Genomic DNA, 60,948 nt, shown 5'->3' with positions numbered 1-60,948 from the left:
CCTTTTATGACTAGAACAATGCCCAAGTGGTGCCAGTGGTCTCCCCAGCAAGCTGTGAGAGGGTGGGGGTGGCAGCCATGAGCATTGGGCTGACCCCAGGCTGTTCCTTGTTCTCCTTCTCCCATGCAGGCCCCCTATTTGCCTAAAGTGGCCATTGAGGTACCTCAAGAATAGAGGGCAGTTGCAGAGGACAGTTGCACGCACCTAGTGTAACTGTCCCCACTACCATGGATGTTGTATACCTCCCAAGGCTTGGGGGGGGGGGGGGGGGGAGCATGGCGAGTTCCTGCAGGTGGTAGTGATGGCACCGGCGGTGGCGTGTGAGTAGGGAGCTCCTTCAGGCAGCCACAGCGGTGTCAGCAGCAGTGGGGGAGGAGGGATGCCAAGCGGTGAAAAACAGAGGATATAAAGGCGTCTGGTTTCATATCAATAGAGGACAGAGGACCAGAAAACCTGACAGTCCTCTATAAAACCAGATGAATGGCCACCCTATATTTGCCACCTACCATCCTTCTCTGTTTTAGGGACTGCCTATAACTCCCATAACTTTTTCCTGCCAGGGCCTCTCTTTGCCTCTAGACCCCCTCATGTCCTTTCTCCCCATTCTGGGGTCCCACTTTGTCTCCTGCCTTGCCAGGGCCTTCATGTGGTTCCTCTTTCCCTCCTTCCCTCTCATAGTACAGCCTCTGTCACCCCTCCCCTCAACTTTATATCTCCATTTTCTCCTAGGCCCTTGTTTTTCCTTTCCCATCTTTGCTCTCCCCATCTTGCAATTCTGCTTCCGCATTAAGACATCCAACTTTCCCCTCAGCTGGCTCCCTGTCTCCCTCATTACCACCTCTCCCCAAAATCTCCCGTTCCCTTGAGGGTCCCTGCTTTCTCCCCTAGACTCTTCCTCCCACAAGTCCAGTATTTTCCCCAAATCCATCATTCCCACACACACCTCTTTTCCAGAACCCTGTTCCTCCCAGTCCCACCATTTGCCCCCATTTCTTTCTACATCTTTTTATCCTCCTTTGGGTATCTGCTTACCTCTGGTTACATCTAAGCCCTCCTCCCCTAATCTTGCTCCCAATACCTCCATTCTCCTAGTTTCTCCCATCCTTTTGCTCTCCTCCTCTCCCAATCCTTTCTTTCTTTGTCATAATCCAGACTACAGACAGTTCCACCAAGAACCAAGGGAAGTGGTCATCTCTGACATATATGGTAACTGAACTTGGTGGTATCTAAACCACCTGGTACTCTGGAAGCCTTGATTTTTTTCTGAATTAGACTTCTCTGGTTGTCCGCTCAGTATCAAAATTGGTAGGTTTCTGGCCATTGATACCTTGAATACTCCTGAAATGTTAGGAACTGATTTGATGTGGCATTCAGCAATTATTGCATTAGACAGAAATATGCAACAGGATAATGCAGGCCTCACTTTGCACAGCCAGTCGTATCCAAGAAGAGCCATCAAGTTAACCTTATCCTTTTTAGAATGAGGTTGACTACCAAAGCAAGTGCATTTTAGTAATTTGATCTATACATATTTCCCTTGTGTTTGGAATCTTTCATCTTATTACCATGATAATCTGTGACTCTACTGTGGGTGCATCTACACAAGACACCTGAATGCACAGTGGATCGTTCCACTGCTCATTAGCGTGTCACAGCAAAAACCGTGCTGTGACGGCCAGAACCAGAGGGATTAATAAGCAATAAATATGTGCTTCTTGGAGGCATTTGGAATTTTTGCCTAATGTAAAGCTTGTAAATTTGTAACCCGGAAATGTAACTTGTCTGTCATAAGTTTAACCAAAATGATAAAACTAACTGTTTGTGGAACTGACTGGGCCCCAAAAGCGAAGCTGTAGCTGCAAGATTAGCTGACCTAACAGTTTTTGTTCAGGGTTCAGCCTTGACAATAAGAACTGGAGCCAACCGCCTGGCACACCCAACACATTCCAGGAAAGTATGTCTCAAGAAAGCATATTCAGGAAAATCTAAAAGGGTTGAGTAATGTCAATTTCAAACCTAAAGGTGCTGCATTATAATTTGCTTATTGGATAAATCCAAGTCTGGGTAGTAACCTTTTATGATCATTTTTAACACCTTTCAATCCCATAGGGTAACAGCTATAGGGCAAGATTGTGAGTGGCTCTAAAGCCAACAGATTAGCATAAGACTAGGTATAAAAAGCGCGTGCGTCAGGTGACCAGCAGGAAGGAGGGAACAGAACGGAACATTGTTCTAAGCCTAGACTCTGGACTCCCAGTGTGAGTGAGAATTGGATCCTGAACAAGGGAGCTTCCCTGGTAATCCCTCCGACAGCGTTGATCGGGGATGCCTGACTTTGCTGGAATCACTTGGTGTGCACCTGGCATTGAGGGACTATCAATAAATTGCCAACTCATGTCTGTCTATCTGTTGTTCTGAACAGCCCAGTGGCTGATACCCTTGCAGTGCCCAGTTGGCTTGCAACAGATTGATCCATCTATCTGTTGTTATTATTTACTATTAGCTCTTTAATACTGCATTATCTGCTTGTCACATTTATCTTTCTGCTAACTGTTGCGTGTGTAAGCTATAATAAATTTGCCTTTGCTTTACTCCCAACTCTCCCTCCTCAATCCCAAACCAAACAGCCCAGTGGCTGATACAGTTGCAGCACCCAGTCAGCCTACAACTAAATTGATACACTCACAGTGCCCAGCTGGCCTGTGACATCGTGCTAATATGTTAATGCGCAGTAGAATAGTACTGCGCATTAAGCATCAGAAAAAAATTGCCTTTGCTACTGCACATCAGCACAGCTACTGCAGCTTTATCTAATACCTCATATTAAAGGTACTAAACTTAATATGCAGTAGCAAAGGTACATTAATGAACATGTAGACACACCCTGCAAGGTTTAAAGACCACTTCCTTAGTTCTTTTAATTTAAAAAGATATATTTAAACATTCATTTTGGTATTTGCTTGCTTTTGTGACTGACTTTTAGAAACTATCTTGTATGATTGGATGGATTTTAATGTTTGTTACCTCAAATCATTGAAAGTGCAGGCCCTAGTTCCATAAGTCTCCATATTATCAGGGTTTCGGTTCCAGAAATATTCAGTGGTAACCAACTGGAAAGACTATGGGAAGGTACAGCAATCCAGACAAATGATTCTGTTAATCAGAGGACTTTATTTCAAAGCATATTGAAGAAGGGGGGGGGGGGGGGGAGATGACACCAAAAATGCCACTGATTTCCCTTTGTGATTAGAAGTGTGACATTTCTGAAACAGCTTTTTCCATGTTGTCAGAGGAAATAAGGAATCAATATCAGATTTTCACAGCTTTAATTTGTACTAGTGGGAAAATACAAAAGAATAGTTAAAACCTAAACATTTTTTTTTTTCAAGTACATATTTTTTCCCCACGATGATAGCTCAGTAAAGAGGCATTTCTTGCCAGAAATGTGATTTTTAGGAGTCATTACTACCTGAAAATCAGGAACAAAGATAAAATGCAAGTTGTCCCCTAGATTTTCTGAAGCATTGGCAAAGAATAGACAATCCTGATTGACACAATGTCTAAAATTACTCATCCCCTATCTATTTTTCCAATTTAATATGCCCTCTCCACAAACATGCAAAACTTTTCTCTCCCTACTCAAGCTTAGCTGGGGTCTCTGGCTTTCCGTTACCTCTTCCTGCCTCCTCCCCAGTTTCAAGTGGAAGCTTGTTTGCAGGGTGTATTGTAGACTGCAACGTTGGATGCATCTGAAAAAGAAAAGAAAGATAACATTCATATTCCTGTGAGGAATCACTCCATTGCCAGTGCACGCACACCCATGATAATATGCATGCCAGGTTCCTAAGTAGCTATATGGTCTTCCCTGTTGTCAAGGCACCAATGTCTGTGGCTCTTCAGTGCCCAGTGTTTGCCATGAGTGTACTGGCAATATACAGAAGGGAGGACAATCAGCGAGCAGGGAAATTGTTTCTGACATGCAGTTTGGATAGCAGAATGCACATTCATAGGGAGCAGACTGAATGTCCCTCTCCACGCAGGCTCTGGACATGTCTAATTATCTGGTAAGAGAGAGCTCATGGTATTTAAACTGGATCTGGAAAAGAACATAGAACTTTATGGTGTATTTGCATCATGTAAGCCACAGATACTTTGTGATACAGGCTACAACCAAAGCTATTTAGACTCTAACTACTATGGCAGTAATAGGGTGGATGGGTAAGGCATGCCAGATAAGGCAAGACAAAAGTGTTGACCCTGGTGGCTCACTCACTTTTGCTTTAAGGCTGGACCTGTGATAACAGAGCAAAAGCCAATGAGTGAACAAGGTAAAGGGGGAGCAACTAGTAGGGAAGGTAATTATAGCGGTATCAGTTTCCCTCCTGGCTTGTGTTAATCAGGCAATGAACAAGTTGGGGAACTCTCAGTGTCTCTCCTTCAGTTCATGCAATTGCAATACTCGTGTGCTTTTTACCTATGTCTGCTAAGAACTAAAAACTGAGCAAAAGCAGATCTGTAAAGAGGAACCTGCGTTAGATAGGGCAATTATGCATATTTTACATTTAATCAGCCACCTCCCACCCTCTAGCTAAGACTGGGATTAGTAGTTTGATTCAAAGGGTATTTATTCAGCCCAACCAGGCCTCCTACCTGTTTCATAATAATCATAGATTTGCACAGAAGCTGGCTGGATATTAGATATAGGAAGGCTTTGTTCAATGCTGAAAGAGAAACGGATTTCCTTCTGGGAAACCTGGGAGCAGGACAGAAAAAACATGTCACACTTTGTTTCTTATAATATGCACTTCACGGAATGAGGCAGCACAAACACATTTCCAAACCGGTAAAGGATACACATTACAACTCTTCAACTTTCCAATTCTCCTAGGCTGATAAGATTGTTAATAAGCTAGTTAAATAGCTAAAGAAATCAGTTGCTAGCTACATCTTGTGGTGAAACAACCAAGTCCTGTTGCTTTTTCCTCATCTCCAGATTCCATTCTTTTTGCCCTGTTGAAGGCCTTGACTAGGTCTTGATTATTGTAACCTCTGCATTTCTCCTTCTTCCCCCTGCAGCAGCTCCAAGAAGTCACTGCCAGTCATCTTGCTCTTCCCAGGCTGGTTCTAACCAGGTCAGCACACACCTTTCATTTCACCATTGGCTTCTTCTCACCCCACTAGATTTAAGATCCTTGGCCTCCCCCCTAATTCTTTCCTCAGTTCCCTGAGGAACTGTTTTGGTGTGCTTAGGCTGTGTCTGCTTCTCTCTCAGATCTGAGGAAGTGCACTCTGTGCCCAAAAGCTGTTCTAACAGCTCTTCTAGCTAATGAAATTGGTACAGTAGAAGATATTACCTAACAAATCTTGCTTTTCACTGTAAAGCACTTTGAGGCATAAGGCTAAAAAGCACTATATAAAATGCAATGTATTACCATTTCTCCTGTCCCCTTCCTCCTCTTGCTATATTAACATCAATTACATTTTAACCAATGTTAACCCATTCCCTGTGTTCTTTATTACCATATTTTCTTGCATACACCATGTCACCATATAAGATATACACCTTGCTGTTGAAAGGCAGGATGAAAGGAAAAAAAGATCCGTTCTTGAAAACACTTGTAAGTTCCAGTAAGTAACCAAGTAGCTGCAGCCCAGCCTGCTGACTCTATAGCTCCCTGTGAAGCAAGTGTAGTATGACCTTTACCTCCTCCTCTCTCCCTCCCAGAAGGCTTATGCTGCAGGAACTGCTATAACTTTATTTCCTTGCTTATACTGTGCATCCCAGTTTCCAGCAGCTGATTTTAGAAAGAAAATAAAGTTTGTTGCAGGTGATGCTGGGAAGAGGAGGGGAGGGTGCTCCTCTAATAGATCTGGGATAGGATCATATCCATCCTCAGCACATCAAATTCCTGTATATAAAACAGTGAATGACACTGAGCCTGTAAAGCAACTGGAGATCTCTTGATGAAAAGTGCTACTTAAACACATTTACTCAAATCCAAGACAGGGGTTTTCTCCCACTCAACACTTGGGGGGGGCTCTCATCTTAGATCTGAGCGCAAGTAGGGAGATGTAATGGCTGCAGCTGTGGCTGTGGCTGTAGCTGCAATGCTAAGCCTGGGGTCAGAGTCTCAGCTGCTGCCCACCTCTACCACCTGCTCCCTGCAGCCCCGGCTCCTCAAGCTTTTGTTCCCCATTGCTTCTGCTCTCCTCCCCCATTTGCTACTACCACTTGCCCTCATGTTGCAGCTCTAGCCTCAGGCAGAGAGCACAGAGCACAAGCTGCTTCTGCCCCTCCACAACTTACTCAGTGGTGGTGGAAGCTCTGGTCTGAGCTCCAGGGGTGGGGCTGGAGCTGCGGCCACCACAACAGCGGCTGTGTGGCCAGGTGGGGGGTCAGAGGCAGCCTGTGCTCTCTGCTCCTTGCCCCAGGCTGGAGCTGGGTCCCAGCTGGAGCTGTGACAGCAAGGTAAGTGGAGGCGGCAGCAGAACAGGATGGGAGGGAAGTGGCATGGTTGCAAAGAGCAGTGGGAAGGCAGCACAGGGGCAGATGAGAGGGCAGGGGAAGGCGAGGGGGTCAAGTGTCAGAGGGGGCATGGTGCCTGGCAGCGTAGGCATCATGGAGAGGGGCAAGTGTCAGGAGGTGTGGGGTGGTAGCAAGTGCAGGGGAAGCAGGTGGCAGGGAGCACAGACACTGCAGGAGGGGCAAGCATGAGGTGCACAGTCACCAGGTTGGCGAGGAAGCAGGCAGCTGGGGTACAAGTAGTGCAGGGGATAGACAGCAAGGGGCAGGGGTCATGCCACTCGACTCCTCTGCTACCTGGTCCTCCCACCACCTTTCCCTGTTTGCCCTGCTGCAGTGGAGGGAAGAGATGAATTTAAGATGACCCCCTGATAATTAGATTCTACACATGGAATATCATAACAATTTGATAAATTTTCTATGTCTAGACTCTAATTATTGGGGGTTTGTCTTAAATTCAATGTCATCTTGGATTCTGGTAAATACAGTAGATCTCATTCTAATTATCAGTAGTAGTAGCAGCAGCCAACATATTTAGATTATAATCTCTGGGGCAGGGAGTGAGGTTTATCTATATTTGCAAAATGCTGTGTAAGCGTGTAGCTCTCTGGTAAAGATTAATAATGAATTCACAACTCTCTCTTTCCAGGACTGTAACAGGGGGCCTGTTTGGGGCCAATCTCGCTGTGGCCTGCCCACCTGTTTCTGGGCTAACTGCCTGCATCTCACCCGCCACGCCTTGTTGGCGTAATTAATAAGTGGATGTTAATAAAGTGGGAGGCTGCCCATTTCCTGCCTTGATTCCAGGGGGCGCTATCTGCGGCTCCATGCCTCCCCTACACCGCAGCCCACGCCTTGCAGATGGCATCACGATGGTCTCACTACCACCGGCTCCCACACTGGGCCCCAGAACCCTACTATTGAACCCCACCTGGATTCTTCCCCTCAGGTGGACTCTTCTGCCATCGCACCGGGCGCCATAGCTCCCTGAACTGATCCCCCTTCGGGTGTGATCCCCCCCACCGGGACCTTTGGCTACTAGCCCTGGCCCACCTCCAGGGCAGTCAGGACCACCGGCCCTCGGCTCTTGGGTGTTCCTCGCGGTGGGCCCCCGGCCCTTCCGGCCCTGGCCCCAGCGTGGACCAGTCAGGGGGAGTTCAGACAGGCCTGAGTTATGGCCCTTATCTCACTCTCTGAGGCCCTCTAACAAAGGGGTCCACCCTCTGGGTCCTCCAACAAAGGGGTAACCCACCCAGTGGTGGGGGCTAGGGGTTAAGGCACCCCGACCCGCCTTTCACTGGGGTGGTAACTGGCCTGGCATTTCCTGGGGGCTCCCGCACCACTGGGAGCCCCACCAGGCCACCCGCTCCTGGCAGGGTACAGTTTTAGGTCGTACCCAGGACCAGGAGCCTCCTGACCATCCCCTACAGCTCCTCTCTTACCTCCAGATTAAGATCTGCAGCCCTCCAGCCGGGCGGTGTTGTTGCCTGGCTTCTCACAGCAGAACTGCCCTGTTTATATGGGCAGCCCCAGATCCAAAATGGCGGCCCTCATCAGGCACCTGGCGGCTGCCAGCTCCAGGCCGTTAAGGTGGCCGGCACACACAGTGCCCTGCCACAAGGACGCTTCATGGTAACTGTATTCCTATTCACCTGCACTACACTGTACTTATTTCAGTTTCCCCAGATCACAACAGAATAGGGATAACCTAGTGGTCTGCCTAGATTCCTGGGCTTCGACCATGTCACTGAAGCAGCCTGCCTTACCAATTATAGGGTGGCAACAACACCTTTAAGCCTCTCAGTAAGGAATGATGAAGATTGGTGTGTTGCTGATCAGCTCACAGCGAGTTCATTCTTTTATTTGGGAGTCTGCTTTATTTCCAAATTTAACAAACACTGGAGATGAACGGCACGGCACATCTTTCTCCAAGCTTACCTTCTCCAAGTAGCAGAGGACATGGTCGTTCTTGGTCTCCACATGCATCACCACACGACTGTTCTGAAGCTTTAAACAAGGAAAATGATACTGATTTTAAACAGAAGAGAAATTCCCAAACCTATACTAAATGATTCCTTGTAGTAGGCACATTCTTATAGGGCCACAGTGACATCTCGTGGCTAAGACAAGTAATACAAAAGGTTGAGAAATGTGATGGTCTAGATCCAATGAAACACAGAACAGTGCAAAATTCACAATATTCTGCATTTCATTCTGAACTTAAAATAAGGTCCACACTGGCAGAAAATACTAACTAAATTACCAGTTTTTCCTCAGTCCAGCCTGACCTAGTCTCCTGTGGAATGTATTCTTTTTTTTCAAAAATAGGTAACTGTTTGGGGGCAAATAGCTGTACAATCAAAACATGTACAAATACAAGTTTTCAGTGTAAAAGTATGCCCCTTTTCTAACTGAAATGATAAGAAAAATGGGTAGGATGCAGAATAGTTTAAAAAGTTTCTGTGCAACAGTCTGATTTAAAAAGGTAGAGATTTCACAGGGCTCCAGACCAGTGATCCTCAAGCAGGGAGGTATGGCACTCTGGGGTGCTATAATATCCCTTTAAGGGTGCCACTGTGTGCCATGCAATGTTGGCATTGTTAAGTGGTGCAAATATCATATGTTTCACTGAAACTGTTTTGCATACATAAGGGCATTGTCTAATGAAACAATATCCAGGCAGAGATGCAGGAAAATAGACATGAGACATGGTGCCTAAGATTGGAGCCATAATTGTCCATGCCTTACTTCATCCAATGAACAGCTACCAACAGATAATGCAGTGGATGGTCATATGTCTAGCTGCTTAAAACTGAATTCACCACCTGGTTCAGCTCCTCAGCTTGCTAACAGGACCCCTTTTCTTCTCCAGCCCAAGCTATAGTATCCCATAACCCAGTGTTTCTCAACCTGTGGGTTGTGACCCAAAAGTGGGTCACAAGAATATATGAAAGGGTCAGAAACAAACTTTAAAAATGGATTTTCCTTTAAAGGAGAAAAATGTGGGAAACTGTGGCTTTTCCCTTGCAGGCTAGCAGAGTTCCTGCCTGTGAAGGGCTGCTTTGGGGTCCCCATGCCCACATACACCCCTCCTGCCCCACACAGTGGGGAGCTGGGGCCTGGGGGCAGTCGGTCGGGAGTGAGGGGCACTGGGTCAGGATGGTTATTGATGTTTACAAATGGGTCCTGGTACAAAAAAGGTTGAGAGCCACTGCCATAACCAATTTTGCTCCTATTCACCCCATGCTCCCATCATTTACCTCCTGCAGGGATGATTTAATAGGTACAAAGCCCGAGAGCATCTTCACATCAATAATGGCCATGTTGGACTCACTCCGCTTCCCAGCATAACTGAAATGAGAGATACCCCATTAGTTTGGCTCATGAGGTAGAAACACAATGACCCTTTCAACATGTGAAATCTCCCCATTCAGCTATATTGGAGGATGGTCAGATCAGCAACAGTCCCACTTGTCTTACTGCAACTACAAACCAGTAACACACTAAATGGTTTTTCTTAACTCCCTTTCCTGACACTTTACCCCAGCAGCTGGGACGATGAGGGAGGTTACCTGGTCGAGATGACAAGGTCAAACTTTGGTGGGAAGTTGTTTGTGCAGGAAGCATTTGTCGGCTGTGCAGAGAGAGAAAACCCAGAGTCCTCCCCAGACAGGTGGATGTTGTACCTTAGTGTTGTCTAGAAGAGATAAAATGTGTCAGGCAGCAAAAGAAGGGAGTTCTGCTGAGCTATCAGCTGAAGGTGCTGAGGATCAGGGTGCTGGGCACTAGTTTACCTGCATGTAGACACAGCCGTTGCCATTCACTTCCACCCTGTACTCCCCTGGGACACTGGGCAGGGAAGTCTGCTGCAGCAGGAAGCGGTTTTTATTGTTCACCTGGAAGACCTTGTTTGAAAGATTCTTGGACTTGATCTCAACTGTGTTTTGACCATCCTTGGAGAAGGTGAGATGCGCATACTTGGCAAGAGCTTGGATAGCAACAATGGTGTCCTGAAAAGTACAACATGATCAGAAACAGACTCAGCTGGGATATGATGCATGAGATTAACACAGCTCATATACACTCCAAGGACACTATTTCCCCCAGTTAAGACAGAAAGAAAAGGGGGGCTTTATGGCTTGAATTATCTCAGGACACCTACTACTGTCTGCCACTATTGTGTGAATGTGGGCCAAATATTATTTAATCAAATTTAAAGAATGCAAAAAAGACTTCTATGCATAAGAGTCTGACATGTCTTGACAATTAAAGACAAGTACAAGAGCACCCATATATACCCAGCAGCATTAAAAGCAAATATTCAAAGAGGTAATAGTAACTCGGTTCAGCCAACTGATGACTCAGTGTATTAAAGTGCTACCCAACCCTGTCATCTCTAAAAACATACCCTTTAACCTCTCCAGTACCCTGTCAAGTATATTATTTTAGGTCACCAGATTTAGGCTATTTTTGACACGAGGAGGAAGTGAGTTCCAGGGTCTTACTCTTCTCATCAGAAATACCCAGCAGAAATACCCGTAATATATAGGAGAGGGATCCAGCTGGAAGACTCTTTTCAGGGTCTGTTCCTTCTAACATGAGGGAAAAGTCACCTGGGAGGAGGAGAATCCCCCATATGGATTCTGTTGTTTGACAACCCACTGCACAATCTGAGACATGTATGACAAGTCCTTTGGAGTCACATTGGATTGGTTGAGCAGTGCCAGCAGCACATAGCTGGTCAGTTCAACCTCGGCAGAAGAGGCACGCAAGTAGAAGGGGAAGTTGCCTGTTGGTGGCTTCTTTTCCAGCTCCCAATAAACTGAGCCATCTGGGAACAGAATAGGGATGGTGAGGAGCCTAAAGAATGAACTAGTGATTACCTTACTATTTTGTCATGTGGGGTAGTACAGTCCACTGGCTACCACTCATCTTTTGCCTGGGACTAGCCAGTTTGGGAACTTCTGGGCTCATTTCTGAATGAGAAGGGACCAGGATTTTCCTTCAGCAAGACAGGGTGCGTCTACACGAGACATTTACTGAGGAATTGCCTGTTTAGCTCCACAGTAAAAGTCTTGGCATCTACACGTACAGCCCTATTAGGCCTCAGGAAACTAATAAACTACACAGCAGGATAGTACTTATAAATACAAATACTATTCTGCTGCAGAGTTTTTTACTCTGCAGTAATGCATGTGTAGATGTTGATGTGGCTGGGTGAGGCACAAGGGTGTTACAATGCGGGGACCCTTGTGCCCCAGCCAGACTCTCTGCAGCATGTTAAGCTGAGGCAAAGCAGCCTCAGGCTGACAGGCTGGCCCCCTGTATTCCATGCCAGCAGGGCTGCTCTAACCTTGTTCCATGTGCTACGGTCCCGGGTGCACATGTAAACACAGTGCCCAGGAGCAATAAACTCTGGTGCGACAAGCATTAATATGTGCTCCCAAAGCTATAGATGGGGGAAATGCAAACAGAAGTCAATCAGAAGAAAGGAAATTGAGGCTGTGAGAACACTAGGCTTTGGTTTTCCCTTTGGCTTAGGGCACAAAGTTGAAAGAAGTTCAAAGAATCAATGATTGGTTTTAGAGAAAGCCTAGCCAAGGTTAATATGGAATGGGAAGATTGTAGTGGCCAGATATCAAAGAGTATTTTTTTGATGCCACAGACTATTCACCCAAACTACTTTAAATGCCTGCCATGGAAGACTTCTAAATGACCCTTACCACGTTTTGTAGCTGATTTGTCCAACTTCTCCAAGAAGAATCTGTGTTTTGCTTTATTGCTTGCTAAGCCATAAGTGTAGGCTAGGAGGGCCTGGCCATACAAATTGGTGACTCCATTGCTATCAACAGCCTCCAGACACTTCAGGCCATCCTGAACCACCGTGTGCTGGAAATGAAAACACAGTTTAGGGTCTGTGGTGTACAATATAGCATGTTTGCTTTCCCTATAACGGTGGGGGGGAAGAGACAACCTTGTTGGAGTGTGCCACAAATTAAACCCATACCCTCCTCAAGTGCCATTCCATTCCCTCTTCCCTGTCTGATCTGCTGCTTTGCTTTTTGCTCTCAGCCCTGTGCTCCCTGCCTGATTTGTTGCTTTGTTTTCTGCTTTCTGCCCCATCTGTTCCTGTGCTGCCCATCTTATCCCTGTTCTGCCACGTGCCACACAAAGAGGCTGCCTGTGGCACTTGAGGCACTCATGCCACAGATTGGCCACACCTACCCTAAAAGATTTTGGCTATTCTTTGAACTGGCACTACTGGAATGTCACGCTGACAGCATGGCTGGTTCATTTCCAAAGGCACTGAATGAAAAGTGCTGTATAAAAGAGGCATTGCTATTATTGTCATTGCTATCTGACGTAAGCAAAGAGAAATAATCACTCTCTTCAGCCTAGAAGCAGAGTGATTATTCAGCTCTGGGTGAATGCGCCTCTATTCTGGCTTATACATCACCAAGAAAAGTTACCATGTTGTCTCCTCACCATGTCAGTTACATCTGGGCCACCCAACTTGGAATTCTGATGTGCAAATTATGGTGTTGCACCTGTATAATTGAGGCAGAATTTGATCCTATGGAATGTTTTTTTAATATCTGTCTTGGATACTTTTTTGGTACTGAGACCCATCCTACCTGAGCACCTGGCCCTCTATAACAGTGCTGTCCAACTTGCAGCTCACAGGCCTTACATGGCTTGTGAAAGATTAAGTGGTGACCTCCAAACACTTGCCTAGTCGCTACTCCTGCCACCACCCCAGCTGCTGTTCTCCCTGGGATCTCAGCTCCCCTCTCCCCATCTTCCTCCTCTAGCTTTAATTTCCTTCCACTGCTCTGGGGGCAGGGTAAGGTGCTATAGCCCTTTGTGACCCGTGGATCACAGGCAGCCTACAGCTCAGAGCAGCTCAGGGTCCCTGCATGGTAGTGGGGGTTCCCATGTAGTTTGACAAGGCGGGGTGCAGAGGGGGAGTGGAGGGAGCCTGCACAGCACAGCTAACTGGGAAGAGGAGGCACTGAAGGCACAGAAGGGGGCCAGCACGGTATGTGGCATCAGGAACCTGCTGCTCACATAGGTGCAGTGCATGGCCCCTAACCACTCGGAAACTAGCAATAGCAGAGGGGAATTGCATTCAGGTCCCCCCATTCCAGGTACCACCCTACATCCTTCCTTTCTGTTGCTAACAAGCATGTGGGAAAATGAAAACACAATTCAACTCCAAGGTCCCAGAGTGAATTTTCCAGGCTAAAGGCTAGGAAATCTGCTGCATGCTGAACAAATTCAATCTGGATTGAATTTGATCAAAAACATTATTTTCTAAAGCAATGGAGTTCTTATTCGTAGTAAGGAGTTCTAGTGATAAATCAGGCTATACCTACAGTTAAACTGAAGGCAAGACACATGACTAATCCCCATAATATGTCAGGTGCCTATTGCACTACTGAGCCTATCTACATGCAACAACTCTGGTACAGAACTTTTGGTTTGTCCTTATAGAAACACAACGATTCAGAGCCAGCATTTAAGACATAGCTGAAGCAAAGGGACGCTGCACAGCTGATCACTTTTCTGCTGCTTGTGACCTTAGACTGGCCAGTCTAAGAAGGCAGGAAAGTGTTTACTTCATACCGAGGTGGAGTGTCCAGCTGCAAGAAAAGCTGCAATGACATAGGCTGTGAGTGAAAGTCCACTGTCTCCACCCTGAGCAGGAAAGAAAGGAAAAATAGGTCAATAGGCTTGTTTCAGATAAGCTTTCAGGTATCATGTACCTGCATCTTGGCACCTGGAAGGCCAGTACTCAAAAGGTAAGTATTTCCATTCAAGGGAACTTACATGCTGTGTGTGCATACATAAACTGAATATGTTAAATTTGACTTTACTTACTGTAATATGAGCACAAATGACTGGTGGGTTTACTAGGAGTTTATACTTGTAAAACACAGGCGAATATGGCCTGTGGTTCCCAGTTAAATGCATATATATCACATATATGCATATTTATATTATATTATAAAACTTCCATATTATATATATATATATAGCTCTGGGGAATAAAACTAAGGACTTTCATCTAAAAAATCCATGCTGCTTCTATGACACTACCTGCTGAAAGTTGTAAGGGTCATACCTTGCCTGTGGGAGGGCCATTAGAAAACAATGCTAGAGACGCAGGGCAGGTTTGAACATCTGGGCAGCAGGACAGTGTCAGGCTGTTTCACAGTTCTATCCTAATGATGGGTGGGACTGGAATTTATGAATAAGCTGAGATCAGTCACCTTCAAAGCATTGTTGAAATGGTTCCCATCCTTTGGGAAGCAACCATTTGGATTCTGTTTACTTGCCAGCCAGATCAGGGTCCTCTGCTGCACATTGCTGTCAATGTAGATGTAGCGCGTGGCTTCAGCGAAGGACTTGTACACAAAGGCTGTCAGCCTACAGGGGAACCACATAGACTGAAGTGAGGAGGAGTTGCAGAAGAGACTGTCTTGTGGTCACCTTGCAGCTTTCTTTCCCCCTTCCACTTTGTGGCCGGGGGTGGGGCGGGGAGAGGAGGCCCGTCACAACTCTGATCTGATCTCATATAAATCTCTGCACCATGGTTTACCTTGAGATGCTCCATGGGTGAGCAGTACTAGCTGAAGAACCCTGCTCCCCAAACACATCAGTTGGATCAGGGCAACTCTAATTATAGCCACAATGTATCAAGTGCCTTCATACAGTTTGCCTGTCCCCTTGAGCCATCTATCCACATAACCTGGGGCTGAAATGGAATGAGTGCACTAGGAATGAAAAGCTACATCTCCCATTCCCCAATCCTGATGGACTATCCATCCCTCCTCCTCTAACCTCTGTCCAGTGCTCAGATTGTAACCAGTACCCCAGTGGTAAAAAGCTTCAGCCCCACTGATCTGGCCAGTCTTCCTGCTTACACCTCTCCCCTTGACTACAGAATCAGATTCTGGAGGTACTCCCCTATCAAAAACAACTTCTTTCAGCACAAGGGACCCCAAGGAGATTCCCAGCTCTCACCATACGTTCCCTTGCTTATCTCTGTCCCCAAAGGCACTGTATGATCCATCTTCATGTTGGTAGGACAACTGCTTCTGATATCCTGAAAACACATCAAAGAAGACATATTTTCCAACAATAATGGGCCTGTTTCTCTGTTTCCAATTGAAGCTGTACCCTGTTGCATTTGAGAACAAAAGCAATGTTGGTGACTGGTTTCATTCTAATTGTTTGTGTGCTCCTCTAGCTCATTAGTAACTATTGCATAGTACCGGTATTATGATGGTATTTCAGTGCAAGAAAGCAAGCTGAGGTGGAGGAATCAAAAATCTTCTTACCGCTAGCTAAGTATGTAACGCCCTTGACTCTGATCTCATTAGTCAGCTGCCCTGTCTTGTTCAGATAGTCCAGGATGTAGATATTGGGTGTGAAACGAGCCATATTCTGCTCTGCGCAGCCATAGGGCATGTGGAGGAGATTCTCCATGTTCCGTAAGGTAGAGCCCAAGAGATCCCCTGAGGAACAGGAGACAGAGTCAGTGCAGTTCAGATATGCAATTTAAAATACAGCACTCTTTGGTACTAGTGAAATGGCAGCACCAAGGGAAGGACAGGGAAGAATCAGGTCCTTTATTTTTTATATAAATATTAAACTTACCAATGACTGAAAAATATGCTCTGGCTGATCCCTCCACTACGTTTGCTGGCAGCTTCAGGGATATTACTCCAGAGTTTGCTTGGCCTGTTGATAAAATATAATGCTAATAGAGAAAAAACAATCCCTTTCCCTTTCACAATATCTTTTCCCAACAGACAATATACTCTAAGCATCATATCATCCAAGTGAACTGGGCTGCTATTCCTTCCTTCAGTCTACATGAATAAACTTGTTAAGAAGAGAGGTGAAGTCACTTGCCCAGGGAGCCAGTGACAGAACTGAGAAATCTATTTCCTTGCCTGTGTGAAGAATACTTTTGACCTGTCCATGTGGAGAATAGTATCTATGACACACAGCTGAGCTGTTTCCATTCTGTGTGCCTACATCCAATAGCCATTACCTAAACACTGCAGAACTGCACTGGCAGCTGAGAGCAATGACACTGAAATGGAGTGAGCTACTTCTATTGCCCAAGAAAGAGAGGTACATGAAAAACAAACTCACAGCCTTACGGCTGAAATAGGTAATGCTGCTGAAACCTTTGATTTCAAAGAATGAAGGTATTAGTATGGAGGCAGGGAGGGAGGGAGGCTGACTTGGAAATGTTTGAATCTAAAAGCCACTCTCCAGTCAGTCTCTGATGCATTTATAACCTTGGCTGCATAGCAGGGGGGAATTTGCAAAGATGCCCTTACCTTTTGTACACATGAGGTCACTCTGGGTCACCTCCTTTTTGATGCCTTCAGGCTGGTTAGTGTGGAAAAATGGAGAGACAGGAAGAGGAGACAGAACACAACAATGAAACCAGGGACAAAAATGATATCATATAACATGTTTGTGCCAAGTGGGGCACCATAGGGTTATGCATCTGTTACACATCCAGCCTGCCACTTCTGAGTTCACAAAGTGACTTCCCTGCCATTTCACGAGGTCACTCCCTGTCTTACAGACTGCACCTTTTGCTCTGTGTAGATTAGTGATGCTCATAAACCTATCTGGCCCCTTAGGCTGGATGAGTGATGTGGGACTGTTCCATGGGTCGGATCCTTATTGTGGGATTGGTTCACAGGGTGTGATGCCCTGCATCAGCCAGGCCCACACACTTAATGTGGCCATGGAGCAACTCTGTGCATCAGCCCAACTCCGGCCAAATGACATGGCTCAGTGTGCCAGATTCAGCCCCTGGGTCCTTACACCACTGGTATAGACCATTCCTGCTCTGCGTGAAGGGGACAGAAGGTGCTCCCATCTGGAGAGACCTACACCCAGTTCGACTTAGTGGGGAGGAAGGAGGTAGTTTCCAGAAGAAATGGAAATGACTTCTCTCTATCTTGTCCTGTGGCATAGCTGCCTATACAACAAAGGCCAAATCATGCTTTCATCCCGGCAGCATCATGGTAGAAACAGACCAAAGGCACAAAAAAATACTTGTCAGGGCTCTCCCCAACACTAGGGTTCATCTCTTTCCCTCTGTACCCAGAAGGTAAAAGTAAATTCTGACCCCACAAAGGAAGGGTTCCTAAGATGCCTGCCAGATGTCACAGATGACTGTCAATTCAACCTCTGCTACATATGGAAAAACCCATCTGAGGCCACTGCACAGACATTTGAATGTCTGTGGCCACAGCACCGTAGAGTAGAAGACAGAACTAATGACAGCTAGATCATCATCCACAGTTAAAAGCAGCTGCCTCTTCAGTTTAAGTGGGATGGCTTGTGCTGTGGGTGCTAAAGGCCCATTGTCCCATCTGTCTTGATGGAATACAGTGGCTTCATTATAGCTTATAGCAGTAAGGCTTAACTGAAAGCAGAATCTGATCAAAGTTAGTCTCATCATATAAGGGACAGCAGAATTCAACTATGGGGTGCGAGGTTACGGTGTGTAGAAACTTGTTTGGAGAAAGTGGACTGATCTCTGTGTTTAGCAGGCACTTTCACTTACTCCTCCACAGATAACACATCTCATTGTTCTCTCAGGAAAATTGGTTGGTAGGATTCTTGGGGTCACTCAGAAATAGATCATCCATGCCCCACCAACTAACTTTTCTTATACCCTAGACCAGGACAAGGGGTGAAATCTCTATAGCTTGTTTCAGACTGAGAGTTAGTGTTAGGATGCTTTAGAGAGAATGAGCCAAATAAAACCAAGAGAGAAGAAAGTACCAGGGGGAGTTGGAATGTCCTACCATACCTCAACTAACAGCTTTTGGATGATCGTGTCCTTCCATACTATCTCCCTTGCTGAAGTACCATTCCCAACAGTTTTGTCACTTGATTGCGTCTCAGCAGTAATTGTGAAGTTCACTTCACCTGAAAGAGCCAGACCACAAGCCCATGAAATAAAATATATCCCAAATATCTACAACAGCCACCGGTTTCGCTTCATGATTCTAGGGTGACCTGAGAGTCCTCTGGGAAATTTGCTTCCTTTCAAAGCAGGTTAACCTGAATGAATCCTATAAGATCTGTCTTTCTTTTATTTTTTAAAATATGTCTCGTCTCAGACAGAATATCCTTGTTTGAAAATAACTATTAGTATGTCTTGCTTTTGTTGAAATTGTTCACTTAATCATCTGCAGGTATCTGCACAGTGGTACCCTCAAATAGTACTTCCTGTGCAGGAGAAAATTATCCTCAAAAGAATTAAGTTACTGTGCAGAAGGAGCAGTTTTTCCATAATTAACCTGCAGCAAAAACCATCTTCTGTTATTCCATGTAGTTTTCACCCTCCAATAATTCTCCAAATAGTTTCAAATTTTCATGGATTACTCTCAAGAATTTATAGAATGGAAGATTTTATTATTTTTAAGGGAGCATTTAACATAAATTGATTAAACTGCTGAATTTCTTTTCTTCAAAAAATCATAATTTTAGGAAATTTGGATGAAAAAAGTTAATTTTGAGCAGGCCCTTTGAAAATTAAGGAAAAAAATAAATGTACTTTTCTTGTTACTTCCAATTTTCTGTCCTGACAAATCACCAAATGATCTCTGCTGCTTCTTAAAAAAGACAGGGCAGAGTTGTACTTTATAGACTAATGAAGAGATAGATAAGCTTTCATGAGCAGCAGCTTACTTTGCCAGATGCTATGGCTTTTCAGAGCATCTGATCAAGAGAGATGCTGCTTATGAAAGCTTATGCATCTCTGCATAAAGAGCAACTCTGCTCTGCCTTCTACCTGACTTCAGACCAACATGGCTAACTACCTCTCTCTGCCTTTTTAAAATATTGAAAATTTAGGTCTGAATCCCCAGCTGTTTTAAACAAATACAAATGCACTGAAATCAATGAAGCTATCTCAGTTTATACCAGTTGAGAACTGGGCTCAGGGCAAACAGCATACTTCAGTATTTTTCATTGTGATTTTTAATACATAGCATTATCACCATCCAGATACTGGTGATTGAAGTGTGAAATGGGAAGGGTTTTAGGAGGATGAACAGAATATTGTAGAGTGAGAAAAGCTCCAAGGCTGGGCAGATTTGGCATCTGGGCATAGAAAGATCTCACGGGAAAAAAAGTCTGAAAATGTTTTACATCAAATGGGTGAGCTGAATGATTCATTTCAAGACAGACAGAAATTAACTCCCAGAAGCAGCAAACAGACAGAACACTAGGGTCTACTTAATAGCCACAAACAACAGAGTTCCCCAAGGCTGACTCTGTAAAGTCTGTCAATGCTTAATTGTGTGACAGAATTGCAGAGTAATAACCATTAAAAAGAAAATAGTGATATGCCATGAAAAAGGGCCAGCCAGAGAAGCTTACCTAGTTTGTGTGGGCTCACAGCCCAGATGTAGGTTTTCCTCTCATTTGCACACAACTTCACAACATTGTTCTCTGGGGTGAGGACCTCTGCCTTGTAATCATCTGACTTGGCTAATACAGCACTGATCTGAGAGAAAGAGACAAAAATTAAATCATGAGGAGGCTGTTCCTAAGAGGTTGCTGATAAGCTGATAAGAAGCTGTTGTTTTATTCTCTCTGATTCTGGTGGATGTATGCTGATGATACCATAAGGCCAGCAGCAGATCCAGGAGTAGGGTGAAGCCATGTTGCCCTTTGACTCTGCCGCACATATACAGCAAGCTCTGAGCTCACTGCTTTTTCAGCACATCTTGCCTGAGCACTGCATGCATATTGACCTCTATGAGTTCACCAGCTGATTGGTGCAAGCTCCAGCTGGAATCACTCTGGAATCAGAGTGAAGAAAACAAGGAAGGAAGGACATTACGTACCAGGCTGCATCTGTCCATGTAGTTGAAGACATTGGCTATTAAATTAAACTTTTCTCCTCGGACAATGGAGTAGGGCAGAGTGGGATCAACAAAGAAGGGCTGGAAAGCTGTCAGAGAAACAGTTGGGGATATGCCAAACCCAACATCATCCTGCATGCAGAAGGCACTGGCTTTCCATTCTGTGATGGTGTCAGGGATGACGAGAGAGATGTCAGCCTTTCCAGCAGAGCTGAGGGATAAGAGAGCGAGAGATGAGAGGGAGGAGAATAGACTTTGACTGTTCAGAGAACATTATCTAGCATGTCTACAGAAGAGACTCCCAAGCTGACACTATAGTCTCCTTTCCAACTATGTACATATATTCAAATAATCTGGGAGAATTCTCCCAGGTTTGTTCTTTGAGTAGAGAAATTTACCCAGAGGCGCGTATACAAGCATTTGAGTGCTGAGGCCCCAAATTGCGGAGAGCTTGCAGTACTGACACTGTGGCTGGAGGTGGGGTGGGGGAGGGGGTGGGCTAGAGTAGTGGTTCTCAACCTTTTTTGAACTAGGACCCATTTCTAAGCATCAATGGCTGGTCCCAACCCAGTGCCCCTCACTCTTGACCCACTGCCCCCCATCCCCAGGTCCCACCACCCCAGTGCATGAGGGAGGAGGTGGATGGGTGGGTTGTAGGGGTCCCAAGTCACCCCTTGCAGGCTGGAACTCTGCTACCCTGCAAAGGAAGACCCATGGTTTCCCACATTTTCTCATTTAAAGGAGAATCCATTTTAAAAGTTTGTTCACAACCCTTCCATAGATTCTTGTGACCCACTTTTGGGTTGTCACCCACAGGTTGAGAAATGCTGGGCTGGGGCAGGGGAGGTTTGCACACATTCCCGCATACTCTGAAGACTTTCCTGGTCTGCCAGGTGACAGATTGCAGAAATGCACACAGCAATCCTGATTAGTTATCCCAGACTGCCCATGGGCAGCATGTGTTTCCCTATAGCACAATGTGGGGATTGCAAAAGGAGAGTGGCCTGGAACAGAGACTGTCCAGGAAAAACTGAATATCTGTACAAGGCCTTAGTTTCCCTGGGCTAGCCCTCCCTATTAAGAAAATGTTACTGAGCTGGAAGTAAAGACTAAGTTGCATTTACTTGCATAGTTTTATCCTGGTTCCCAGAGTGTGAAAGAATGTTGCAAGGATGTTGGTGCCTGGGATTTTTTTTTTAAATTAGAAGACATTCTGAGTTTGTTTAAAAGGAGCTCTTAAGAATGCTGTTTGTGGAAGAAATAAAAACAAAAAAACAAACCTGCTATTCAGATACCATCCATTCATGTTAACATTCCAAAATCATGCAGCTTCAGAGCTAAGATTGGAATCTCTTTGAGGGCTCCCTGTTTTTATGGTTAGATGCTATTTACATTCTGGCTATTGAAAATTAAAAGGAGGCTTCTGGCTTTTTTTCTTTCTTCTTCTTTTTTTTGTTTTTGTTTTTGTTTTTCTAATCAGAAACTTTTGCTACATTTTTTGTTCTTGTATTTTGCATCCTGTATTTAAGCAGGAAGGGGCTCACACTGTTCTTTAAAACAGGGGCCATGCAACACTTTAATGGACATAAAATACCACCTATTAGGGTCTGGAGCTGGTTAAAGCATGGGATCTTATCTACATTTGAGCAGTGAGGAGGAATACAAGGGTAAAAAGACAGAGGTGCATGAAAGTGCTACGTGTTCTACAGCTTTTCTTGTAACCTTCACTTTAGTCCTGGGCGGACAATAATGAAGACCTCAGATTGTAGAGAAGAAAAGGAAAGAATGGCAAGAGTACTCACTTAGTGGGAACTAGCTTCCAAATCCAGGTCTCAGGGAAAAATTTCCGAATGGTGTTTACTATTCTCTTTGAAGCACCGAAAGCACCACCAAAAATCCCTGCTTCTTCTAGGGAGGAAGAAGAGAGATGAACATAGGAAAAGTGTAATGTTGGGCAGGGTAGTCAGAAGTGATCTGTTATGCTGTGACTAGATACTGTGTCAACCGAGACAGAGTATCCTTGCAGTAATTTTGGCAGAAAAAAATCCTATTTGAATATTTCTGCATCAAGAAATTTCTTTTTTTTTTTAATTTCCCCCCTACAGAAATATTGTAAAAAGCAAGAAGCTGTGGGGGGAAATGACTTTCTCACAATTTTTGATTGTACCTCCTTTGTACCATTTTTCATTTAGAAAATCATACGGACTACGAATTTCCCCCCTACTTTCTTATACTTTCTGTTTTCCACCATTATTTTACCATTGGAAAGTTCACAGGACAATTAGCCAGAGCCACTGGTTAGCTGTAATAATTAGTGCTCTATCCCAGGCCCTCTTCTTACAGCAAAAAGTAGAATAAGGCTGATGAGATGAGTCTCAGGAATGGTTTCCTTACAAAGACCCCAAGCAGCCTATTCAAGGCGCTGTTCCCTATTTAAAGATGGTGCTATAATAGAGAGTTATCGCTAAATATCCATTATATAAGAAAACTACTGTACAGTACCTCAACCAGTTAAAGCAGTAGCTGGCAACTTTTTACAAGCCATGGGCTGGGTGCCAGGTGCCTTTAGTAGCATGTCAGCATCAGGGGCTTTCCCTGTTCCCACACCAGGGCCAGGCAGCTGGGAGCTGCATCTGTGCCATTGCTGCTTCTCTGAGCTTCATGCTTCCTGGCTGCTGCATGGGTGCAGCTTCCAGCTAGTGGGAAGCTGTGCCAAAGCCATGTAGCTGCAAACTGTGTCTATGCTGCTGCTGCTTTTCCCTGATTTCCTCCAACCCTCTTACCTCCCTGTTGCAGCTAGGACACAGCTCCCCACTGGCTGGGAGCTGATCCTGTGGCACAGCTGGAGGTGGAGGGGGTGGGGAAAAGTGGCAGTGATGTAGGCACAGATGAAAGCCGCCCCACCCCAGCACAGCTCCTCACTGCCCAGCCCTGGGGCAGGTATGGGTGCAAGCACAGGCAAAACCCTCCAGTTCTTTGGCCTGGATCCAGTGGCTCCATGAGACATATTTTGCCCATGCCATTTGCTGCCAACGCATAAGCTGGAGCAAAGGGCTGGGAGCACCAGCACTGAACAATTCATTTGCCTGGTGTGTGCTTCAGCTTTTCCATGTGTTATGTGAGGATGGTGATAATTTTTCATTTCCATGGCATAGGGAGAAGGATAATTATAATACCTGTTCTCTTTGCAAAAGGCTTTGAGATCTATAGATATTAAATGCTAAGTATTATAGTATCTTAGGGCTATTAATGGACCCATTATATTTTTTAACTGATTTGCTTTATTTAGATTTTTGAGCCACTGTTGAGCTGGTAAAAGTCTCTAGAATGATCAACTCTGAAGAATAAAATTGTTTTCTTCCTCTGAAAGAGGCAAAGCCGCAGCCTTCCTTCCCTTTCCCATTTTCCTCCTACACTCAACCAGCAGGGAGGTCATTCTCTATTTCTGCAGGGATTATCTGCCACAGACCATGTAAGGCAAGCCATGGTGTGGGGATCTGTCACAGTGAAATCAGACATGCTGACTGGCAAATTTATTTTACCCAGGAACAATTCTGAGGAGCAGGCTGATTGGAAGTGATCAACTGCAAGTGGAAGAGAAAACCTCTAATGTCTTGTCCCAGGCCATCTAGCCCACTTCTTTATTTTTTATGCAGTACCTGCATACTTATGAAATACATCTTCTTCAGGGCATGCTTTTTCTGTTTTGCACACAACTGGCTTCCTTGTCATAGAGTTGGTAAAAATCTTGAGACCCAGATCCTTAAAATAAAATAATATATTGATTAATTGTGTTGTTTGCTGAATTTACTAATTAATCATCAAAGCACATCACCTATCCTACATCTTATTTATTAATAAATGGCAAGGCAAGGCAAGCACCCTTCTTTTCTTTCCCTGCCTCACTCTCCATTTTCTGTGCTTTTAGCATAGTTAAATGCAAGACTCGGTTTCACTGTGGCTCATTTATCACTAGACCATTTATCAATGACATCTGCTGGTCATTCAACAGCAGCAGTGGTAGTACTCAGGTCTGCCCATCACTGCTGGGTAAAGGAGTCATGGCAACATGAGGCCAATAGAAGTGGTTTATTGACTCCTTATAAGCCAGGTGTAAATGAAACCTTAATACAGTGGTTCTCAACCCTCAGAGCCTCAAGGACTCTCTTCATAGCTTGTCTGAATTTATGGTATCCCAGTTGAAAATCACTGAGCAAGATCTAAATTCAGAAAAGATATGGGTGAGGAGGCCTCAAGGCTAAAAAAGAATAATTGATCTGGCTGGTGCCACTCAAGGGCAACAGGGGCAGAACCTCACTCCACTGTGCCCTGCTCTTTCCACTGTCTGCACCTTTCCCAACCCTTGTCCATACCTCAGAGAGCAAGAGCAGCCCCTGCCACTAAGATTGCACCTGAAGGGTTTTACATGACAGCAACCGCCCTCATGGCCCTTACCACCGGCCCCAGGAGCGTGAGACAAGTGGAAGGTATGAGTTGGGTTGCAAATCGAAGGTCTGTCTGTTGGTCTGCGCACTTGCCCACTTGCAGCAGACAGTGCTGCTGAGAATATGGAGGGGGCTGCCACCGGGGCCTCTTGGAAGTAGAAAAGACATGGAAAGGCAGTGGCAATTCCCAGAGAAACTTTCACAGGCACTGCAGTCACAGAGTGCCAAATAGGGAAGGAGAATATTTATCTCCTCATGCAGGGACTGGGTGGCATGGCACCATTAATAAAATCTTGGCACCCTGGCTGGGAATCGTTGCCTATACACTGGGAGCAAGTTCCTGTAACTTCCTCCATGCTCTTCCCTCTACTGGGCTAATATACTAGGAGTGAAATCCTGCCCCCATTGAAGTCAATGACAAAACTCCCTTTGAGATCATGAGGTGAGGATTCCATCCCACATTATTCTCTCATCACTCATTTCCTTCCTCAAGATCTGAAGGCATCAGGATATAAACAGGGAATTAACAAGGTATCATCAAGTCCCAGCACACCAGAAGTAGCTTAGGTTCACACAAGAGCATTGAGAAATAAAACCAACAGTTCATCCTGTAGCTTTCTTTCTGACCCACTCTGCCTGCATGTTGTAACCCTCTCCCCATTCTCTGTCTGTTTTTTTGTCTGCAAGCTTCTGGGAGCAGGGATGGTGTCTGATTTGGCAAATGACTACTATATCATAGATGCAATTGAATAACTACAGCTAATAGTAATTAACAGGCTGGCATAAAAAAGCATCACTGCCAGAGGAGAATGGGAGCTATCAGAGACCCTCAATGCCTCCAGCAAACTCACCTTCTCCCATAGCAGTATGAACCATTTATTGAACAACATTAAAAGATCAGAGGCCTAAGTCTCCCTTCAGTTTTTACCTCCTATGCCGCTCTTTGTACAAAGGCAATAAGATGGTAGCAGGGTAAGGGAGGTATTCAGAACACGTACCCTGAAAATCATGTAGACATCACCATCATGACTAACATTCACGGGCACATAATACAAGCCATTGAAAAAGGCGTTTTTATAGGGGATGCAAGGCTCACTGTTGTCATCTTCCAAGTTGAGTCCTTGGTAGTAATAGCCATACAAGTTTCCTGTACGTAACTCAGAGTAGATCTGGTGGACAGGGATGAAAATAGACAAGCATAAGGAAAGGTCTCAGATTGGCATACAGTCTTGGGAAATCACACCCAACAGTAGGTGGGTCAGAAGAGAGGTGAATTTCAAAGTCTGAGTACTAGCCCTACTACTGCTTTTCTAGCAGCTGCACCAATAGAACTGAATCTTCACACACATCTTTGGTTCCATAAATCTATGGGAGATTTTCAGGGCCTGGTTTCTGCCGGTTTTTGTTATTCCCACATGAGCTGTGACCTGGTAACTAGGAAGTGCTAAGATGGTAACTGCTAGTGCAGTAAGTAGTAACACAAGCAGACCTTGCAGATGGACTCAGTTACATCCCACCATACTGCATGCTGGGTCTACAGGAGAAAAGATCTTTGGAAGCAGGGTCATGAAGGAGAACTCAGAACTGCCTGTAGGCACATCCCTGCCATGTTAAACTAATGACATGGTAGACTAGATATTTCTGAGTAAAGGGAGTGTAAGGCTTGGAGGCAAGACTTACAGTCTCTGGAGAGAGCTCTCTCTCAGGATTCAGAAGCAAGACACTCTGGTCTACAGCCCGCAAGGCACAGTATGAGTTGGCAGCAGCTTCAACGTGGAGGTTGACATCAGAGCCTGGAAGCCCCTGTTTCTCAGAGAACTCTAGCTGGACCTGGAATTGAGTAGAGAAATGGTAGCTACTGAGGAAAAGCATCTTGGTGCATAAATGACAACATTGTGGGAAGATGAATAGGTTCTCATCTTTCACCATCTCTGTGAATCAAAGTCCTCACCATCAAATAGTCTTCTGGAAGCCCTGTTCTGGGACTGACATGACCATTTCTACCCTCATCCATCTCCCTCTCCTCCCTTCACTGCTGTTTCCATCTATTTTCTCCCTGTAAACTTCTTCTATTTCCTTTCTATTCTTGTCGATACTGCCATTCACTTTGTTAGTCCTCCAGATAGGCACCTTCTTTCCTGTCTCTCCTATCAGGCTAGCCTAAGTCCAGGGCTGATGTAAATGGAGTGACACCTGCCTGGTTCCCCTAGCTTGTGGCAATATGGCCAGGTCTTGAAGAGAAAATGAAGTTCTCACCTTGTTCTTCAAGCACCGTTCTATATTCAGGTAAGTGCTATCAGCCACCACCTCCCTATGAGGGTGCACAGTGTAGACCAGCAACCTGGCATTGGGGGCCAACTTCTCACTGATAGGCAGCTGGATAGTGAACATGCCCCGAGAATCTGTGGAAAGAATTTGGAAGCAATAGTAGAAGAAACAAGGAGAGCAAATTGGAGGAATTGGGGTTTTGGTGGAAGGCTTAGATTTTTTACTGTAAGCTAAAAGTTGCTTTAAAAGGAAATGGCTGGATATTGGAAGACCTGTCTCTCACCGCCCTCAATACCATGCCAACACTAAGATGCTGAGCACATGGCACCTGGCTGAGAGTGGTGGAACGTGTGCTGCAATTGATGAGGAATTCTGCACGCTTCAGTTCTGCACAGGAGAATCTGTGTGCAAGCGACACAACAAAGCATCTGATGCTGTCTGCAGAGATCAGTTGTAGAGCCCTCAGCACCAAATAGCACAGGCCTCTATCTCTTAAACTAATTGAGAGTTGCTTTAGCTGTGAGAATAGCTAGACTATTGCAATTCACCAGCACCTGGAGGAGGATAGAGGATAAAAGATACACCACAAGGAGTGAAACATGCATATGTTTCCTGCCAGTACCCTTTAACTGAGGACAGGCTAGAAAGAGAACTGCTTCCACAATAAGAATATTATCACCAGTATAAGCACAGACATCAGTTTGCTGTGAATTTGTCATTTCTGAATATCTGGAGTCATTATCAAAGAACTGGGGAAAGGATAACAAGTCCCAAAGTGATGCTTAGCCTAAAAACACGTCAGAAGTGTAATTTCAGAAAGGGTGAAATTATACATTACACTTAGACCATCTAAATCTGTGGCATGTTAAAAGCGTTAAAGTTAGAGCATGCTGTGAGCAGTTGCATGTTAAGGGATAACACCATTTCTGGTCTGCACAGCTCAGAGTTATCACTAGAGAATGTGGCTAGGAACCAGGACACTGGGCTCTATCCCTGCTGTAGGTGGGGGAGGAGGGCTGGGAACGGTGTACCCTGGGGTGCCGGAGGACTGAAAATCTCTCATTTGATCTCCCAGGAGCAGACTGAAGTTACTATAACACAAGCTAGGTCATGAGTGACTGATGCCGCCTTATTTGGCAGGGCACATGCCCCCCCCCCCCCCCCCGCGACCAGTCCCACTAACTGGGTGGGGGGGGGGGTCCCCCTGTGGCCAATCTAGCTGCCCTGGGGAGAGGGGCACCCCCTACATGTACACCCCCTACGTGTCGCCACTGAGCTAGGTTGCACAGCCCAGAGTTAACCCTCACCTGAAGTAGTGTAATTTTGAAACACTCAGCAGGCACTTAGCACAAGCTAAGGAACTTTAACATGTAAACAGCCACATATTAAGAGACCTTACCATGATCTAACTGTAACTTCACCCAAAGTGATGTTTGTCATTCTCTAGATGTAAAAAGGTTTGGTCACCTAATCAATGAGCAGAAACAATAGTGTATGACTGACTGTAACCCAGTTAATGTACACCTATGGTCTTTCTCACAACCTGGGCATGTCTACATGAGACATTTACTATGGAGCTGCCCAATTAGCTCCATAGTAAATTTTAGTGTCTACAAATACTACCCTGCTTCAAAGTTTTTTTTGTGAGCAGCAACACACATGTAGGCACTGATGCAACTGGCTGGGGCATGAGGGTGCTTCAGTGTGTGGGCTGCCTGCCAGCTAGACCTGCACTGGAGCACCCTCATGCCCCAGCTAGCTCCTCCACAGCACACTGAGCCAGGTCAGAGCAGCTGCAGGCTGGCAGGCTGACACCCTGCCCCCCTCCCCCTGGTTCTTTGCCAGTCGGGGCTGCTCCGACCTGCCTCAGCATGCTCCAGTCCTGGGCACATGTTAAAATGGTGCATCTGGGAGGAGTAAACTCCAGTGCAAACTAGGCTGAAATTTATTGCTTCAAATTAATTGAACATATAGATGCTCCCCATCTGTGTGAATATCCCTATTGGGATACACATTCTGATAGTTGAGAACTGTGTCCCTTATCTACATATCCACATTGGTATGTATGGCTGAAGGAATGGGAACAATTTATGCCTGTTTTCCTGTATTCACTTGTTTTAACTGTATTTTAATTGTTTGACTACAAGGAGCCAGGTGAGTCAAGTTTGTGGTGCACTGACCTTCCCTTTCAAAATGGTGACTTTCATAAGGGTACTAATATTGTAAGAGAAAACTTGGAAAGGTTGCTGAGGGTTCAGCAATCACTATGACTTGGAGAGACCCTCAGGTCAGAGGTGACAATGAAGCCCTAGTTGAATCTGTGAAGGAACATGATGGCATGGTGTTGTAGTCTGCCATCAAGCCCCACAGGAAAGAGTATTTGTGAAATGCAACTCCCTAACCTGGGTTCAGCTTAGGACTTATCATCCACTTGTTTCTAAAGAGCTGAAATCCTTAGAGTATCGATAAGTGCAGTTTTTAGTAGTGGGTCAGCTTGAGGTCTGTATCCACTAAAACCAGCGTATAAAAATCATCTGGTCCCGTGGGCCAGATGACTGGCATGAGAACAGCTCACAGGCCAGATGAATCATAGAAATTAAGGGCTGGAAGGGACTTTGAAAGATCATCAAGTCCAACCCCCCTGCTCTGGGCAGGAATACTTCTGAGATCAAATTATCTCATCAAGGTGTCTGTCCAGTCTCCTCTTGAAGACTTCCATGGTTGGGGACTGCAACACCTCCTTGGGAAGTCTAGTCCAGATTCCGGGAAAGAAGTTCTTCCTTACATCCAACCTGAAACCACCCTCTAACAGTTTATGGACATTGATCCTTGCCCTCCCCTGGGGCACCCTAGTGAACAGTTTTTCTCCCAGCTCCTGATATTTACCCCTTACATACTTATAGATGGCCGCCAAGTCCCCCCTCAGTCTTCTCTTTCCCAGGCTGAACAGTCCAGATCCCTTAGTTTTCCTCACAAGGTTTGTCTTCCAGGCTCTTAATCATTCTTGTGGCCCTTCTCTGGACCCCTTCAAGATTGTCCATATCTTTTCGAAGTGTGGCACCCAGAACTGGACACAGTACTGCAGCTGGGGTCTCACCAGTGCCAAGTACAGCGGAAGTATCACTTCCTTGGCCCCACTCATGACGCATTGGCTAATGCATCTTGGTATGCTATTAGCTTTGTTGGCTACAGTGTCACACTGGCAACTCATGTTCATCCTGCAATCAACCATAACCCCAAGGTCCCTTTCAGCCATCGTGCTGGCCAGGACATCTCCTCCTAAACTATATTCATGTTGCTGATTACTTTTCCCCTGATGAAGCACTATATATTTATCCTTATTGAACTGCATCCAGTTCCACTCTGCGCACCTTGCCAGCTTGTCCAGGTCTGCTTGGATCCGCATCTTATCCCCTTGTGTGACTGCTTTTCCCCATAACTTAGTATCATCCACAAACTTGGCCAGTGCACTCTCCATATCTTCATCTAAATCATTGATAAAGATGTTGAACAGCACGGGGTCAAGAACTGAACCCTGTGGGACATCACTTGCCACCTTCCACCAAGATGATACAGACCCATCCACTAACACTCTCTGGGTTCAACCCCTTAGCCATTTCCCAACCTACCTGACCATGGACTCTGCCAGCCCACATTCCCCCAGTTTTTTTTATAAGAGAGTCATGGCAAACCGTATCAAAGGCCTTTTTAAAATCCAAGTATATGACATCAGCTGTGTCTCCCACATCTAAGCGGTTTGTTACTTGATCATAGAAGGAGATGAGGTTGGTCAGACACAACATGTCCACAATACAGCCATGTTGGCTATCCTTCAGCATCATGCCTTCTGCCAGTCTCTCACAAATGAACTTGATAATTTTTTCCCCAAATTTTCCCCAGTATTGAGGTCAAACTGACCAGCCTATAGTTTCCCAGATCCTCCCTGCTCCCCTTCTTAAAGATTGGCACCACATTGGGCCTTTTCCAGTCTTCTGGGACCTCTCCCGAGCACCACAAGTCTTCAAATACCTTCGCCAGCAGTTCCGCAGTGATGCCAGCCAATTTCTTCAGCACTCTTGGGTGTAGTCCATCTGGTCTTGCCGACTTGAAGACATTCATCCGCTCTAAGTGCTCCCTCACCAGTTTGGCACTGACCATTGGTTGGCAATTGTCCCCCCTGCATCCGTCCAGTGTCCGACCAGGCGGGCGACCACCATTTGTATGCAGGAACACCGACGCAAAGTATTCATTAAAGAGTTCATCTTTCTCCTGACTATCTGTTATCAACTGTCCCATCCCACTGTGCAAGGGCCCCACATTTCCCTTGATCTTCCTCCTGCTCCCTATATACCTAAAGAAGGACTTCTTATTGTCCTTGATTTTGGTCACCAACCTGAACTCGGTCACTGCCCTTGCCTTCCTTATCCTCTCCCTACAAATATGGGATATACTTGTGTATTCCTCCTTGGTGACTACCCCTTGTTTCCACTGTCCACAAGCCTCCTTGTTCTTTTTCTAAAAAGCTGAAAGGGTACAGGGCTGGCCCCATGGGCCAGATTGGACCCATGGACCCTGCCAAGCATTTTGCATACCAAATCCAGCACCTGTGCTGCTTGCTCCAGCTTGTCTGGGATTGCAATACTGTATACAGCACCTGCTGCAGCTGGTATGGGGTGGACACCACATGCCACGCAGGTCCTGGACTTGTTGGGTTGGGTGCTTCAAGTGGCCGCCCAGGACGAACACAGGATCTACTGTGTGGGGGACCCATGGAACATTCCTTCACACACACATGCCAGATAGGGCCCAAGACTAACCCTGTATAGGAGGCTGGAGGATATGGCTCTGTCATCTGGATCTGGCCTGCAGTCTGTATCTTTTGACACGACTGTACTAAATTCTAGAAAAGCCAAAATTCTTGAGCCTGTTTAAGGATTAGAAGAGCTGGGTTGCATTAGCAACTAAAGGGGATGAGTGCCCCTTAGTGGTGGTGTGGAGTGACAGCACCAGCAGAACAGTGTCCCCCAGCAGTTGTGTGCAGGGCCAGAGCAGCACCTTCTGGTGGAGCGACTGCAATGATGCAGCAAGCAGCCCTAGCAGTGGTGGGGAGCAACAACAGCAGCAGTGGAGCAGCATCCCCAGTGCTTGTGTGAAGCAACAGCAGCAGCAATAGTGGAGCGCCCCAGTGGTTATAAGGCAAGGGGAAATGTTGGGCTAGCACAGTACTGTATTTACTTGAATAGAAGATGACCCTGATTGTATGACAATTTATGTATGGAATTGTAATTCTACATATGTAAAATGTATAAAGTTGCTACAATTTGTGGCTGCCTACAAATTCACTGGCCGTCTACAAATTCATTAGGGGAACGCAGCAAGGAACCGGAGATGCTCTATTTACCAGGGTGCCTCTCGGGGTAACAAGGAACAACAGTCACAAACTGACAGAGAGCAGATTTAAGCTAGATATCAGGGAAAACTTCATGGTGAGGGTGGCCAAAATTTGGAATGGGCTTCCAAGGGAGGTGGTGCTCTCTCCTACATTGAGGGTCTTTAAGAGAAGGCTGGATAGGCATCTGGCTGGGGTCATCTGAACCTAGCACTCTTTCCTGCCTAGGCAGGAGGTCAGACTCGATGATCTGTTGAGGTCCCTTCCGACCCTAGCATCTATGAATCCATGAATTTTCCAGGTATAGAATCTATTTATTGGAGGTTTGCCTTGAATTTGTCCCCCTCCCACTGCTACAGTAGGGAAAAGAAATCTGGGGGGGTCATATAGCTCCTGTGCTCTCTGCTTCCCCCAACTTTTTCCCCTGGCAGCCCTTCCTACTCTCCTTACTGTCAGACCCTGCTCTCCCTGAGCACATGGAAGTGAGAAATACATCTTAAAACCAAAGGCTCACAATTTACCACATAGTTCTCTGGGCTGGGCCCACTAGAGTCAACAGCATTTCAAGCCAGGGATGACCACAACACAACACTGCTCAAAATGTGTGTACTTCAGATATCCCCCCCAGAGGATCTCTGCTAATTAGCCCTCACTCATGATTGGAACTGGGGTTTTTGTCACAAGTCCTGGGATGCTCCAAAAATTGATATGCAGATGAGGTGCAGAGCAAACTGGTCTGGCTCCACCTCATGAAGGGTGGGGCCACACTAATCATCTGCAACAGAGGGCACTTCACTTATTTATTACAGTGCTTACCTCCTTGCAGAGAGACTGGCCAGGGCAGTGGCCAGGCAGGGACAAGTTTGTAGTAAACTTTACCATGTGCCTGCTCAAAGCACATTCTAACTTTAATACTGCACAGAACTAACGACAGACATACTCAGTGCCTTGTGAGACAAGGCCCTTAGAAATAGTGGGATCAGTCTGACTATGAAAGCCAGGGTATGAACTGCAGGAGGCAACACAGGTACTTTTCTGAACAAGTGACACTGATTGCAGCTTATGTGGAAGATGGGTTTAGGAAGCATATCTGATTTAGCTGTTGTACTCAATTTTAATCCTGTTTCATTTACAATACTTTAGAAATAATGGTAGCAAGCTCTAAACTTTACAATTCACACCTCTGTTTCCCCATGGTAACAAGATCCCAGCACTTACCATGTTCCAAGTTGACTTCCTTTGTGCCACTGAGGACAATTGTGCCTTTTGACAACACCTGTGCATAAAAGGACACCATGAGACAGAATCAGCGAAAACCCAGTCAAGATGGATGGTTCTCTTATGTACAATCTGTAGCATAGGTTTTTAATGGCTAGGGTGAATATTATGCTCATGAAAATGAGGGACAAGTAACTTCAGAAGAAATAGTTAGGGTTGTGGACAAGACTTAAGCTACTTCTTCCTGTTCCTCATACACAGCTCTGCTAGTATCCCTTAGTCCTGCCTTACAGCTCCCCTGCTATTCCAGTCCTGGGTTCCCCACACTGCTCTACCAGTGCCCATCACTCCTGCCTTATTCCAGTTCTGGCATCTCCTTTTGAGCTGTGTAACTGTGGATTTAGACAGAGTCCAGCTGGTGGTACTTCTGTGCTCTCCTCTCCTAGAAGAGCCCTATTTGATTTCAAGGAATTTGTATTTACTTAGCTAAAAGTGTTACTGGGCTGCTCTCTGATGGGGTCTTTTGGTAAGATTATGGCTTGGCTCTGATCTTTACCCAAAAACCTATTTAGATTACACACTTCTGATTACTCAGTGGTGGTCAGAAGCAAAGAGGTTTTCTGGCAAACATAGTAGGGCCCTAATACGTACCACGTAGTAGAAGTTCACACTAGTGGCATCCCCATACCCATCTTTGTTCAGGATATAGTGCACCATGATTGCCTTCTGCTGGCCACAGCTCAGCTGCTCTCTCTCTGGCTCAATCTTAACAAAGGTGTTAGTGCGGGAGTAGAAACGCTGGATGTGGAATACAGCCTGAGGTTCCTCAAAGTTCGTCCAGCCAAAGTCTGAACAGTCAACATATTTTGCCTGAAAAGAAACATGGGGAAGAGGGTAAGGGGGAGGAAAGACAACAATTAGATGACGTAATGAAGAGAATGTGAAAGTATCAGACATGTTAATTACACCTGTTTCTAAAACGTTCTGTGTCAAGAAGTATAGCTGCATTTTAGGGTATGAGCACGTCTGGGCTGTTCTTGCACAGCGCACTCAGCTGGGTTGCTTTCTGCTCCAGTGCTTAACAACATTGCTTAACAGCAACCTCCAATGGAGATTAGAGAGGTGAGTTCAGAGCCTTGCAGGTCTAGCTAAAGTGGCACTGGCTGTTAGGAGATGCTGCAGAGCTAGAGCTACATGGATTCCAGCCAGACTGGATCAGCTGACTCTGCTTTCCCCCTTTTGCTAAGCCAGCCTAAGGGAAGGGGAGAACACAAGACTGAGGATGTGTCTCTGATGAAGGCAGAGACTGCAATACAGATGGAAGGGAGCAAAGCAGATGGATGTCATGGGACGTTTGGGCATCCAGTGTGGGTGAGAGAGGATAAAGGGGCCACCAGGGAGGTTCTGCTCTGGGAAGATTGTGGGAATCAGGTATGTCAGCAGGGAAGACAGCTGTTCTGAAAAGAGGCAGGAAGGAAGTGCCTCAGCCCTGCCCCTCTTTCCCCCATCATCTTGATGGCACAGCCTGTCCCTCTCCAAGCACTTGTGCATGCCAATAGTTCTTTCCTGGTCAGACCTGCCTTGGGGTTTCAGGAGTCACCCCTGCTGCCTGCATGGGTACACTTAGCAGTTTTTACAGTTTCTCTGGTGCTATCTGAACCAGGGCTAAGCTCTGGGAAAACCCCAAAAGCAGCGGAAGCTGCAAACATGCTGAAAAGGCTAACACCTAACTGAAGAGTGAACGGGAAGAAGAGAAAGCAGAGAGAGCTGCAGGCAGGGAGGGGACATTGCTTACTAACATTCAGATTGCTGCACCAGGTCAGAGTGAGAGTCACTGGAGTGACCACAAGCTGCCTCCCCTACCCTGAAAGCCACGTAGCATGATGCTGCCCATGAGAACACCAATGTGCTTCACACCCCTCCCACAGAGCCATTTCTCTCTCAGGTGCAGAACATAGGGCCTATGTCCCAACAGGGTAATCCCAGTGGCCCACCCTAATTCTTTGTTAAGCATTTTTATTAAATGGAAAAAATATATATATTTGGAAAGCAAAACTTGAGTCCTGCAAACTCCCTGCATGGCGAGTCATTAATCTGCTCCTCTGCCTGCATCTGCTGTCCTGTTTCCTGCTTGCAAACATTTTGCAAGTGGCCCTTGATACCATTTTAGTTGTGTAGCCCAGTTCCAAGGAATTGTCCCCATTGCTGTTGTGCCTTTCTGTTACTTACCCTCAGCTTCAATCTGGGATCAAAGAGGTTGGAGGTGTTGAGGTAAAACAGAGCAGAGCCCTTCTTGTCTGTGGTGTAGTTAGCCAGATACATTCCATTGAGCTCTAGGCGGATGATTCCATTTGCAATGGGGTTGTCTTCCTCATCTTTCAGGTTGATCTGAACAGAATAGAAGTGGCAGGAAACTTAGATGGCAAGTGGAGCCTGCCTGCTTTCCCTTCATGAGTTTAGTTGGCTTCAAAGGCTGAGGAACTCTAAAGACATCTTGTGGGGTACGTGAGAGTGAATAGCAGCAGGCAGGACTGCCATAGAATGAAGTGTGTTTAATTCACATGTGTACCCTTCAGACTACGTTGTAGGGTGAGGAGGAGGAATTCCTTTGGAGGTTCACCCACAGGACAAAGAAACACAGGGAAAACACTCCTGACAGGTAAGGGGGACGGAAGACTACATAAAGGATCAAGCATTAAATATTATTCTTAGTTTTCATCATGGAAATCCCTTCCTGACTCTTCAATGGCAGTTGATTCCAGGATATAAAGGGAGGATTATAGGCTGCCAATTGGGAGACCGTGATTCACATCCTGACCTCAGACTCTCGTTCTCTGAGCCAGTGGGGTGGAATGGCCTTGAAAGGCACCACTTTTTACTGAATGCTGGCTCATAAAACTTGAAACAATCAGAGGCCCTCTTTTGATCCTTTTTCTTAATGATGACCCTTCCACCTCATCCCATATCATCCATTGCTTCTTTGACCCATAGACATCATGTAATTATGACTGAAGACTAGCCCACTGACCTCTCAACCAGTTTTTCTCATGTTTTCTGAAAGCAGTTAAGACTGTGGGGAGACTTTTGGTGTAAAGGCTATTGCCATGAACTGTTATCAAGGGAATCTGCTACTTGGAGTAGAGATGGCCATAAGCAGAACAAGACTGAGACCCTTTTCCATGACCAGAGAAGGTTGTGTCTCTGCCAGCCTACCTGTCCAAAGTAAGGGATTCCCCTTTTGTAGTAGTAATCCATGTTCTCAAACCATATTCTTTTGCTCCCTTCGTAGATGAAAATTGAGTCAGAGCTGCTAATCTGCACACCTGTGAGAGGCCCAGTGGCAAAGAAAAAACAAAAGGATCAGAAATGGGGAAATGTGAGGCTTTTAAAAAGCCCTACTGAGTGACCTCGCTATGGGTCCAGAAATCTGGAGGAAGTAACTGTATGTTTGAAATGAATCTTAATGCTGAGCTCTGCCTTATGGCAGGCAGTCACAGACTCCTCTCACAGAGTACTTGTCCACAGGGCAACCCCTCTGACTTGGCCCTCCCCAACCATCCCCCTTTGGTGTTACCTGTTCCATTCTCTGTGACCACTGCATCCACGTTAAGGCTAACAAACATTCTTGGATGATACCGAAATAACTGGAATGCTGAAGTGGGAATGGCTTTGGTGAGGCAGCCATCCTTCCCCAACTGAAAAAGAAGGGACAAGCCAGTGATTATGAAGGGGAGAAAAAATCCCAGTTCTTTCAAGGTCAGACACCTACTTCTTGTCTTCGTATGAGAGGCTCTGCATCTCTTAGCAAATCTTAGCTTCATGCTTCCAGCTGTCCTGCCTACCTACCTACTCTCTGTTGTTGTCATATTGTTCTCCTCTTGCGCTATACTTTACCATACCTTCCACCACTGCCATTTCAGTGTCACCCTTCCCAACTCAGTCCTGCCACTTTCTGAGAACTCTAGCACTGGCCAACCAGAACATATAATGACAAACTCAGCTTCAAAGCATGAGTACCCTGCCTTGACTTTAGGAGTAGTAGTCAGCTCATAGCAGATAAAAATCTTGTCTACAGAACTTTCAGAATCTGACTGAGAACACTTTTCCTTCCATTTATTCTCCCCACTATTTAAATTTCATAAGTGCATACATTCTCCCTTTCTCCACTAAAGCTTCCAGGTCAAGATAAAATCTAAATTTCTAACATTAATTTTTTTTGAAGAATAATACGATTAAGAATTAAACTAAGACTAAAAATAAATACTCAGCCCTTGCAGGACTTCTTTTTACATCAGTAAGTTGCAAAGAAAGGCATAAGAACTGGTTTTTATGTTCTTTGTAAACTGCCCTTGATATGTGAGCAAGAACACTAAGCATATGCTTGCTGAGAAAAGGTGACTATTCCTTGCCCTACTCATTCAGATTGGGATTATATATTTGCAGCCAACAGGGTAACATGCTTGGCACTGAATCTGGTGACATGCTTACATCCCTCCTTTCTCCATTTCAACTTCTCAGCTCCTTGGCAGTAGATTTATTCCCACTGCTTTTGCAGAGGAGTGGTGCTGCACTTCTCATGAAACACTTAAACTAGGCTCATGCCTTTTTTAGCCTGGCAGTAATTAGCCATCCCATGAGAACAGTAGGGAGAAAACTGATGTCCTGCCAGATTTGCCCCACTCAGTGAAAAAGGCTCTAATACTTGAGGCTGGGAGTGATGAATAGTTTTTAGGTTTGCATATGCAGTCACTGCTCTCCCAGTATGTAACCTACTTCCCTGGGCAGGGCCCATACATGATAGATTAAATTCATTCTTTATCCTGCCACTCCATCTAAACAGAGTTGATCCTTAAGTTGTAATGTGGAGGCCTGGATCCCAGTTTCCCCATGGCTTCTGTGTCTTTGGGTCTGGAACATATGAGAATTCTGAAGCATTGAGGCTATTAAGATGAAGCTCCCCAACAAATTATTTAGTTCCTAGCAATAAAGAAAACTCCTCCCCTCCAAAAACCTCTAGCTCTGCCCATGACATGTTGGGCAGAAACAAGATCTGTTCTAGGTGGACCTCCCAGCACTCCCCAAGAACTGAAAAGGCAACCAATAAAGCCATGTGATGCATTAAATGCAAAACTTGCTGGAAAGGAAGAGAGGAAGAGGTAAAGGCCAACATCATACTTTTTCATTGACTCTTTCACATATTTTCTTGGGTTGTTGGTCACATTCTGTATGATAGTAATGCATTTTACAGACACTGAGCTGGACGTTCCCTTGCACAGGCTGTCCATAAGTGTACCTAGTAGAGGAGAAAACAACGAGGAAACAGATTGTGTGGTCACTATTTTTGGATTCAATACAAGAAACAAATATATACCCAAAAAACTAAGAGTCTGTTTATACAACGGACTGTAGCTGAGAACATGGGTAAATGAGCTTATGCTGAGCACTGGCTGCTTCCAGGACATAAACTACCTCATTTAAAACTAGCTCAGATGTCCCTACACAGCAGTTCAGCCTGCAGTACAGACATGCTCTAAGACCCAAATTGGAGTCTTACTGGACCCAAGGTTTAAAGACCTTTTCCTAGGCCTTCTTTTTTTCCACAAGGGAGTCCATCATTGCCATGCACAGAACAAGTTATGTCCCATTAAGCAACACTGTTCAGGACTGCAGGGCACTTCCCCTTTGACAGAGGCATATATGGGTACCTCAGTGTAAGGCACTCATCTACTAATCTAGGAACTTCTCCTGCCTTTTTTTTTCTGTTCCTTTTATCCATGTCTTTATCCTGATTAAAAAATCCAATAGTGAGTAGACATATATTAATGTATTATCTTCAACCAATGAAATACACATTAATATACATTGGGGTGCAGTGGGATGCAGTATGCAAATGGGTATTACCAGCATCATGTAGCCTGAAGTGAAAGTGAGTCATAGTGGTAAAGTGCCTTGCCCAAGACCACACACTGAGCTATTGGCAGAGCCAGGATTAAGATTCAAGAGCTTCTGTTCCCCAGCTCCATGCTCCTTGAACCTGGCTTTGCAGCCTTCATGAATATATGCTGCCCCATCATGTGGATACTTACGAAGCGCAAACATTCACTTTGAATTCTTGATCTAAAAGTGAGACCCTTCTTGGGTTTTGGATCAACACTTCGAACTTTGGTAGCACTGGAAATTAAAAGGGAATAATGTCACACAGATACCATAGATGTGAAGTGAAAAGTGGCAGTGAGTCCCTAACTGTACCAACAGTTATGACAGGTGTAAGTGCTAAGAAGAAAGAGGAATGGTTTAGAGGGCATGGGATAGTAAAAACAGGATAAAGCCCCAAAATTATACTGCATGAAACCACCCAACCCAGATAGAAATAGAAGGTAATTGACTGAGAGAGACTTAATAGGATAGCCCCTGTTACCACCTTCTTTCATTCTTGCCATGAGTTAGAAACATACTGTATTTACTAGCATACCAGATGCATCTTTCCCCCCAAAATCAGCCCTCCAAAATCAGGCTGCAAGTCTTAATCTGGGAAACTTGATCTTATGCCTGGAATAGAAGCACCCAACAATCATAGATACACAGAATAGTAGGCTGGAAGGGACCTTTGGAGGTCATCAAGACCACCCCCTGCCTGAGGAAGGATTATCCCTATTCAAACCATCCCATACAAATCCATATCTAACCTATTACAAAAACTACGCAGTCAACCCTGTCACACAACCACAAGGCATAACACCCTACACTCCTACAGGTAAGTCACAGGGACAGCAGTAGACAATGTCTCACTGCTGCAAGGGTTGTTAAAATATACACAAAAAATCCAAGGAAGAGGGTCATGATCCTCATGACAGAGGAATGTGAAATCTACCTCAGTCTGTGTTAATCTGACCATGGGGTAAAATTCCTTCCCAGTTGTGGTACTTGGCCCAACATTGAGGGGAAAAGCAAGACCTTCTGCCAGGAACCTCTGGATTTTAGTCCCAGCAGGAGCACTGGCATACCTCAACTTTGGCTGCAGTCAAAATCCCCAACCTTGGCTGCAGCCAAAACCAATGCTTCTGAGGAAGGCAGAAAAAAACAAAATAAAGACCCTGACACATGTAGCAACAGGATGGGAGAAAAATCTTTCTTGGCTCCATGTGACAACAGAAAAGCCAAGAAGCCCAGCAAAAACCCATAGCCCAGCATAAGCATAGCTATTCCTAGATCATCCCTAACAAATTCTTATCTAACTTCTAGTCAGCCTTTCCCATTGTTTCACTGCTCTGACAGTGAAAAAGTATTTCCTGATATCCATGTTGAACAGTACTGGGCCCAGGATAGACTCCTGTGGGACTCCACTCAAAATATCCTGCCGTTCTGATATGGATCATTTTATAATTAACTTTTGCTTGTAGCTATTAAGCCAATTGTCTAACCACCTTATAGCAGTTTTGTCTAGCCCACATTTCTCTAATATGTTTATGAGACGGTCATATGGAAATTTACTAAATACCTTGCTAAAGTCCAGATACACTTCATTCATAGCACTCCCTTCATCAACCCAATTAGTTACCTTGTCAAAGAACAAGATCAAATTTGTTTGGCATGATTTATTCACAGTTAATCCATGCTGGCTGCTTGTGATCAGCCTTTCCTCCACTAGTTGCTTACAAATAGAGTTCCTCATGATATTCTGTAGTAACTTCTTTGGTATTGAGGAGAAGCTACCCAGCCTATACTTCCCCATGTCTGTTTTAAAGAGGGACATCATGGGCACATCTACATGGGATGCTATGTTACTGCAGCAACACGCTACGGCAGTGTAGCATCCACAGGTGTCTACACGTGATTAGCAGCTATTTCACTGTAGCGGTGTGCTCCCCCATTACAGCGCGCCGCTACGGCTAAGTAGCTGCTAAAAATAACCATGAGCCACATGTATGGTGCAGTACAGGTGGTTACTGCACCATGCTTTAGAATTTCCATAAGGAAGTACTAAAGCATGGTACAGTAACAACATTACTATAGAGCAACGTGTAGATATGCCCTATGTTGACCTTTTTCTAATCCTCTGGTACCTCCCCCATCTCCCACAACTTCATAAATACAATTGTCAAAGGCTCTGAAATCTCTGCCAGTTCCTCCAATATCCTGGGATGCAGTTCATTAGGCCCAGCTGACTTGAATTAATTCAGACACATCAAAAGCTGTTTCTTTTATTATCTCTTCTCCAGTTTAACACCTTCCTTATCCAAATAATCCTTTGATTCCTACTCCACCAGGCAGCAGCAGTGCCATGTCTATTCAGGTAGCTGAGGGAATCAGTTGACTTAATGGCTCACTGCTCTTAAGCATTAATGATCATCTCTCCTTTTTAACAGTCTTGATGTTCCACTAATCAAGCTAACCTTCCTTCTGGCCATTTTACTGTCTGCTAGCTACTTCAGGTCTCTCTCCATCTATTTCACAGCTTTGTACACTGCATTTGGCTCTTTTAAAAATTGTAGATCCACCCATGGAGGCCAGCCTTCAACAGCGGAAAGGGCTACAGCTTTTGGTTGAACAGGAAATGGAGGGTAAGGGTAAAAACAGATATTGGATTTCTACCAGATCAAAGGCTTTTATTTTGGGATTCTACAAGCCAGTTGTGCCACTTTCAGTACTTGTGAAGTATTTGAGATAATATTTTTTCCAGGGCCAATCCCACCTAATTCGAGATGATTTCCACTCATTCCAGAGACAAGCTATGTGTGAAAAGGTCTATACTGATTTTGACTCAGATCAGTCAGAATTGCCTCAAATGCAACATCTGTTTTTACCCTAAGTGAACTGAAGATTAGGCTCTTTCTTGCTCTATGCAGTCACATCTCAGGAATTTTTTGTTTTTCATTCTGTCTTTCCAAAAAGCAAGGTGCTTGTCTTATTTGGGGGCATGTGCCATATGATAAAATACGGTAGTTTTCTAACAGAACGGGTGAGAAAGGACCCCTTGCCTCAGAAAACGTGGAGTTCCCCAGGTCCTGCCTAGGGAACGTCCTGTGTGGGAAAGTCCCAGGTATGAGATGAGATGGAAACAAACCAATAGCAGAGCATGTAAAGGCAAGACCATCAGGTAGTGAGCACTTTTGTTTCCCTATCCCTATTTGTCCATCCAGTATTAATCTGGTTCTGCCTAGTAACTGCCTGACATCCAATTATTTATACTGCTATTAATATCTTTGGATTTATGCTTCATATTTTATCTCTGTGCGTTGCATACAGCCTCACATAGGTGCTGGGGCGGGTACTTTGATTTTATTCCCCAATGTACAGATAGAGAATCCACGGCAGAGAGAACGTGACTTCCCTAGCATATAGCAGGCATTAGTGACAAAGTCCAGGAGAAAGCCCAGGGTGCTGATTGCCTCTTTATTGCACTAGGCCACGTTTCTCAGAATCTACCTGGCCGTCTCTTGGCCATCTCCTCCTTGCCTTCTGTTTCTGCCCTGTCACCTTTCTGCATTCCTTGCTTTATCTGCCTCAGTCCCTCAGTTTGGGTTCATGGGCATGTGACAATTATAGTCCACAACATTTCTTGCGTACTTTTGGCAACCCCCCTCACAGACTCTGGCCGTGGCATTTGGATTCGGCCGATTTAGGGGACAGTAATTCGATTCGATGATTTGGTCCTCTCCCAGCCTGGCAATGGTTGCCTCGCCTGCCCCAGCTCCCGGCACCTGATGATCACTGGGACTTTTTCTTAAAGTACTGAGCTGGGGGCAGGAAGGGGCAGCCATGGAGGGGCTGGCGGAGCAGGCAGGGGATGGGGCCTGGCAAGGGTCCCCCATGGTCCCCTCCCCCGCTCCTCCAGCCCCCCTCCCCCACCTCCTACTTACCAGCTCCTAGTCCAGCTCCAGCTCCCTGCTGCAGCCACTGGGGACTGTCCGAATCATCAAAGCTCTCTGAATCTTTTTCAAAGATTCGGAGAGCTATGAATCAATTTGGACCTTTTAACTGGTCCCCTGATTCAATTTGGATTCAGAGATTCGGTCACCAAATCGGGCCGAATCTCCTCTGAATCGAATTACCACCCGAAGCTTCGCACAGCCCTATTGCAGACACAGGAAAACTCATCACTAATGCTGAAGAGACCTACTTCTTACCATATTCATCCACATTGAATGAGTGATACACATCTTGGCCCGACTCCCTTGTGACAACAATGCTGTAGGACCCCAGGATTGGCTCCTGAGTTAAGGGGAATGAGAGCTGGACAATGCTTTTTGTAGATGTAGTTTCCAGCCACTGAAAGATATGATTTCCCCTGGGATCCTGGAAGGGTGGGAGAGGCAAACATAAATACACTGATCACCTTCCTTTTCTTCCACTCACTCTTCTCCTTTCATTTCTTTCAATTTATTCTGTTGGGGTGTTGACTCTGTATGTAGCATGTGAAAAAGGACTTAGTCTTATGAGCTATTGAGTGTTTTGAACCACTGATTATTGAACCATGTGTGTGTTAAATTGGTCTCAGTTTATGCTGGACTGCGTACATGAGCTGTGAGTTTCCTAGAGACAGCTTTAGACTGACACTCCTTGAGACTTATGATCTATTCCTGGCTCTGCTGCTGCCCTGCTGGGTGACTGTGGGCAAATCCTGTCTATTTTCTTCCTCGGTTTCGCTATCTTTCAAATGGGGATAATGAGTGATTCTGACCTTTATACAGTGCTTAGAGACCTGTGAATGAAAAGCACTATAGAAAAGCTAGGTGTTGTTACCAACTGCATTTCTTTGCCCTATGATATAACCTTATATGGAGATACTGTTCTTATAACATACTTGGTAATCTTGGGAGAGATGTCATCACAGCAGCCAGTCTACTGCTCTCTCACTCACGAATATAGCAGCAATGTCACATCTACAGTTTTTTTATTTCCTTAGTTCTGCAACTCCTTCCCCCTGCTTTCCATAATGTTTCCAAACAGGTATTACAGTTAATCAACCTTTCTTTAGTTCAGTGGCATTGGTCAATTTTATTTAACGGCTAATATTGTTTTGGCCAATTTCCTTTTCAAGAGAGATGTCTCTGTGTGTGTCAACACAGGAAAATGTCACCCACCTACATACCTCTATGCAGGGAAGTTGTGTTTGGTAACACAATTAAGAAATAACAGAAAAGGTGATGCACATGCTGTCGTTGAAGGGTTTTTCCCCCCAATAAATGATACCACATACTTTGGTATTGTACTTTTGTGTTCAGCAAAAGCCTCTGAGAAGGATATAGCCTTGCACAACAACATGGGCATAATTTATTGCACAAGTAATGTATTAGAGTACAAGGAATGCAGTAATTGTTACTATTATATTATACAGGTTTCCCTCGCTTTATGCTGTACATGCATTCCTGGAAAACGGCGCATAACTTGAATTCGCATAAAGGGAACCCACTTTACAATGTAACAAATAGAGATATGTTCCAAGACCTCAACTGTACTGACCCCCAGGCCCATTTTTACCACATTTACAAGACAATTTTGGTACTCAACAACAGCAGACAGTACACACAAACACAGGCTGATGGTGAATGTTTAGTGGCAACTACAGAAACAGACACTCGCAGACAACGAGTGAGGAGTACAGATCCACACAGAAGACTATATTTTGGTGTGCATCACTTCCACAATGCACCGCACAAATTAGCTGACTGTGGGCTTCCACCATACCGATCGCATAAGAATGAATTTACCTCTCATATAACAATTTGTTAGTATAAAAAGGGTCATTGCATAAGAGCAAATTCACACCTGCATAAAGCGAGGGAAACCTGTACTCTACTCCTAGAGCATCTTCCATCTGAGGACCATAATGTGTCTTATAGACATGAACAAAATTTAGCTTCAAAATAACTTTGTGAGCTATTTATCATCACTCCTGTTTTAGATATGGGGAAACTAAGTCATGAATGTGAAACCCAGGATCCTATACAGAGTCCATGGCAGTGGTGGGAAGAGAACCCTCATGTCCTGACACAGTCACCTGCTCTAGCCATGATTAATCTTTAAAGAAGTGAAGTGCGCTAATATACCTTCATACTGATGAAAGACCATGTTTCCTTCTCAGGTTCTGGTCAGAACTTCTTGTATCAAAAACAACTAAAGATGAGCTGAGCTTTTTCAGGAATGGTCACCCATGCACTTGTGGGGGGATTTGGTATGCATTCTGCTCCTGAGAGACTTCTCCGAAAGCTTGCTGCAGTCTTCAGTGCCTGCCACTCATTCTAACCTGTGCAGCTTGTTCCAGCTGCACAGATTTCCCAATGAGGCCACGTGAGGACTACACTTTCTGGGTGGCAATTTCTCAAGCAACCATGACACTTTCTGGGTGGTTTTTCTCAAGCAACCACTGACTCTGGAAACTAAAATTATTTCCCCCTTGCAAATAAAACATGTTTAACAGCACAGTGCATTTCTTACCTTGAGGATGATCTGGGGATACTAAAATAAAGAAAAAGAACAGAGAACGAGATCATACATTAAGGAAACAGTAACTAATTTTAAAAAATGTTGGACTATAAGGGAAGCCTGTGGCTGTCCCTTCTTTGGGTGCAAAAAGCCTAAGATCAAGTTTTTGGTTTTAGCCTTATCTTAATTTGTGACTGTTCCAAAGTTCAGTGGATGAAGCAAATAACCCTAAAGTCATACGCCTAAAAAGTTGTCTAAAATATTTAGGGTTTCCTATTTTATTGGCATCTTCTACAGTCTCTATATCTGGTGTATAGAGGCAAGTGAGGTAACTCCCATAGCTGTATTTTATACGGAGATGCTAGGGAAGTTTCCAGATCTCTTCCTCTACACAGAGGTTGCACACTAACTGCATGATATGAATCTAGGGAGTGTAGGTGTACTACAGGGACATCATGTGATCTACCACAAGGCCTTGTTCCTATTAAAAGGTAAAACAAGTAGCTTGTTGAAGTGGATAGGTTTGTTGAAAATTTTTGATTCGCAGTCATACTCACCATCTCCTGAGCAGGTCTGAAATTGCTATCGAGAGCGACAACACGGAACATTACTGAAAAGAAAGAGGGGAAGAATGAAAAATGAGCAACTTTCCCAGTGGTGTGTCATTTGCTTATATGTACGCTCAGACACTACATACTTTCAGGCACATTGTAAGTCATAGGGCTGGAAGGGACCTAATGAGGCAGGACTGAGTATTCTTAGGCCATCCCCAACTGCTGCTTGTCTAGCCTGCTCTTAAAAACCTCAAGTGAAGCAGATTACCTAGGTAGCATGTTCCAGTGCTTCACCACACCAATAGAAAGTTTTTTCCTAATATTCAACCTAAATCTACTTTGCAGGTTAAAGCTGATTTCTTCTTGCTCTTCCACATAGCCCAAAAGACAACTGAACACCACCCTCCTTATAATAATTTTTGATGTACTTAAAGATCATGTATCCACTTAGTCTTCTTTTCTCCAGACTAAACAAATCTACTTCTTTCCATCTGTCTTGATAGGCCCTAGTTCGCTCATTTGTGTTCCTTTCCTCTGGACTCTTTTCAATTAGTTTACATCTTTCTTGGAGTGCAGAAACAATACTGCAGCTGGGGTCTCACCAACACCTGGAAAGAGCTGCATAATGGCCTCTGAGGTCATTACTGACAGCATTGTCTATGGCAATTCTAAAGTGTTAAGAAGTAGCCATTTTAGTTGAAGAGCTAAGAAGCATCTGAAAAGTATTCTAACCAGTGAAACCTGTTTAATTGAAATATTTATTACACAGGGCAGCTGGGGTCATAATCACCTACCAATTAGACCCAAGGTCATATTTATTCCTCAATATTTCAGGGTATTATGCCAGCAATAGTTTTGAATCACAACTTATTTTGGGAATTTTTACAGGTGACTGAGTCCACTGGGACAATGGAAAAATGAATCAAAAGAAAATGAACTTCAGTTTTGAAGTTTGGAAGAAAAGAGCAGAACAGTCTCTTCCCCACCTAAATCAATAGTGGACTAGTGGAAGTATCTCAGCCCAGTGAAACATGATTAATTTTGCTTACCCTTTGTTTTATTGTCATATGAATCAGGAACAAAACCCCCTTTATTAAAGTCACCAATTGCCACACTACAGTCATGAACATCTACATGGTATTTCAAACATGTCTGCATGGGATTTTCCCAGACTTCGCAAATGAATGATGCCAGCCTTAAGAAACATAAGGCAATTCTGCTGGGTTCTAGGCACTCCTTAGCTTGAGGTAATTCAAATCCACAACTCCCACTAGCAGGAGAGTGCCCTACTCAGCAGGCATGTCTACACTTTAGCAAGTACTAAATGACTGTGCAGTAACTGCCATTACTGCACCGTCCCAGTGGCTCACGGGTCGTTTTTGACCCTGCTGCGCACTAGCAATGAGTTACTGTTCTTCCTATTGAATACACAAAAGCTATATTTTACATTGCAGTTCTATGAGTTATTCCTCCCACTGTCTCCAAATGATACCTGCCAGGCACTACTCAACATCATCCCAGGATGGATGATGGTTGTCTTCTCCCAAGTCCTTTGCCTTCCTAACAGTGAGAAGCCTTGCCCATTCCAAGCACTCTCTGATGTCCATTTTCCCAGTTAAATAAGTGACTCATGTGCCTCCTTCACCTGTTTGTCCTGGTTTGTAGATGGGCTTGTCTGTCTGGATGAAGACAATGTTGTCTATGTTCTGAATCGCCACTGACCTCCTCTGAGATAGGTTAATTGTTGCACCCTTGGCAGAGAAAGTGATGAAAGCCAAAGGGTCAGAGCCAGCAGGAGGAACCTGAAAGGAAACAAATATTGAAGTGAGAAGGTGATAAGTAAGATCTCTTAAGGTCTATCTATACTAGGGAATCCCCAGAAGGTAGAGACGACCGTAGCAGGGTGCAGGGCCCAGGGCAAATCAGCCTGTGCAGGGCCTGAACGTGGTGGTGGCAGTGGCAGCAGGGGTGGTGGCAAGCGACTGGACGCAAAGCTGGCCTGGCTCTGTGGGGCCCCCCCAAGGCACGGTGTCCAGGGCAGTCATCCAGATTCTCCCCCCACCCCGAGGGACGCCCTGTCAGCAAGACTAACAACCTCCAAGTGTGTCACACAATGGTTCTGCAGGATCAGGGGAGGTTGCATATCTTCCAAGACACGTTTCTCTAGGAGCCCATGCTATTGCAGATTGCTGCTGTCATCAAGGGGTTGTAAATGACATGCACAACCGAACGCATGCATCATGCAGTAAGCGTGGAAGATTTTAGTTTCACAGGTCTACTGAGAATGACCCTGCTGATGGGTGGGGTTGCCAGGCTATATAATCAGATTCTGAAGTGACTCTTCTGCTGGTTTAAAGACCACATAACAAGGTTCTTTTGTGGCCTTTCCCACATCCCTGCACTATAAGGGTGAAAAGGCACAAGGGTGTTCTAATTAACTGGTCCCCCATGCAGCTACATCAGGGTTGTCAACCGGGGGGTATACATACCCCTAGGGATACTTGGAAAGGTCGTATGGGGTATGGTGCTGCCACCCACTGCCCTGTGCTGCCACCAGCACCCACCAACCCATGCTGCTGCCACTCGTAGCTCTCCCACAGCCAGTTGCACATGTGGCTCTGCAAGCTGCTGATGGGCAACACGCAAGTGGTCAGGCATGAGGCCCATCAGGAGCCCATGAAGCCGCACGTGTGACCAGTCTTGGGAAAGCAGGGTGCTGTGGCGGCACCGGGCGGTGGGTGGTGGTGGGTGGCAGTGGTGCAGGGCGGTGAGTGGTGTCGGCGGTGGTGGCCGCCACGTGTGAACCTTCCTCCTGCATGTCTGGCTGCTGCCACCAGAAGGTGTATACCTGCTAAAAAAGGTTGAAAAACCCTGGCTTAGATCTACACATGAGGATGACATCCAAGTGTCTTTTCCAGTCTCAAGTCCTGACCAATGTTTGACTCTTTCACTTTTCTTCCAGCCTATTTCCCAGGCACAATTTCTTCTCTCCCTGTTTGCTTTCATTCCTTCTTTTTGTATCTCATCCCCATCTCTACTTGAGCTTCTTGCTCCTCCTGCTCTTGCTTTCAAGAACATTGCTTACAAGGATGCTTCCACCTTACCTTCTCCATAGTAGAACTAAAATATTAAATACCGTGAACGTGGTGCATTTGAAGAAGTCATTCTTTGTCACAGACTCCTTAAGCAGAGTAGTCTGGAGTTCATTGTATTTCAAGATAATGCTCAGGGTCACAGGCTCGGTCAGGTTATAGAACTGTAAGCAGGCGCTCTGTGGATTTCCACTCTGAACCACAGCAGGGACCAGCAGGACATATTGGCTACAGGGAGGCAAAACCAGGCAGCTAGTTCAGTCAAATAAGGCTGAATGACAGAAGGGAACACATGATAACAATCCACATGCAGGGGGGTTCAGTCGCTACTAAGCAATCCTTATTTTTGTGAAATCACTACTGAGAAATCCTTACTTCTATAAAATCCATCCACAGCTTTGTGAAACCAAAAAAGACTCCTTTTTACTTAAGGGAAATTTGGGTAGGGTCCTGAGCGAGCAGAGAATGGAGGTTTGTCCCACAAACTACTCCATTGCTAGACCATTCCCTGAGCTGAGAGCAGCCAGGCTAAGGGATGGATTTCTTCTTTCTGAAAGTTAATGTGTTTCTCTTCAGAATACCCCAGTGAGTTACAGCGCTGTTATTTCCACCCTTGTAAAGGTGGAAACTTGGCACACAGAGGCCACCACAGGCAGTTAGGTGACCCAACAATGAGCAGTGCAGTGCCCCTACAGTGGGGCTCACAGCCTTGAACCAGGCCCTGAGTTTCCCTGTACAATACAGAGGGAGAGTTAGGAGTCCTAAAAAGAAATTCACAATATACTTTGTATGGATACTGTGAGCAGTGGGTGTGCCTGAAATCCCAACCCTTTCTGGGATGCAAGCATCTTACTAAGCACCACTAGGAGGCTTCTTCCATCATGGGGGAATGATGGCTTGGAAGCACTTTTCATCTACAACATGGCTGGAGAACAAGGAGCTTCCCTATTATAATATAATAAAAGCCATAGTCTGTCTGTCTGTTTGTCCGTAATGCTCTGGGCCAACTGCGCATGCACCGCCAAGAGGGCGGGTGCCGATTGGCTGGGCAGCCCAAGCTGTGCAGTCCAAGTTTGAGCCGCTGCTGAGGAAGTTTGGTGGTGGCAAGGAACATGCCTCAGCCACCTGAGCAGCGGGGCTGCCCCCCAGAACAGCTAGCAGGGAGGGGGAGGAAGGGAGGGGAGGCAGGTGGACGTGGAGCGGTGGGGAGGAAGGTGGAGTGGGGTCAGACATGGGGGCCACGGGGCCCATAGGCAGAGGGAGGAAAAAAATTGAGGGGGCTGAGTGTGCGTGGGCCCCCCCCCAAGGTGGGAAAGTCTGCAGGGGAGGGGAGGAGTGTGGCTGGCGGCGGGCAACGACCTTGGGCATGGGGGAAGGGGTGGCTGCATGGGCCCAGCAGGCCCTGGCCCCAATCCTGGGCCTGGCTCTGCTCCTGTCCCAGCCCCTCTCCCCCAACAGACTTTCCCGCTGCGGGGTGGAGGGAACGCGCATGTGCACACACTCAGCACCCCCCGCCAATTCTTTTTCTCCCTCTATGTGTGCGTGCATGTGTGTGTGTGTGCGTGCATGTGTGTGTCTGTTCATGGCAGGAGGGAGAGTGCTTGTGTCTGTCCATTTGCAGAGAGTGTGAATAGTGTGCTCACCTGTCTGAGTGTGTCTGTGTGTGTGTCTGTGTGAGTGTGTGCGTCAGTGCATGCATATGCGTGCATCTGTGTGCATGCATTAGTGTGTGTGCATGTGTGTGTTCATGGCAGGGAGAGTATGTTTGTGTCTGTGTGTCCATGTGCAGAGTGAGTGAGAGTGTGCACCTGTCTCTGTGTGTTCATGCATGTCTGTGTGTCCATGCATGTGTCTGTTTATGGCAGGAGGAAGAGTGTGTTTGTGTCTGTGTGTCCATGTGCAGAGAGTGAGTGAATACAGTCATGCTCATCTGTGTGTGTGCATGCATGTGTATGTGTGTGTGCGCGTGCATGAGTTTGTGTGCATGTGTCTGTGTTCATGGCGGGGAGTGTGTTTGTGTCTGTGTTCATGGCAGGGAGTGTGTTTGTGTCTGTGTGTCCATGTGCAGTGAGAGTGTGAACCCATCTGCATGTATGCATGCATGTGTTTGTGTGTGGGTGCATGCGTTTGTGTGTGAGTGCATGTGTGTGTGCATGTGAGTATCTGTTCATGGCAGGAGGGAGAGTGTGTTTGTGTCTGTGTCTCCAGGTGCAAAGAGTGCACTACGCCACTGCCCTCTCCTCCAATTTTGCAGGGCTAATTTGGGGAGACAGGTGTAAAAGCGATAGTTGGTCTGCTTCCTGCTGCTTGTTCCTCCTGCTCTCCCAGCCCAAGCTGGTTATTTCAAAACAATAAAAGACAGTACTGAAGAAAAGAGGGAATTACATCATGAAATGAATCATTGCTTCTCAGTGCTGTAATCCTGGTCTCACCACTCCCACATCAGTTCTTGTTTACTTCATTAACTGAGCTTGGCCAATTTAGCTTGTACAATACTCCAGGAAAGGACTAAGAGGTAAGTTTCCAACAGTGACCAAAGTGCAGATCCACAAAAGGGCCTTTTAGGTGCCTGGGAGTGGAATTCACAAACCTGAGGTAGGTGTCTAATGTTCACCCTGGAGACTAGGTACAGGAGTCACAGTGGACAGCAGGTTGAGCGTTGGGATATCTAAGCCACCCTAGTAAGTATATGCTGAGAGAGGGGTTCTGGTTCCTATCCTGGCACTGTGCTTCTGTATTTTGTATAAAAGACTTCATTCAGAAGCAGTGTCAGGACCAGAGCCTTCCATCACAGTCTAGCCCACAGCCTGGTGTTTAGACCCAAGTCACAGTAGCTGTGACCAGTGCTTTACTGATGAAGGTGTTAGCTCCTCCAGCCATGATTTTTTGAATGAGCGTGGCCATGGCTGCTGAGCTTTGCATGCAGCTCAGTTCGGTTGGTGTGTTAGGGGTGTTCAGAACATGTTTCTAAACCAAGACCCTTGGTGGACTTGGCAGCAGGGCCATGTAGTTTGTGAACCCTGACTGGACCTAGGAGTGATACAGGTGTCAAAACTCAAGTCGGCCATGATGATGGTGCCGCTGGGCACGTGCAGTAGCAGTACTTCAGGCACTTAGAGCTTTACTGGTAAAACTTCTATAGATTCTTAGAGACCTAAGACTGTGTGTAGATGAAATGAGGGGTGTGTGTGCATGACACTTTAAAGCAGGCTAAATGCTTTTGCACCCTTTAATGGTGTTGGTGTTTGCACACCTTGGCAGTGTATTGCGTATTAATTCCAGCCACTGTAGGAAATTTGGTGGTGTAATGTGTTTTAAATGACTTGGGGTGCAGCAAACTAAAACTCCTCCTCCAAGGAGTTTTAGTTTGCTGCCCCTACAGCCATGGAGCAAATCACCAGGCTCCGTGCAGCTCAGGGGCTCTGCAGGAAGCCCTGCAGGCAGCCTGGCAGCAGCCCGAGAAGGCAGGCTCCGCCCTAGAAAAGCTGCAAGCCTGATTTTTTTTTCTTTTCCCCCGGAGCCTGCCTGAGCTGCGTGGGGGCCTGGTGCTTTCCTCTGCAGCTGCAGTGCCCCCTGGGACCACCAAAGCCAGGTGTCTGTGGGCAGGTGTCGCCTGGTGGGGGTGGGGGGTGCGCTGCTGCTGCGGAGGGAAGCACCAGCCCCACTCTGCAGCCCAGGGACCATTCTGCCCGCCTGCAGCTCGCCTTCCCTCCCCACCATTGGAGAGGCAGGTAAGTCAGCAGGGTGCGTGCACAACACAGGAGTTTAATTGGCCCTAAATTGAAATGGTGATTTAAAAAACCCACCGCTTCAGTTTAGGGCCCCTGTTTTATCTACACATGCCCCAAAAAGTTACTTGGAAGTTTTTGCAGATTGCTTACTGAGGTTTAAGGGCCCAAATTTTGCTTAAGCTGAACTTCAGGTGCCCAAGTCTTAAATGTTTTTCAGGTGCCTAAGTGCATATAAGGGTTCCAAGAAACTTGTACTTCAAAGTCACTTAGCTCTCAAGGTATCTAAATTAATTTGGGTTTTATATTTTGGACCGCAAAAATCCGTAGGTTCCTGAAGTTAGGCTCCCATACATGAGCATCCTAGCTGGAGCAGCTGGGCATTGAAACCCCTGCTAAGTCCCTAGAAGAGATGCCTACTCACTCAGCTCTACCAATGCATGCTAGCTCTGACCATAAAATACAGCCCGCTAGTTTAGGCCTGGGCCAGCTGCTCAGCTCTGCTGATGCCACGTCACTCAACTACACCAGCCTCTGTTATTTCACTCCTGGGTCTCTGCTAAGCAGATCAGATTTCTTACCTTTTTTGTGATGAGAGGGAAAATTCACTTTAGATCAACAGTCTGCAACCTTGCCAAGCTGTAGGCCAAAACAACTCAGCTCTGGTCAAATTAGCTCCAGCGGCACATCAATATCAGGGGCCCTTGTCCGTGCCAGAGCCAGGGCTGGGCAGTGGGGAGCTGTGCTGGGGTTGGACAACTGTCTATGTTGTGCTGCTGCCACTTCACTCTCCCCTTGCCCTCTCCCCTGACTGCAGCATGGGCACAACTTCAAACCCAGATACAGTTACATGCTGGCTGGAACCTGTGTCTATACCTCAGGTGAGGCAGAAAGGGTGGAAAGAACCAGTGGTGGTGCGGGTGCAACTCCCAAACACCTGATCCCAGTGTAGGTGCAGGCACAAAGGCCCCTATCACCACAATGCTGTCAGAACCTCACCAGCTGCACAGGCTGGATCCAGTGGCTCTGTGCATCAGATTTGGTCCTTAAACCATATATTGCCAACACTTGTTCTAGATTACACTGAAACATCATCCCAGTATATTTCAATTGCGGCTTGAATTGCAACCTGAACTTAAGTCTCAAATTCCCCAGAGCATTATACAGAGAGGTATGGTTGTAAAAAATAAGCAATTATTATACAGTACAAAGAAAGAAGATGCAATCTCTTACGGTTCAGAAAACTCTGCAGCAGTTAAATGAAGAAAAAGGATGCTTAGAAAAATGCTTGACCACATCTCTGTCTTCGAAGGTGGTGACAGAAAGACACAGATGTGACCTCTCCTGAACAGAGAACAGAGAAGCTCTTCTGGCTTATAAACTCTCTTCAGCCACCACCCACTTCTTCATTATCTCATTCATATTCTAATGAATAGATGAAGAAATAACATTTGCATAGATTGAACTTCCTAACTTCTGCCTTTTTTTTCCACTCCCACTGAAGTTCAGGGAGGTTCCAGTGTTTCTAATAACCCCATTACAATATTATAAGCCCAGCCACTCCCTGCTTCTTGGGATGTTTCACCAGCGTTTGCATTATTATACAGAGAAGATTCCCCTATGATGTTCCAGCTTGTTAATGTGTATCATCGCATCAGCATTTTTTAATTTTGTCAGGGACACTCCTAGACACAGCACAAGACACAACAACTGCCAGATCACTGTTCTGTCTCATGCCTTTCATGTTGGATAGCAAAAATATTGCACAGAAGTTGTAGCCAACTTCAACTAAGAAAGGGAAGAAAACCACAATTTTATTTTCAAGGAAGAAGGACAGAAAAAAAATAGGCCAATCTTTATGTGCTCATGTCTTAAAGACTGTCAGGCCTAACACTTTTAATGGAGCTTGTAACCATTGGTATCATTAGCATTCTATCAAGGAAAAAGGCAGCTACACTTAAGGAGGCACGTAGGTATCTTCCTTGTCCAGGTACAGAGCACTGACTCTTTTTTCTAACAATGGGACTAATCTCTTTAATTCTCCCTATCAAATCACTTTAGCTAGCACTGGTATACCTTTGTAGGATATTGCAAGAATCCCACATGCTGCTGGAGCTACTAAGTGCTAAGTGTCTATCCTTGCTGAGGCACTGTGCTAGTAGGGCCATGTGTAGACAAAACGAGAGGTGTGTATGCATGACACTTTAAAGCAGGCTAAAAGCTTTTGCACTGCTTTAATGGTGTTGGTGTTTGCACGCCTTGGTGGTGTATTGCACATCAATTCCAGCTGCTGTAGGAAATTCGGCGGCGTAATGCGCGTTAAATGATTTGGGGTGCAGCAAACTAAAAGTCCTCTGAGGAGTTTTAGTTGTTGCCCCTACAATTGCAGAGTGAAGCACTGGGGTCCATGCAGCTCTGCAGGAAGCCCTGAAGACAGCTTGGCAGCAGTCCAGGAAGGCAGGCTCTGCCCAAGAAAAGCAGCAAGCCTGAATTTTCCACCCCCGAGCCTGCCTGCCTGCCTGAGTTGCGCGTGGGCCCGGTGCTTCCCTCCACAGCTGTGGTGCCCCCCAGGACCGCCCAAGTCAAGTGCCTGTGGTCAGTTGCCACCTAGGGGGGAGCCGCTGCTGCCACAGAGGAAAGCACCAGCCCCTGCTGCAGCCCAGGGACCACTCCACCTGCCGGTAGCTCACCCTCCCCTCCCTGCCACTGGAGAGGCAGGTAAGTACGGGGTGTATGCACGACACGGGGGTTTAAAGGGCCCTAAATTGAAGCAGTGGATTTAAAAACCACTGCTTCAATTTAGAGCCCCCTTTTTGTCTATACACACCTTAGGTGTCTATCCTTGCTGATATATTGGCTGGACTTTCTTGGAAAACAAAGACACCAGCAGTGTCAGGCAGCACAACAGATACATAATACACAGTTATGAGGAGCTCATTAGAAAGAAAGATGCTTATTGGATACAAGTCATGTAGCTGTGACAACAGTCAGGTAGTCGTGGCCGAGTGGTTAAGGCGATGGACTAGAAATCCATTGGGGTCTCCCTGTGCAGGTTTGAATCTTGCCAACTACGCACTGCCTTCACCACTTGTGAGGTATGCTCCCTTTTGGGGTCTCTGGTGCACCAGCTGGAGGAGCTCCAGGCTGCAGTCCAGAGACTGCATGCCATCAAGGACTCTGAGCAGGAGACTTCTACTGCCAGGCCCTCTCCCCCGGGAGGTGGAGGGTAGACCCTGGTCACCCTCCAGGATAAGGGAGGACACCAGGACTTCCCCTCCTGTCCGACCAAGGTGGTCAAGGGCCTCAGGGCCCTCTGCACCAAGGTCCCCACCCTGCTGGAGCTTTGCAACAGGTATGAACCTCTTCCAGCCCCAGCAGAGCCTGCTAAGCTGCCAGCTCTGGTAGACAGCACAGGCCCAATCATAGCTACAGCCCCTGCTCTTCCCCTCTGTCCTGAGAGGGACTGAGGGGGCAATCTGCCGCCCCAACCCCTTAGTTCGGGAAGACTGCTGCTTCCCAGGAGCCTGAATCCGAGACATTACAGAGAAGATCCCTGAACTCCTCTAGCCCACTGACTACTACCCTATGTCCTTATCCATATGGGCACAAATGACATGGCTTGGAGCGCTCACAGCTGGGTCATGAGGCGCTACAGGGATTTGGGAGCAAGGCTAAAGGATTTAGGGGAGCAGGTGGTGTTTTCTTTGATCCTCCCAGTCTCGGGCTATGGGTGGAGGAGGGAGAGGTAGTGAACCAAAGACTGCAATGCTGGTGTCATTGGGAAGGCTTCAGCTTCCATGACCACAGCCCGTTCTTTGATGAGAGAGGCAGCAAGCTGCTGGGAAGAGATGGCGTCCACCTTGCTCTGTTGGGGAGGAGGCTCTTTTCAGCCAGACTGGCTGACCTGCTACACCGGGCTTTAAACTGAGCACGCCAGGGGATGTGGAGACTACCGCCACTGCTGGCCTGCTGAGTGACCCTTGCAAAGCCAGCAGGTCAAGACACTTAAAGGAGTCCACCTCTGCCCCAGCCCTGGAACAACCTGTAGGCAAGGCAAAGGCCCCCAAGGGGACACTTGTCTGCCTGTACACAAATGCCAGGAGTGTAGGGAATAAACAGGAGGAACTTGTCCTCCTGCTTAACACAAACAATTACGATGTCATAGGGATAACGGAGACCTGGAGGGACTCCACCCATGACTAGGCCACAGGTATAGATGGCCTGTACAGGAGAGATTGAGTGGACAAAAGGGGCAGGGTGTAGCTCTCTATGTCAAGGAAAGCTACGTGTCCCTGCAAGCCGACATTGGTGCCCAGGGTGGACGACTGGAGACTCTCTGAGTTAAAATACGTGGGGAACATGGCACAGGGGACACAATGGTGGGAGTCTATTACAGACCTCCTACCCAGGATCAAGAGCTTGACCAGGAGTTCACCAGGAAATTGGCTGAAGCTGCGCACTCCTGGTGTATGGTTGCCATGGGAGACTACAACTACCCTGACATCTCATGGGAAGAGTGCTTGGCCAAATCAGAGAGGTTGCAAAGCTTTCTCTTGTGTGTGGATGAGCTCTACCTGATGCAAGAAGTCGACAGACTGACAAGGTAAAGTTCTGCTTGACCTGGTACTGGCTATGGGGGACGACTTAATCAGCGACCTAAAGATTGAAGGGAAACTGGGTGACAGTGATCATGAGCTGATCACCTTCACCATCTGCCGTAAAGCTGGCAAGTCAGTCAGCAATACAGAAGTCCTCAACGTCAGGAAAGCTGACTTTGACAAGCTCAGGAGGCTTGTAGGTGAGGCCCTAAGGGACCACGACCAAAAGGGGAGGGGAGTTCAGGAAGAGTGATTGCTCCTCAAGGGAGCGATCCTGGATGCACAAGCTAAGTCTATTCTGTCTCAGAGGAAAGGCAGCAAAAGGGCACAGCGGCCCCCTTGGCTTTGCAGGGAACTAGCAGACCTCCTGCATCTAAAAAGAAAGACCTACATAGGATGGAGGACAGGATCCACCTCCAAGGAGGAATATTCTGAACTAGTCCAGACCTGCAGGGAGCAAACCAGGAAAGCCAAGGCTGTGACTGAACTCAAACTAGCTACAAGTATCAAGGACAATAAAAAGTCCTTTTTTAGATATGTGGGGAGCCAGAGGAAAAGCAAAGGCAACATTGGACCCCTGCTAAACCAGATGGGACAACTGACAACTGATTCCCAGGAAAAACCCAACTTGCTAAATGGGTACTTTGCATCGGTTTTTCACCAGTCCCAAGGGGCACCCTTGCCCATTACAGGACAGGAACGTCTGGGTGAGGATGATTCATTACCCTCCATCAATGTTTACCTTGTGAAGGAACACCTAGAGAGGCTGGACACCTTCAAGTCAGCCGGCCCTGACAGCTTACACCCCAGGGTACTCAAGGAGCTGGCAAGCATCATAGCTCAGCCCCTGGCATGGATCTTCGAGAACTCCTGGTGCTCTGGTAAAGTGCCTGAGGACTGGAAGAAGGTCAATGTGGTGCCTATCTTGAAGAAGGGGAGGAAAGTGGATCTGGCAAACTACAGGCCCATCAGCCTGATCTCTATCCCGGGGAAGGTCTTAGAAAAGATTATCAAAGAGGCCATTCTTAACAGACTGGCCGACGGCAGCATCCTGAGGGATAGCCAGCATGGGTTTTTGTGGGTAGGTCTTGCTTGACCCATCTTATCTCCTTTTACAACCAGGTGATCTATAACCTGGACAAGGGAGAGGTGATTGATGTTGTATAGCTTGACTTTAAAAAAGACTTCGATCTGATATCCCATGATCACCTCTTGGCAAAACTAGCTAACTGTGGCTTTGGCTTCACCATGATCCGCTGACTGGGGAACTGGCTCTGCAGTTGGACCTAGAGGGTAGTGGTTGACGGAAGTCAATCGTTGTGGTGCACTGTGACCAATGGGGACCCTCAAGGCTCTGTCCTTGGGCCAACACTATTCAACATCTTCATTAATGATGTGGACATTGGTATCAGAAGCAGACTGGCCAAGTCTGCCAACGACACCAAACGCTGTGGTAAAGCGTCCACACTGAGGACAGAAGGGCAATCCAGGCCGACCTTGACAGGCTCAGGAAATGGACAGATGAGAACCTGATGGTGTTTAACACTGAAAAATGCAAGGGTCTCCACCTTGGGAAGAAAAAACCGCAACATGCTTATAGGCTTGGCAGTGCTACATTGGCTAGCACTATGGATGAAAAGGACTTGGGGGTCATGATTGACCACAAGATGAACATGAGCCTTTAATTTGATGCTTCAGCTAGTAAAGCAAGCAAAATGCTGGTTTGCATCTATACATGCTTCTCAAGCAAATCCCAGGACGTCATTCTCCCATTGGCCTTGGTGAGGCCACAGCTGGAGTACTGCATCCAATTTTGGGCTCCGCAATTCAAAAAGATGTGGAGAAGCTTGAGCGAGTGCAGAGGAGAGCCACACACATAATCAGAGGTCAAGAAAACAGACCTTATGATGAGAGGCTGAGAGCTATGGGAGTCTTCAGCCTGGAAAAGTGCAGGCTTAGGGGTGATCTGGTGGCCACCTATAAGTTTATCGGGGTGCTCACCAGGATCTGGGGGAACATCTGTTTACCAGAGTGCCCCAGAGGATGACAAGGTCATAGATTCATAGATTCATAGATGTTAGGGTCGGAAGGGACCTCAATAAATCATTGAGTTCGACGCCGGGCATAGGCAGGAAAGAGTGCTGGGTTAAGATGACCCCAGCTTGATGCCTATCTAAACTCCTCTTGAAGACCCCCAGGGTAGGGGAGAGGACCACCTCCCTTGGGAGCCCATTCCAGACCTTGGCCACTCTAACTGTGAAGAAGTTTTTCCTAATGTCCAGTCTAAATCTGCTCTCTGCTAGCTTGTGGCCATTGTTTCTTGTAACCCCTGGGGGTGCCTTGGTGAATAAAACCTCACCAATTCCCTTCTGTGCCCCCGTGATGAACTTATAGGCAGCCACAAGGTCGCCTCTCAACCTTCTCTTGCGGAGGCTGAAGAGGTCCAGGTGCTCCAGTCTCTCCTCATAGGGCTTGGCCTGCAAGTCCTTAACCATACGAGTGGCCCTTCTCTGGACCCTCTCCAGGTTATCCACATCCATCTTGAAGTGCGGCGCCCAAAACTGCACACAGTATTCCAACTGCGGTCTGACCAGCGCCAGATAGAGGGGAAGTATCACCTCCTTGGATCTGTTCGTCATGCATCTGCTGATGCACGATAAAGTGCCATTAGCTTTTCTGATGGCTTCGTCACACTGCCGACTCATGTTCATCTTGGAGTCCACTAGGGCTCCAAGATCCCTTTCCGCTTCCGTTCCACCAAGCAGGTCATTTCCTAGGCAGTAGGTGT

At 46.1% G+C, this 60,948-nt stretch overlaps 1 protein-coding gene and 1 non-coding gene across 2 annotated transcripts; one reads left to right on the top strand and one right to left on the bottom strand.

Annotated features, from left to right (window-relative positions):
• Nucleotides 1-3,309: 3,309 nt before the first annotated feature.
• Nucleotides 3,310-54,913, bottom strand: LOC102561360 (ovostatin). Its single transcript, XM_019490284.2, has 35 exons — nucleotides 54,796-54,913; nucleotides 49,879-50,062; nucleotides 48,388-48,544; nucleotides 46,746-46,798; nucleotides 46,201-46,221; nucleotides 43,890-44,058; nucleotides 39,849-39,933; nucleotides 38,938-39,055; nucleotides 37,337-37,457; nucleotides 36,976-37,085; nucleotides 35,992-36,150; nucleotides 34,414-34,632; nucleotides 33,763-33,820; nucleotides 27,144-27,289; nucleotides 26,568-26,717; nucleotides 25,886-26,056; nucleotides 24,102-24,204; nucleotides 22,245-22,350; nucleotides 20,425-20,653; nucleotides 19,955-20,081; nucleotides 18,378-18,496; nucleotides 16,882-16,933; nucleotides 16,187-16,270; nucleotides 15,868-16,044; nucleotides 15,551-15,632; nucleotides 14,797-14,953; nucleotides 14,150-14,221; nucleotides 12,247-12,412; nucleotides 11,137-11,354; nucleotides 10,318-10,533; nucleotides 10,096-10,220; nucleotides 9,784-9,874; nucleotides 8,462-8,530; nucleotides 4,651-4,753; nucleotides 3,310-3,749 (listed from the first exon to the last, which is right to left on the bottom strand). Exons 1-35 carry the CDS (start codon nucleotides 54,858-54,860, stop codon nucleotides 3,697-3,699), a joined length of 4,335 nt encoding a protein of 1,444 aa, XP_019345829.1. The 5' UTR covers nucleotides 54,861-54,913; the 3' UTR covers nucleotides 3,310-3,696.
• Nucleotides 54,914-56,553: 1,640 nt separating this feature from the next.
• TRNAS-AGA (transfer RNA serine (anticodon AGA)) lies at nucleotides 56,554-56,635 on the top strand. The gene has a single exon. It is a non-coding gene; the product is annotated as a tRNA-Ser (tRNA).
• The last annotated feature ends 4,313 nt before the right edge of the window (nucleotides 56,636-60,948 follow it).

The sequence above is a fragment of the Alligator mississippiensis genome, chromosome 4 (assembly GCF_030867095.1).
Source record: "Alligator mississippiensis isolate rAllMis1 chromosome 4, rAllMis1, whole genome shotgun sequence".
NCBI lineage: Eukaryota > Metazoa > Chordata > Crocodylia > Alligatoridae > Alligator > Alligator mississippiensis.
Note: the sequence above shows the minus strand (reverse complement) of the source record. Positions and strands in the feature narration are given on the sequence as shown.

Excerpts from the sequence above, each read along its gene's own strand:
- LOC102561360 (XM_019490284.2), bottom strand. The coding sequence starts at position 54,860 with ATGTGGTCAAGCATTTTTCTAAGCATCCTTTTTCTTCATTTAACTGCT. Across the intron at positions 24,205-25,885 it reads ATGTCTACATGATTTTCAGG|GATCTGGGTCTCAAGATTTT; the intron begins GTACGTGTTCTG and ends TTTTATTTTAAG. Across the intron at positions 3,750-4,650 it reads CTATGATTATTATGAAACAG|ATGCATCCAACGTTGCAGTC; the intron begins GTAGGAGGCCTG and ends TTTCTTTTTCAG.